This window comes from Magnolia sinica, chromosome 10 (assembly GCF_029962835.1).
Source record: "Magnolia sinica isolate HGM2019 chromosome 10, MsV1, whole genome shotgun sequence".
NCBI classification, from domain to species: Eukaryota; Viridiplantae; Streptophyta; class Magnoliopsida; order Magnoliales; family Magnoliaceae; genus Magnolia; species Magnolia sinica.
The window spans coordinates 85,385,005-85,457,093 of NC_080582.1; the positions used below are offsets into that span (position 1 = coordinate 85,385,005).

The 72,089-nt window shown below is 40.6% G+C and overlaps 3 protein-coding genes across 5 annotated transcripts; all 3 read right to left on the minus strand.

Moving 5' to 3' along the window:
- Window positions 1-727: 727 nt before the first annotated feature.
- On the minus strand, window positions 728-24,699 carry LOC131217261 (mannosyl-oligosaccharide 1,2-alpha-mannosidase MNS1-like). The gene is made up of 14 exons (XM_058212140.1): window positions 24,281-24,699; window positions 23,475-23,522; window positions 23,073-23,264; window positions 21,970-22,082; window positions 21,627-21,692; window positions 21,282-21,453; window positions 18,427-18,516; window positions 10,263-10,387; window positions 5,534-5,599; window positions 5,226-5,334; window positions 5,034-5,132; window positions 3,828-3,908; window positions 3,554-3,724; window positions 728-1,256 (listed from the first exon to the last, which is right to left on the minus strand). Exons 1-14 carry the CDS (start codon window positions 24,431-24,433, stop codon window positions 1,008-1,010), a joined length of 1,734 nt encoding a protein of 577 aa, XP_058068123.1. The 5' UTR covers window positions 24,434-24,699; the 3' UTR covers window positions 728-1,007.
- A 3,367-nt stretch (window positions 24,700-28,066) lies between these two features.
- Window positions 28,067-42,321, minus strand: LOC131217263 (protein At-4/1). Of its 2 annotated transcripts, XM_058212143.1 has the most exons (8): window positions 42,171-42,318; window positions 40,381-40,486; window positions 39,621-39,676; window positions 39,127-39,204; window positions 38,969-39,042; window positions 38,750-38,883; window positions 38,151-38,246; window positions 28,067-28,316 (listed from the first exon to the last, which is right to left on the minus strand). In XM_058212143.1, the coding sequence occupies exons 1-8, from the start codon at window positions 42,231-42,233 to the stop codon at window positions 28,165-28,167; spliced, it is 759 nt and encodes a 252-aa protein (XP_058068126.1). In that variant the 5' UTR covers window positions 42,234-42,318; the 3' UTR covers window positions 28,067-28,164. The 2 variants fall into 2 exon arrangements, with proteins under 2 accessions (XP_058068126.1, XP_058068127.1); XM_058212144.1 differs by lacking the exon at window positions 40,381-40,486 and having other exon boundaries at window positions 42,171-42,321.
- A 2,216-nt stretch (window positions 42,322-44,537) lies between these two features.
- On the minus strand, window positions 44,538-52,600 carry LOC131217262 (GATA transcription factor 28-like). 2 transcript variants are annotated; one of them, XM_058212141.1, is made up of 7 exons: window positions 51,829-52,597; window positions 48,396-48,473; window positions 48,166-48,293; window positions 47,935-48,033; window positions 45,776-45,881; window positions 45,480-45,551; window positions 44,538-44,984 (listed from the first exon to the last, which is right to left on the minus strand). In XM_058212141.1, exons 1-7 carry the CDS (start codon window positions 52,249-52,251, stop codon window positions 44,910-44,912), a joined length of 981 nt encoding a protein of 326 aa, XP_058068124.1. In that variant the 5' UTR covers window positions 52,252-52,597; the 3' UTR covers window positions 44,538-44,909. The 2 variants fall into 2 exon arrangements, with proteins under 2 accessions (XP_058068124.1, XP_058068125.1); XM_058212142.1 differs by lacking the exon at window positions 45,480-45,551 and having other exon boundaries at window positions 51,829-52,600.
- Between the last annotated feature and the right edge of the window lie 19,489 nt (window positions 52,601-72,089).

Below are 72,089 nucleotides of genomic sequence, written 5' to 3' on the forward strand. Positions count from 1 at the left end.
AGATTTAGATCTACCTCATTTTTGGGCTCATGCAGTAAAATGAGTTGAAAAAAAAATGGACAAAACAAATAAATCATGGAGGGGTCACTACCGAATCAATATTTTCACCCCGGGTGCAGGCAATCCGGTTATGCGTCCACCTGACAGCAGAAGCTATGGATGTTTGCCATCTTTTTACAATTAAAAAGCATCTGATTAGGGAGATTTTTAGGTATCAGCCACCATCGGTAATATCAGATACGCTGGATGAACAGACTAGATCAACTGAAATGTTGGTCCACTTTGTTCCCACTCAGTGATTGGTTTTGCCTACCTAATTTGGTGTTTTGACTTCATGCAAAGCAAAATCTCCCTTCATGGAAAGTTTCATATCCTTCAGCAGATGCAATCTGGTTTGATACCACTAAGTCAACCTGCAGTCAGCCTTTCAGCCCCAACTTGGCTGAGTCCCAACTCTGATTCAGGACCCAACAAGTCAACTAGAGTTGCCGCCGAGTCTTTTAGCCATGACCCTAATTCCCACTCTGGCTTCAAAATTTTGCAAACCTTTTCATGGGAATTTACACATTCACAAAGCATGATCATATGAACCATATGAAAATCACTGAAACAATTAAAAATGGCCTTAAAAAAAGGGTGACTTGTTTGAGCAATCTTTAAATTCTAGTTCAAATCATTCCAATTTTGTTACCAGATGATAGCAAAATTGCTTTGAAAAATAGCACACTAACCATTTAACACCTATCAGTTTCTCATAAATAATAATAACAAATAATAATCTAGCCTATTTTTACATTTCGCATTACAAATGGAACAGCCACAGCTCGAATTCAATCTCCCATAAATACAGACTCATTTAGCTGGTGTTATTTATGAAGGGTGGCCATGGTGCTAGATCATTGACGGAGATAACTGAAGCCGTCGAATGCTTTGACTGCTTACCTTTGAAACGCCTGGAAATGTTAGAATTGAAGAAAAACCCAAAATTTTAAACTCGAAGATGGTGCCTAATTGTCTCTGGAATGACCCCCTTTCCTTCCGAAAGAAAGAACTGGAGGCTTCCTTTTCCCATCTGACCGTCCCAAGGTCTCCCCTCTGTCATGGCGAGGAACAATTTTCAGTGGGTGGGCTTCTGTGTTGAATACCCATTCGTCGAAAGAGATTACTGAGGGCGGTGAGAATAGGAGATACAGATACTTGAGCGTCTCTGCAAGGAAGAAGCTCTGCATCATGTTGTCTTTGACTCCTGTATTGACCTGAGCAACCAAAATTCAGAAGCATAGGGTTTAATATAACTGCAAAAAGGGAGCGTAGATTTTCACTTTTCATTGTTGGATGATGGATATTTATTCAAAACAGAAAAAAGAAAGGTGAAAGGCTTCGATACTCCAACTGAGGGTGATGGATGAAACGCAGGCACTTCAAAATTGCACACGTGGCATACAAATGGCCAAATTAAACCATCCAAATCAGACCATCCAAATTAAGCTGATTTGATTATCCAACTATCAGATCGGTTGATGTTTACTGGGCAATTAAAAACGAATTATAAATAAAAAATAAAAACTTCCAATGGTCCTATTTCCACAAACAAGTGTCCTCAAATCAGAGGTTATGATTGTTCAACCAATCTGATCTTGGGATTGGTCTGCACAATCTAGTCGGTTAATTTAAGTTAATATATGCCTCGTTTACACTTTCTATTGGTGTTTGGTCCCTTTGATTTAATTTACTTATGAGGAGTTACATGCTAGCCAAAAAGCAATTCTTGATGGCTCTGTGAACTCATAAGTAGCCCTATGTACCATATTCTTAGAAGCACACTCCGTCATGGAGGGTCTATGATAGGAAGGGGATAAAATATAGTCCCTCATGAAATGTGTGGTTCTTGCTTGGGTATGATGATCCACACACACTCTCTGGACTGGAGAAAGAGGAGATTAAGTTTCCATTCCCATCTCTTACGGATGCCTCTTATCCTGGACAGCTCCAGATTTCTGGAGGAAAAACAGGTGGTGTTGAACTTTCTGATTGTCAGCAGTGGATTTGTGGGGCTATAGCTTGAGTCAGCAAGGGACATCCAACGGCTTTCAGAATCTACTGGAGAAATGAGATGATCCCTGAATTGCGCTTTTCTCTATGGAACTTGGAAATGAAGACATGTCAATGTGAGAATCAGATACCAAGTGTTGAATATAGCAACCATTTTATAACGGCATGCGACATGCTGATATCCTTTTTTTTTAAATGATTACAACACACATTGATATCTGCACTGTCATACAACATATAAAAGGATATATCAATACAAATTACTTCACAGAAGGATGATATATAGAAAAACGCATATATGTTACAAGGCACATGAAAACAATAAATAAGCGATAACATTATCAATCAAGGTTTTTTCGTCTTGTGTCAACCTCTGAGAATGTCTTGCACGTATGTTTAACACTTCTTTTTACAAATGACTGTCCTTGCAAAATACACTGAATGGTTCAAATTTCAATTTTCATGGAGAACATACTGAAAATTTTAGCTCCCGCTTATACAACATATCCCTGCCATCCATGGTTTTGAATATCAATATCACATTGGCCAAGGTGGGCTTACCATCATCAGCCAATGGCGACACCCAAAATGGGGGTGAAACGATCTTGACTAAAAAATTGGTGGTTTTATAGCCTTTAAGGCCCATTTTCGATTGAATATTTCTTTTCCCCCTTTTGTTTTTCATTTCAACCTTAGAGGAAACTTAGAAACACATTTTTTACTGGATCTATGATTATTTTGGATATGAAAATGCAATATTTGCACCTTGAGCAGGATCAGGCAAATAGAAACAGAGTAGAGTGTTGCGGGGAAAACCCAAAAAAAGGGGTAAACCATCAGTTCATTTTTTTTCCCCTTCTCTTGTTTGTCTTCTTTTTTATGTATTTCAACATGAAGGCAATAATAATCCACTAAATCATATTGATTTGTGTTTGACCAGGGCCTATGTTGTTGCTCATGAAATCGTTTTAAAAAAATGTTGTTACTCATCAATTGAGCAGGGGCTTATAATAGATAGTGTATTGTGTTTTGTTCATTACATTGCACTCAGAACAGTTGTGGAGATTCCAGCGATGTTTGGTTAAAACTTAAAATAGGTAAAAACACCAACAACAAAAAGAATTGACGAACAACATTCTTACCAAGCCGAAAACTGAACTTTCAATAGGTCAAGCCGATGAACAACATTCTTACCAAGGAATGGTTTGATGAGGGTGCTTTTTTGAGGAAACCTCGGCAAGAAAGCATGTAATTCCTTGAAATTGAAAGATTATTTTGGTCATAGAATTGAAAATACAGTTAAAAATAACTCATCAACCCAAGTTTCAAGCTGAAAGGTAGTTACTGGATGGTTAGGTTTAGTTGTCAGAAGGATGGGAATTTGGTCATGTCTGAAATGAAGAGGCATTAATTATGCATGCTCTACCAACATTCATGGAATAAGCAAGAATGAAAAAGGAGTCTGGCGAGATAGATAGCAAAAAGTTTTAGAAATGCATACATCCCTCAGTCCGACATAGCCGGATTCTGTGCGGGAATTCTTTTCAAATGCTTGGAATATGTTCCAACCCCATTCTTTGTATGTCCTGTTCCCAGTCAAACGTGAAAGGTAGAAGAGCGATTCAACCGTCTCTGGCCTTAATATATTCCACGATGTACCAACGCTCATGTCCTGCAATTATGTCATGCATACTAGTTAGACCACAATATTATGTAATGCATACTTAGTCAGACCACAATCTTGTGTAAGACAATCTCAGGCAGAGAATACTAACCTGACCAGAATAAAAGTGATAGTTCTCTCCTGCCAATTTTGTTGGAGTCGACTGGTAGAAATTATAGCAAGTCCAAGCAAGCTGCACAAGAAAGAAAGAAAAAACTTTAATTCAAGAAACCAGAAACCCAGAGCAAGTAAAGTCCTATGCAAAAGAGTAAAAGCTAAACCAAAATCTGCTATTGAACAAGATGATTGGCCTGCCTGTTCATCCTTTTGCTCACATGGCACTTTTATGATGAGCCGGAATGGAATTCTTCGGTTTCTCAGTATGATCTCTATCATCATCTCTATTCCCTTCATCAGTTCTCCTATGGCAGCTCGATGAAGGAGGCAAGCGAAGGAGAGGAATGGACAGAAATACAGAGTCAAGTTGTGGGCCCACCTTATAATACCCCAAGTGAAGAAATGTCTCTTCCTCAGACCCATCAATCGACTGCTTAGTTATTATGGGGTGGATGGGAATCAAATAGTCACCGTGAACTTTGAATTAAGGAAAACAAATGAGTCATGATCGATCTGAGACTAAGGGCGATATGAAGCTCTCCAAGGTTTTCTGCTTGAAACAGCCTACCCCAGTAACAGTAAACCGGATTTGATAGTTTAAGAGAGACATTACCTGGACTCAGTTAAAGCAGAAGGGTTTTATTGAAGGGATGAAGGATTTTTTCCTCATCCTTGTCAAATTTGCCAATGATGGTTTCAATGGTAAAGGTTCCCATCCCCATCTCACTGTTTCCAGTTTTGTGGCTCACTTGTGTTTTAGATCTGACTCAGTTTTTGGCTCATGTCCTAAAGTTAGGTCGCTGCGACTGATGCATGGACATCATGGTGGGTTCAATAGCTTTTTGCATGAGCTTCCCACGGATTTCTGTCCAAGAGAGAGTGGGTGGTGCAAACTATGTGCTAAGAGGACTACTCACATTAAAAAGAAGTAAATGACTGAACTATCTCCGGTTGATGACGTATATACATCCGAACATCCTTTCAAAATTTAAAGTTTACAAATTTATGGATGACTAATTACAGCGGTAAAATTGTCCATAGATGTTCACATTATATATAGTGGAGATGAGTTAGATTTGCGGACTTGTCATGTTTCATGTGACGCAAATGAGGTAGCCAATCTCAAGCAGAGATTTTCCTTTTGGTTTGCGCTCATTTCAATAAATAAAGAAATCTATTTGACCTAGTAAAAAATGAATACCTCTTCCGCAAGTGATAAAAATCTCTCTGCATTTTCAGGGTCATAACCAAATGATCCTAGAGCCAGCATCCCAGGAGCAAAGCATGCTAATTCATCCATCTGCATATATTTAGAAATGGAGCAATCAATATCAACAAGATAACATAGTGAATATGCATCAGAGAAGAACCTTTTCAGCAGTTAAGAAATTACCTTGTCGGACAGAGAATCACCATTTTTCTCACAAATGTACGTGAAAGATGATGGCGTGGTTTTCCGAACCAAGCTCAGCAGACCTTTCATGGATGTCTCCCACATTTCTCTGTTTGGAAAAGAGTTGATTAAATTAGCAAAGTAATTAAGTAGATCACTGATTGTTCTAAAAATGAGCCGTGCTAGTAAAACATGCACCGAGTGAGACTCAAATGTAATTTACTCTCGGTTTCTTACTCAAAACTGAATCTTATTTGAGACAGTACAATATTGCTTTGCAAATAGAAGGGATGATAAACATTTCTAACCTATAATGCTTCACGGCTTCAGTTTTGTTCCCTTGTATCCATGCTTTGAGTAAATATTCATAGAAGCTGCATGGATCAACAATTGGAATTAACGATGATATGGTGTTGATAAATGAAGTACAATTCACAAGCAATTTCTGTCCCCAATAATTAACAAAAACGTATTTTTACTAAAACCTAAAAAAGAAAACAATAAATAAACTACTACGTGGGTTTTGCATACACTTAACCTTGATAACCAGTTACAATAAATCTGAAAATGATAGGAAAAACAGGAAATACTAAAACCTGCAGCCACAGAGGAGCTTTCACATGTATAACAGATGGGGTTTTACTAACAACGAAAACTCTCCAAAAGCTAGCTACCAAAATGCCAATAGAACAGTTTTGAAATTTAACTGCTCTCAATGTGGCATTATACCAGCAAAGCAATGAAATTTCAAGACCAAGTCAGATTAATCAATTGAGTTGGATACTACATCTAGTCATTCATTTAACCATTTCCAATCAATTATAATTTTTTTCACAGGCAAAGAGTAAAGATATTCCGTTATTCAGTAGAGGTTCAATCATTAGGGATATGGAGGGTGGATGTTCCAAACTATATTGTTATCTGGTAACTAGTTCATCAATGTTTCTTTCCGACCTTCATTATATTGGAACTTCCAGCACTCTCAAAAGGAAATCTATATTCATAGCTGTGCAACATTGGGAGCAGAAGCTCCTCACATTACCCTTTTTCTAAAAAAAGATTTTATTGATTTAAAGGCAAAGAGGCCAAAAGAATTACAAGCCAGCCCAAGAGGCCAAAGAGAACAATCTCCCATGACTTGGGACCCCAAGGCCCAATCCACAACATCTAGCTTAGCTCGCCTAACCACATCCGTTGCTACCCTTCTATATTATGAAAGCATCGGCTAATCCTTTCCCCCCATAAGGCCCATAGATCTGCCAATAACACCCATCTCCAGACTTTCCTCCCTCTTTTCCCCACCCCACCATGGTATTCCGTAATGGTAATGGTGGCCATAACGGCCACCACTATTACCTTTACAGTACGGGGTGTAACTGCTGTTACGGGGGTTGTAACAGCCGTTAGAGTCTTTTTTATTAAAAAAAAAAAATCTGTAAAACCTGTATCGGTCCTAGGGCTGTACATCAAGCCGAGCCGAGTTGAGGTGGGCCAAGCTCGGCTCAACTCGTCGGTCCTATACTCGAGTTCGAGCTCGCCCTCGAGCTCAACATTGAAGCTTGGCTTGTTTGTCAAAGCTTTCGAGTCCTGTCGAGTAAAGCTTATTTATATGTCAACCCATCGCCCGACCCAAACCAGCCCGACTAACCCCAGCGCCCAACCCCAAATCAGAAATGAAAATTAAAAAAATCTCCAATCATATTCATACTAATACATGATATATATATATATATATATATATATATATATATATATATATATATATATATATATATATATATAAAAGAAAAAAAAAACATTAATCACATACCTTTGTAGTGGCCAATGGGCTGAGCCTGAGACGAGTCGGGATTGGGCGCGGGTTGAGAGAAGTCACTGAGTGGGCTAGCTGATTTGAATCAGGTTGGGACTGCGGCGGATCAGGGAGAGGAGATCTAGGAGAATGAGAGAGAGAGAGAGATAGAGAGGGGCAAAGAGCTCCTCAGGCGGGCGGAGATGGTGACCGACGGGCTGTTGGGTGTGGGCTGGGTAGGGTAAGGGAGAGAGATTGAAGGGGAGTCGGGTAGGGTTTTTTTTTTTTTTTCTTTTAAATTTTTTTAAAAAAAGTTATATATATATATATATTACTTGAGCTGAGCCGAGTCGAGTTGATATGCACCATGCTTGAACTCCGCTCGAACTCATCTCGAGCTCTAAAAAATAAGCTTGACTCGCCCTAAGTTGGCCTTTCAAGCTGAGTCAACCCGAGCTGATTCGAGCCGAGTTGAGCTAGCTTGACTCATGTACAGCCCTAATCGCATAACATGCTGTTACGGGAGTTGTAATAACTTTTACGGGTTATTTTTTCCGTAACAGCCTTTATGACTGCCACCGCTACCTTTTATGTAACAACCTTTACAATCCTGTAATGGCCTTTACAGCACACCATGCACCCCACCCCAGTGGCCAAGTGAGCAAAAGGCCTTTGATTGACTTTGGCATTATACTTGTTAGAAAGTAAAAATGTTCATATGAGCTGCTAATTTAGTTCTATTTCCTCTATTATGTTGTCCTTAGGGCTCTTGTGTGCATTAGCTCATGCCATGATATTTTCCAAACTATAAGCATCAAACACCTATTGCAAGGTCATGGGGTCTGAAAAGAAGGATGTGGGGACGATCGTAAATGGACCTGTATCGAGTTGAAGAAAGGATATAAAGGCTACTTGACAAAAGGGCCTTAGATATGAATGATTGGCGAAACGGGACTCATAAAGCTGACCGAAATAACTGGGACAAGGTTGTAATGATGATGATCGTGATGTTGATGCACCATCTAATGCAACCCCAATAACCTCATGGTTCTAAATATTAGTTTCAGAGTACGCCCACACTCAACTAGATCCCACAAAAGGTACAACTCCATTTTTTCCCCTGCAAGTAAACTTTTATTAAAGAAAAGAGAAACAAATACATTAAAGGATAGGCACCAAGGGGCCAACAACGAATGATCCTCTAGTCAACCCCTCTCTTGCACAGGTGTCACCCACCTCATCTGCATTCCTCTGAACTTTATATAGACCTTGTTCCAAGTATCAACAACATTGGTTGAAATTTGGCCCATATCTAGGTTTTCCCACATGATTGATACGATATCTTCTTGGAATGCACTTTATACAAGATATCAACGTAATAATCCAATAGGATATCAGCTGATATATCGTGATATCAGTGATATTTCCTGCATTATGTGATATTCATTTCTCCAAGAAGAGACTATTATTCCCATCAAGAGACCACATAACTTTGGTTATTTTATTATTTTCTTCATGAATGAGGATGATATTTTATAAAAAACTGATAGAAATAACAGAAATCTCATATCGACATTGAAAGGGCTTCAATTACATTTACCCTCTTTGGCAAGGGTGCTGCTGACAATTACATTTACCCTCTTGAGATGGGCAGACAAATTTCAAGAGGGCAGACAAATTTTGTCCTTCACGCTGAAGCCAGTATTTTGTCAAACATAGAGACATGCTCCACAACTGGGAAACTCCATGTGGATTTGAGACCAATTGTTCTTTTTAGTTTTTGTTGTATTGTCGTGTTTTATTGCTTGTACCATATGACATTGAATGATATGAACTCATTTTTTATACAGTTGCATCACTAATTGTTATTATTGCTGCTGCTACTGTTGCTGCTGCTGCTGCTGTTGTTGTTGCAAATCACATTAAACCAGTGTCAAATGGTTACAAATTTATGATTCTTCATATTTTACATGAAAAATCATGGATTTTGAACTTCGATTTCAAGATTTAGGGGAAATGGTCAAGTTGCGGAAAATTGAGAAAAATCAAAATTTCTCAATTTCTCGCAAATCAATTGCAATATTTGTATCCAAACACAAAATTAAACATGTATGTAACCTGATCTAGTGATTCTTCTTTTGCTTTTGAATGTATTGCTTGTGTTTCCATACATTTCTTACGTTTATAAATTATATGAATAAACTTTGAATATACTTGCATCAATTCAGTTGGAAAGCACATATATTAGGACCCCATATAAAGGAAACTCCCATTATGTGCAATATATATATATATATATATATATATATATATATATATATATATATATATATATATATATATATATATATATATATATATATATATATATATATATATTCTAATGTTTTGATTTAAAAGTGTGTATTGATGTCTTTTTCAACAATCCCTGAAGTTTCATTGAAAAATTCAACCAATTTCCCAATGTTCCCATGTTTCCCAACAACAACGATACAGTATGCAATACAACTGATATATCCCATGCGATAACAGATATGTATCCGTATCCCAAGGGTGCGATACATTACCCAAAAATGATATTTAAAACATTGACTACTACTATTACTATTACTGCTGCTGCTACTACTACTATTCCTAATATTTTGAGTTCTAAGTGTAATCATGTATTTTAACATCTCCTGAAGTTTCACTAAAAAATTCCACCACTTCTTAAAATTTCCCAAATGTTTCCCTTAGACTATGAAACTTAATGCAATATTTATAATATTTCCCCATATTCCTGCGATATCTCCCATTCTCAAGGGTTAGGAATGTTGTTGACATTGCTTTTGGTGTTGCTGGTGTTCTTAGAGAGAGAGAGAGAGAGAGAGAGAGAGAGAGAGAGAGAGAGAGAGAGAGAGAGAGATGTCCATGTCTATCGTAACTCTGGACCTTAGATAGGATAAAAGCGAGTTTCTACAGGACCAATTTTCCAAGGCTGCCCTTCAATTATCAAGAAAACCACTTTGATTTGACTCTGAGGACCTCCCTCTTACCTTCCATTGCAATTCTTCACCAGGGGAGCACAGTGGAACAAAATCAAACTATGTTTTGTTCTAGGAATTGAATATTATCAGTAAATCAAAACTCGTGCTGTAGAGTCCTTCTCAATCACAGAGAAGATGCCATAACCAATCCATATATGCTAAATTAACAATAAGCTGCATGGTAACGTATTCAATATCCAACCAAAGTATGTCGAATACCTATCACCCATGGCACCAAATGTAATTGTTGAGTATGAAGATGCTCCTGTGTGAGGATTAATGTGAATTGGTAGCAAGCCATCACTAGGGTATGTTTTACGAAGCTGCGTGATAACCTTCTCCACCTGTGACAGAAAAGAAAACACAAAATATCCATCTTAATGCGAAGCAAACTAGCAAATGAGGGAGAGCTTCTGAAGCTTAGAAACAGAGGACAAACTACTTGATGGATACTGCAAAGTAGAAACTAAAAAATGTCACAAGATCAAACAATGGAAGCCATGAGCATGTGAACCTTAGAGCTAATGCAAAAGCTAGTAACACAGGAGCCCAAATGCACAAAGCATTTATAAAAATAAATAATATCTGCAATGAGTCTACTGACTACATCCTCTGATAACACCATGTTGAACTTGTTTCCACATCGATCTTTACTTTTAAGCAGTATTTCAACTGTCAATTATGTAATTCTGATTGATCGATTTCTTTAAAGGTAATCTGTAGGCTAACGTCTGGTAAGCTTAAAGGTAATCTGTAGGCTAAAAATTAATTTAAAACATTTTTTTTTTTTTTTTGAAATTCCACTTTGATCAACGGTCAATTGGCCCCTATTTCAGAGTATTCAAGAGTGCTTGATGAAATCATCATTGTACACACTCTAATTTTAGGATTTGGGAGAAGGGCCAATTTGCGGAAAATTAGAGAATTCGAAATTTCTCAAATCGGAGAGGATGGGTACTAGTGTTATGTTAGAGAGTATCTTCACTATATTCTACTATGACCTAGGCATAGTATTGTTGGTTTGTGGAGCAACGGTACTATGCCGAGCTCCGTCGAGATAGAGATGATGATTTTGAGCCATCGCGTAGTTCTGTGGGTATGAACCACAACTACACACATTATTCATAGGTATATTTCTAGTTTTCTACTTCTTCTTTTGCTTTTGAATGTATTGCTTGTGTTTCCATACACGTCTTCTTACATTTATAAATTACATGAATAGACTTTGAATACACTTGCATCAATTCAGTCAGACAATGCATAAATTAGGACCCCATACAAAGGAAACCTATTACGTGCACTTGTTTTTGTGATGTTTTGATTTCTGAGTATGTATTGATGTCTTTTTTAACAATCCCTGAAGTTTCATTGAAAAAAATCGACCAATTTCCTAACGCTTCCCCATGTTTCCTAATATCCCATGCAATAAACGATATGCATCTGTATCCCAAGGATGAGATACATTACACAATAACGATATGGAAAACATTCTTAGGATATGATAGCTTGGGCCTTGTCCATCATGTCATTGGCTAATTGTTCAGTTGGCTCCTTCTGGTCTAGCTTGTAATTTTGGGGCATAGAATCCTGTTCTGTTGTCTTTCTTTCTTCTAATAAAATACTGTCACTTCTTAGAAGAAGGACAAAAAAAAAAAGGAATTTTAATGGGAAACAAACCAAAAGAGTTGGTTCAATGGTAATCCTTCTAGCAATTTATGTGCAAGGGAAGTCTCATCAGATATTTGCAGCATTCCAAAATCCTTTTGTATCACATTTCCAAGTGAAAGAAAGAACAAGAGGCCACAAGAACAAAAGAGAGTAAGACCTAAGAGCGCATAACAGATCCCCAAGCATGCTCATTGAAAGCATCGAGAGACTCCTCGTGAGAGAAAAATTATACTCGTCGCACAATAGATGTGTATTAACATTATGTTGAACAAACTGATCCATTTTTTTATAATTAGAATGTGCTGAAACACTTCAAAAGTATAAAGGTCCATGGCGAGATTTGTTTGTCATTGGTAGGTTATAATAACACATTTCAAATGTTAAAACTTACAAGTCATATAACCATAAGTGGGAAAACCCTGAATCAACCAAGGAAGGCCATGACAATACTTGTGATTGTATGGTTATTGATGAATAGCATAATACCATAACAAATCCAGTAACACAGGATAGAAGTAAGATTAACTCCTGCTGATCATCCAATATCTGGAGGATATTCACCAACTCTTTCTCCAGGAAGCAATAGCTGATGTTGGAGAGGCAAGCCACTAGCCATCGCCATAGTTTTGGACAACCCATCAAGAAAGAAGAAGCATAAATATATGCCAACTTTATGTTCAGGTTGAATGGTTACAAAACAGCCACTCACAAGAAGTGATTGTTGCAGAAAGAATGGAGCATGAGGAGCTCTTTTTCAGACATCTTTCTCAATGAAGTAGTTAACCAAACATTCAGAATACCAAATGTTTATAGAGTAATAACAACAATATTGGTAAATGTCAGAGAAATTCATTTGCAGTAACTCAATGCTTGCAGAATCTTCAATGGGAACATGGTAGACCATTGTCATATACACGAATGCTGAAGTAGCCATCAAACAGAAACTTCTGATTGGACACATTAAAGACAAGCCTGAAATTAGTTGCCTCAGTTTGTAGTTTAGAGTAAATTCAACCGAGCACTGGTTCTCAGTTTGGACCTGGTTCCCTCTATTCCCTATGTTCACCAATTAAGTCATCCTCCTATTGGTCCCATTTTCCCCATGTTTTCTGTAAATTCATCTTCAGTTCTTGTCATGGTTATCTCCAGCTTCATTTGGTTTATGTAAGAGAAATGGATTTCTTTGGAGTAACGAGTAATGACACTATTCGAATTACGATACTCGTGGAGAAAGAATAGCAATAAATGCAAAGAGGTGCCATCTAGTATCCAGCAGTGAAGAGTTTGAACCAGGATATACAGATGGATGGGGCGAGGTATTAGTATATTCAACACATGATTTAATGTGCTATTTTGTAATTTAAGAAAAAAAAAAGGGGAAATATTGAATGAATAGATCGTAATTTATAAGATTTTTCTACTAAAAAATGCAGGAGTGCAAGTACGTGGAGTGTGAGAGGAGCTGCGAGTGGCAAGGGCTGGTGCCTGGAGATGGAAAGTTCAGACGTCATCACTGCTCCAACCGTTGAGGCCCTTTCGGAAGATGAGCTCAACTTAAGGACGTGATCGACAGAGTGGGAAGATAATTAGGCATGTCCTTCCAAGCTCGGGACAAGGATGCAATAGCTGTAATTCAATTCATCGAACAGCGGGGCAGTTCCGCTATTAAGAGAAATTTTCAGCATAGTCCTAAAGCTTAGAGAGAGCTGTCGTGCCTCAAAACTTCGATTAACTTGGTCTCAGGGAACAAGGTGGGTGGTTCTATGAGGGGCAGAAGGGCGAGATCAGTATCACAATGGATATTTAAAGCTGGAATGCCAGGGGATTGGGAAACAAAGTGAAGTGGCTCCAAGTTAAAGAGACATGTAGGAAGTCGAAAGCCCAAAATTGTTACTATCCAGGAAAACTAAAATCTCTTCTATTGACAGTAAACTTTTTGGATGAGATCTGGGGCATTAAATCTATGGAGTTTGTCCATCTGGATGTGGTGGGAAGAACAGGTGGAATTCTGGTTGCTTGAAATTCGACCATTTGGAGAAAAGAAGACAGCTGGCGTGGAGAATTATCAGTTTCTGTGGTTCTGGTAGATGTTTTGCTGGTTTCAGGTGGCTTTTCTCTGTAGTCTACAGGCCATTTAAAGCTATGATCATATCCAAATTTTGGGATGAGTTACAAGTTATTCTTTTGGAGTGGTCTCTTCCATGGTATATAGGAGAGGACTTCAACGTGACTTGCTCCACATGAGAAATCTTTAGGTTCCCGTCTTTCCAAAAGCATGAGGCGTTTGCTGATTGGTCTCAGATGTATGATATGCTTGATATTCCTATGCGCTGGGGGCTAAATTCACACGGATCAACAGGCAGAGTAATCCGATCATGTCTAGACTCTATACTATAGATTTATGGGGTGGCCTGAGTAGATGGACAGATTCCCTTTTAGTGCAGCTTAGGGGCCTCCCCAGACCCTTTGAATCATAGACCTATCATTCTGGAAGTGGAGACTAGTAGCTGGGGTCCCATACCCTTCTGATTTGACCTATCCTGGCTTGAGGTGGACGGATTCCATAAGTTAGTGGGGGAACAGTGGAACTCCTTCCAAGTTGCTGATGAAGCTTAGTTCTAGACTGCACTATAGCCTGAAGCTTCTCAAAGGTAAGTTGAATACATGGTGCAAGGAGGTTTACGGGGATAGAGAGGCTGAAATTATGGGAATACTAGATGGGATTCACTCCCTTGACATTAAGGAGGAAGGGGCTGACTTGTCTATTGTGGATAAAATGAGGCATAGCAAGCTGGTTTTGGGATATTCCAAGCGCCTCAAGGAGGATGAAATCAAGTGGCGTCAAATGTCTGGGGCCTTGTGGCTAAATGGAGATAAAAATACATGATTTTTCCATAACGCTGCATCCACTAGAGCAAGAAATAACAGAATTTCTTCGATCATCGTGAATGGAAAAAGATTCGAAGAGAAATTGTAGGTTTGTAGGGCTATTGTTGTTTTTTTATGAAAAGCTTCTTCTCATCCTTGGCTAGACTAAATTCATTTCAATAGAGTACAGGAGGAAAAAGCGGAATTTCTAGAAATGGAGGTGTCTGAATCTGAAGCAAAGGATGCTATGGACAGTTTGAGTAAAGATAAAGGCCTGGGGCCAGATGGCTTTGCCATGGCTTTCTTCTGAGCATTTTAGAAGGTTGTTAGAAGTGATGTGTTAGCTTTCATCAAGGATTTCTTCAACAAGGGTCACCTTTGTCCGATTTATGGTGCGTCTTTCATCATTATAATTCCTAAAGTAGGAATGGAGAGCCTAAAAGACTTTCACCCAATAAGCCTCATAGGCAGTCTCCAGCTTGAAGGTTAACATGGGTAAGAGCGAGATTTTGAGCATCCACTTATCTAAAGAAGAGTTCTACTATTTAGCTTCGATTTTAGGATGCAAGATTGGATCTCTTCCCTCATCTTATTTGGGGCTTCATTTGTGCATCAAAAAACCTGCCATGCATTTATTAGATAAAGTGGTTGAGAGAATTGAAAGAAAATTGTCAAAGTGGAAGAGCAGATATCTCTCCCTGGGTGATAGGTTAACTCTTATAAAATCGGCTTTTTCCAATATGCCACTTTATTTTGTGTTGCTTTTCAAGCGCCAGTCTGTGGTTCGAAAAAGATTGGAGAAGTTGAGGGACTTCTTGCGAAGGGGATTGGAAGATGGTAACAAATTCCATCTCTTGAAGTGGAATGAAGTTTGTACGCCTCTTCTTAGGGATCTTTGTTGTATGAATGATTTTGTTCTCGAGAAATGGCTTTAGAGGTTCAGGACGGATGAAGGAACATTTGGAGGATAATTATTGCTAGCAAGTATAGGATTGTGGAAGGGGGTGGGAGGTGGAGGAGTCCTCTCTCAACAGGGCTTCTAATACTTGGAAGTCGATTATGTTGCTCAAGTCAAAATTTAGGAAAGGTATCACCTTCTCTATCAGTGACGGGTCTAGAGTAAGATTTTGGGAAGACTTGTGCTTAGGAGATCTGCCCCTATACCAATTACCAAGTCTTTCCTAATTTATCTTAGTGCCTTCCAAAGACATCACAATGGCGGAGTGGTTCTCTAACAGTGGTTCCGAAGCGTGTTGGACTCCCCCATGCAAAAGGGACTTGACAAAATCCGAGATGGAAGAGTATTTATCTCTTGAATCGGCTTCGTTATGATTTCCCCTGGTGGCAGCAATGGAATGGTTTGGAAAGCTCATAGTTCCGCGCAGTTCTTAGTGAGATCCTTCTTTAAGATGATCTGTCCCTCTGTAATGGGCGTCATAGGAAGCCGTGCTCACCATTTTTTGTCATAGGGAATTCCCCCAAGGTTGCAGCATTCGCTTGGTTGATAAGTAGGAAGAAAGTCTGGAAGATTGATGACTTGCAAAAGCAATCCATGATCATCCCGAATAGATGTTATCTTTGTAAGCCAGTGGCTGAGTCAATCGATCATCTCTTCATTTACGTCTTAAGGTATGGTCTCACTTCCTCCTCTTTTTCAGCAAGCTATGGGTTATGCCAAGCAACGTTAGTGATATTTGGGCAATGGCATTGGGAGAGGTTTGGGTAGAAAGGACATGGCTCTTTTTTTCTTTTTTTTTTAGAGTAACTGCAAATATATTGAAAAGAAAGAAACTTACAAAAGAGAAAAAGAAAAAAACACAAAGGAAGCGAACTGCTAAGATAGCAGAACGCACCTAAACAGCAAGAAAAGACAAATTAACCCTCTTTAAACCCTTTACATTAACAGCCTATTCGATGACCAGCTTTTTAGCCTTAGAACCTACTATCCTACCCGAGGATGGCCGATCATTGAAACACCTATTATTCCTTTCTTCCCACACCACCCACCAAATGGCCAGGAGAGCCATACGCCATATGATAGAGTTGATTTTTCCGAGCTTAAAACCATTCCAATCGGATAATATCTTCGCTGCAGACTCTGGTGCGCACCAACTGACCGGGAACTGCTGGCAGAAATCTTCTCGAATAGAGGAGATGAAGGGGCAATGAACCAATAAGTGGTTCACTGATTCAACGTTGCGCATACAACAGAGACAAACATTAACTAGTTGCAGGCCTCTCTTAGATAGGTTATCTATAGTGAGGATCCTATTACGGCTAACCAGCCACCCGAAACAAATATATTTAGGCGGGACCTTGTACTTCCAGATGAATGAGGGGACTTTAGTCAAATGGCGCGCAGTAGGATAGATTGTTGTGTAAAGAGACTTAACGAAAAATGAAGCTGATTTCTCGAGAGGCCAAATGATACTATCAGGCTGAGAGTTGGTAATCTTAACTTAGGAGATACATTTCAGAAGTTCTATATAATCATCAGTTTCACTTTGGTTTATATTTCTAGTGCATCTGATATCCCAAACTGGTTGATCGGACAAAGAAGAACAGCAGCTGTTAATATATATATTCCTGTCGGGGGCAAGCCTGTAAATCTGAGGGAATAAAGTCTTGAAGGAATTGTCACCACACCAGATATCTTCCCAAAATCTAATGGAGGCTCCATTACCCAAGTCTTGAAGGTATTGTCACCACACCAGATATCTTCCCAAAATCTGATGGGGACTTCAGTCAGATGGCGGGCGGTAGAAAGGACATGGCTCTTTGGCATCAGATTCTCCCAGTTGTCTGGTGGGTGATGTGGACTAAAAGAAATAGACACTATATTTGTGATGTTTCATCCTCGGCTGAGGTAGTGATACCTAATGTCATTGCCTTTGTTGCTGATTGGACCTCCCTTTTATAGATTTTTAGTTTGTTAGCAATTTGATATTTGTTGGCTCCTCGAGGATTCTCCCCTTTTGTATTCTTTTCTCGCTAGTTGTCGGCGGGTCATATATATATATATATATATATATATATATATATGTAAAGACACTCTCCGCCCCTTGTTGCTTGCAGTCAACTAGGTAGTTTCCACTAGTCTTACACTGGGCCTGTTTGGTTTTCCAATTTCCTATGAAATGCAAAGGAAATGAGCCATCATTATCACTTTCAGGTGTTTATTTAAATAAGAATTATGGCTCGTAAATTGAGAATCAAATACACTTGTAAAGGAAGTAGATAAAGCAAATTGTAGTCATTATATTTTCACAATATAAAATTTCCATTTTTATAGTGATTTATGGGTGAAATGAATAATGTAGCAAAATCATCATTGCAACCAAATGTAAGTGACGTCACCACACAATTAAAAAAGCAAATAATCATTATATATTTACTGCCATTACCATTGTCTGACTTCTTTGACAATTTTGGGGACATAACTTGGGTTTGTCTATGTTCCTTGAATTAACACCTTGGCTTGGTCTCTATTTGTTATCCTAAACATTAATTTACAAGTTCCTGTTTGAATTTTCATACTTTTTTTTTTTAATGACACTGATGATTTGTTGTCATGAGAACACGTAGCTTCACACTAAATTTGAAGTTACACAATCAAGTTTCTTATAAGATGTGAGTTAAGCATTCAAGTTGTTTAGAAGAAACCAGTGACAGAATCATATATATACACATATATGGGAACAAGTGAAAGATTGCATGCCAAGACCCACACCTCTTATGCAGATGCACATGCATAAAAACATACATGAAAAACAGTGCACCGTTCATTTATTCTGTGGTGAAGACATGAATAATTATTAAAACGTCTTTTAGAATAATTACAACAAACCTTCTGTTGGTACTTAGGGTCTCCTGTCCTTTGAGATAGAGCAATGAACTCAAGCTGCTCAGTGCCAGAATCGGCTAGGATACTGTCACCCTGCAAGCAAGAATAGAAAAATATATTTACACTGTTTTTTTAAAGTTAAAACTAAAAGTATATGTAAACATCAATCTAAGGGGCTGTTTGGATGGGAGTAAATGGAGGTAAATGGGTGGAATTGAGAGTAAATGGTATTTGAGGTGTGTTTGGATGGAAGTAAATGCATGTAAATGAAATGAAATGGGAGTAAATGTGCATGTAAATGAAATCCTCTCTACGAGAGAGGATTTGGAAGTAAATGTGGTGAAATGCCTTTTTGAACTCCCTTGGAGAGTCACACGTGTAAACAAAGGTGTTGCTATGCACATGTCTACCATACACGTGTCACACTAATGATACTCTAAAACAAAGCAAATATCGGCTACATCACTAAAATCACACAGAAAGAATAATCCAAACCGTCCAAAGGATGGCCATCTAAATGGATGGTTAAAAAATGTTGGCAAGTTTGTGACCTACCCAAGACTCTAAATTTTCTCATTTTTCGCTAAAGTATATATTTCAATGGGCTTATTACAATCATTCTATTAAATATTACATATGTACACTAAGTTGGGATATCCAAGTTGATTTGGGATATCACATATATTCCTGTGAATATATTGAAAAATTCAAATGCATTCCAATTCCTCCCATTTACTCTCATCCAAACAGAATATTTTGATTTCAAATGCATTTCATTTACTCCCTTCCAAACACAACTTTGAAAGCCATTTACTCCCAATTCATTTACCTCCAAATCCTTTTCCTATTTACTTCCATTTACAAGCTCCCAATTGAGCCCTTAAGAAAAGGTAAATGAACTTTGTGTGCCATGGAACTCAATGCACACGTGCAGAAAGCCGTCGTGTAAAATGTTTATCCTCTTTTCATTGAATATATACGAATAAATTATAAGCACTATTAATAGCTGGTAGAAGTTTTGAATTCTATTTGACAGTTCCATCTCATATGCATTGAAGATTGGAAGATACAACCGACTACAAAGGATTATGAGAGAACTTGTCAAACACAGATTCAACAGATACATTCCTAGCCACCTGGTATAAACCAAAAGTAATCTTACATGAGGATAATTTCCAGGTTTGCAGATGCTGCAAACTGTCCACCGTGTCAAAGATATGTGTAAACCATGAAGCAATTTGAAACATACCATCAACCACGGTCATGGTTGAAGTGGAATTCACCTATTTCAATGTCAGCTACTGGACTTATGAATGAGATCCCCTATCTGCCCCTCCCTCCCTCAGGGCCTGTTTGTTTTCCTATTTACCACCATTTGTTGAAGTAGAATTCACCTATTTCAATGTCAGCTACTGGACTTATGAATGAGATCCCCTATCTGCCCCTCCCTCCCTCAGGGCCTGTTTGTTTTCCTATTTACCACCGTAAATGGTGGTAAATAGGTAATTATAACCTATTCCCATTGTTTGGAAGAGGGGAAGTAGAGACGGTAATTACGCATTGATTTTCAGAATTTACTTTTTGAAAAAAACGGGTGGAAACAAGTGAGTGAAATTTGTGGGTCCCACCATGATGTATGTGATCGATCCACGCTGTCTATCTATTTTATCATATCATTTTAGGCCTTGTGCCAAAAAATTAGGCAGATTATAAGCTCAAGTGGACCACACCGCAGCAAACAAGGGGATATTTACATCCGTCATTGAAATGTGAAGCCATCTGTGGGTCCCACACTGATGTGTATCTGTGATCCAACCTGTCCATATGATCACACAAACACAGATGAAGGGAAAACACAAATAGCAGTTTGATGCAAAATTCCTATGGCCCACAATAAGTTTTCAATGGTGGGTGTTCAATCCCCCTCTTTCTTGTGTTGTGGTCCACTTGCACTTTGGATTTGCCTCGATTTTCAGTTCATGCCCTAAAATGATCTGTTAAAATGAATGGACAGCTTGGATCATACACATATATCATGGTGTGCTCCACAAATTTTTGAACTTTTTCCTTGGTATTAGTGTCAAGTCAAATCAAAGGTCACTGTGTATGGGCGGCTGCCATGTATTTCATATGGGAAATAATGATTATTTATTTACTTCTATTTCCAATTGTAAATAAGAAAACAAATACCCCCTCAATGTTTTATGAAATTCAGCTATTCTTTGCCAGCTACTGAACTTATGAATGAGAGTCCCCATCCCTCCCTCCCTCCCTGTCTCTTTCAAGCACATGAAGAGTTTTGGGGTTTTCTCTAACCTTGTAGAGGTGATCTAGACCATTGATCTTTCTATATCAAGCTTTCAAATTTTCCTCTTAGAAAATATTGATGAGAAGAGCAAGGTATCCTATAACTTTCTGCGGTTCCTCTATAAAGCCCCTAGAGAAGCTTGTTTTCCAATTGAAAAATCATGTAACAGAGGTCCACACCCTATATCCACGTATGTGATGTTGCATCCAGATAGGAAAGCATGAGCAGATATGTCACAAAGACAGTATATAGCTTAGCGTTTGACACAGGATACTACACCTATTTTGGAGTGGCCAAGCAAAATTGCTCTGCATATCTAATGTTTCAAGCAATGGCGAAAGACAAAGCTCAAGGCACAAGAGACAAGATTCAAGTGCTGTCCCATCAAGTCAGGCTGTATCCAGTACCTAGACTAGTGTTACCTATACCTGTAACAACTGTATACCCAACAGTATTCCATCATCCAAAATCAAGTGCCTAGGCCTCCCAGTGAGGTTCCACAACAAGAAGAAAAAAAAAACATGCAAGTGGAGGGAAGAAGTTTGAATACCCCTGTCCATCCCTGATTACGTGGATTCCCGTGAGCCAAGTTAATTCTGTTGTAAGGAATCCCGGAAGCTGTATCCCATGCAGGTAGCAACCTATCTGCAATATCTTTAGCCTTTTCAAGAAATACTTTGTCTCCCGAGAGATCATATGCACTTAGAAGCCCACCAACAACTCTGGGATCCATGAAACATAGAGACAATGTGTAAGCTGAAGTGACAGACATATGTTAGCTGTCTATCAACTGGTGTTATTATGATAAGAACTCTCATAAGCCACAAGACTTCTTTCCACAAGGAAAGAAGATGAATTACACAACAACCCTAAAAATTAAACCTTATAATGCAACCTTATGGTTGTCTCAAAAACGCTAGCCTCATAATCCTTGTTGAAATCCAATGAATTTGCAACCCACCTGACATAAAGAGACAATATGAATTAAGACCAAATCAACAACAATAATCTAGTTATTTAAGAATTGGTTCTAATGTCATTGGGAACTACATGCTTAATTGATAGTACCTAACTGGTAAGGGAAAATTTTAAAGGAAATCTGAATGCTTACTATTTCAGACTCATAAGCCTTTGCTACATAGAATCTTCAGTCTTAGAAGGTATCCAATGTCTTTTATATGCATAGTGGAATCAATGGTTCATTTAAAAAGAAAGCAGATGCAAAAGTTAAAACTCACTCTCTAGCTTTTTGGAACTGCTGGTGTAGACCCATTATGTACAATGTATCAAGAGAATCTACTACGGTTGCTCCCAGGCCACCAAAGCTATTAACGCCATCCTTCGTCTGTGGCTGACACGAGAAGTACATAACATATTGGCTGCGTCAGGCTTACATGAATGGTAAAAGAACAATAGATTTTTCCAGTAAAAAGGAAAAACATCATCGGTGCTTGAAGAAAGCTAAACATCAGTAACCTTGAGCTGTAGCTCACTTCCATATTTTAGAACTAGACCTAGAAAGGGAGAAAAAAAAAAGGTAATGGTTTGCCCACTTCTCCACTTTCCCCACAATGGTCAATTCCATTTTAATTTGTTGAACCCCACTCAAATCTTGTATTTTGATTCCCAAAATATGCGTAGAGTTATTCGCACTTAAGTTTTTAAGCTTCTCCATGTTGGAAAAAAAAAAAAAAAAACAGAGGAAGTGGAAAATGAAAGAAAATTGAAAAAAAATTCAAAGGGGTGCCTTTATGGATGTATCGACACCAATACGATCTCAAGATTAATTTAGCAAAATGCGAGATTATGGTGTCAATTTTGAATAGTGGGTAGCCAAGTTGGCAAGGGTTGTTGGATGTAAGACCAGTGCCTTTCCAACCACCTTCTTAGATTGCTGCCAAGCTTATGCTGCTAGATATCGATATAAGAGGGTGTGTAGTCAAGCCAGAAAACATATAATACGGAGTGCATCATGTTGCATTGGACAATATGGACCTGTCTCATCTGATTTTTTTAACCCAAAAAAAATTGAAAAGTATCAAGAGAGTAGAAAATTTAGCATCTCTCTCTCTCTCTCTCTCTCTCTCTCTCTCTCTCTCTCTCTCTCTCTCTCTCTTGTGTTTCTAACATGTATTCAATGTAGAGAGATTATATGTAGAGAGCATTGTTGTCTTTTTGCAGTGCATGCATACATTCTTCTTAAACTCTAATGCAAAAAAATCATATTACAAAAGTCCCATGTAAAAAAAAAAAACATTAACGTGAGGATATTTAAGATAAGAGAGAACGATTTTCATGGAAGTGATAAAGAAAGCAATATCATGAAACAGAGTTAACAGACCTGAAGTTCATCTTGACCCCAGGCATACTTCTCGTAAGAGGTCCATGCGTGAAGCATAGCTTCTTTCACTTTCTCTCTTCGCTCACTATCAATGGGATCATCATCATGACTCTTCTTGGTGGATTCGCTAAATTTGCCACCCAGGTCGATGTTTTCACCCGCATCACTCAAAATTTTCTTTAACTCATTCAACTGCATGAATTGTATACAACTTCAGTCAATATGGCTCAGTCCACTAATTTGAAAAGGGGAAAAAAAAGAAACTTGAAATATTATACGGTGTGTCGGGAAGCCAATGGTCAGTAATTTGAAAAACACAAAAGGGCACTGATATTGCTAACAACAACAACAGCAATAAAAGCCTAATTCTGTACAAATGAAAGTAAATGCTATAAATCTTGCCTGATTCTGAAGTTGGCTCAGTTCCACTTTTAGTACAGAAACCTCTACCTGCCAATTAAAATGAAGTGGTTAACATAAAGAAATTCATTGACAAAGTACTTCTACTGATTTTTCGTTCAGCTGTAGCAAGAACTGTTATTCTGACAATCAAAAACACGCACTGGCCTCTTCCTTAAAGGGCCTAAACTGCAGCAAAAGGGGGGAAAAGGCCCTATAATTCAAAATCCACATATACACGCAAAACGTCCCACAAGAATAAGAGTACTTCAACTACACATGTAATCAGGATCTCACAAGAGTAGGATTCAAATCCGACTTTCCCAACACAGGCAAGTGTAGGTGAGAGGCCTGGTGCCATGCATCAGGCAGGCCCCACAGCATACATCTGGTGTCCCAAAAATTCACTTCAGTCTGTTTATCATCCGGGCCAAGTGTTTTTCACATATGAGCCACTGGTCAATTCTTTTCAACCGTCCATTCTCTTCATGCATGTGTGACCAGACTAACCAGATTTTCAAGCCAATGACGCATACAAAGTATGGCCGGCCTAATGAACAGACCAGCCTGATTTTCAGGCCATGGCCCACACAAAGTCCGGCCCACATGATGAAAAGTGCGGATTTCTCACAACCACGCCAAGACCTATCGTGCAGTAAAAAGTCAGAACTTTCTACAACTCAATTTTCTGAAACCTGAACAGAATTGAGGACTTCAAAACACAATTGCAGAGATCACTTAGAAAAGAGAAAATCGGATCACAGAAGGAGAAAACAGACAACTTCAAAGAAAGATATAACTCGTCGGACCTCATGTTCTGTGGTAAGAGTCTGCCGGTCCCAGATGACGACCGAAGCGGCGACGAAGGCGATGAACAGAAGTGCCAACCGTTTGGGGCGTTTTAGGTAATACGAGGGGTGGAGATACCGCCAGCCGCCCGACGAAGATCGGCTTCGGGCCATCGTCAGATTGAGACGAGAGATCTACGGAGATCTTCTGTTCGATTTCTCGTTCAAACGGATCTGGAAGATAAGGAGAAGGGCAGCGATCTTTCGCTCATCTTCTGTTTGATGGAACGTCTCTGGGAGCCTTTGCTTGGAAGATATCGAATCTAGGCTTCTTCAGCTTCTTCTCAGTCGTTGGTCGTCGCAGGGACTGTTGAAATTTAGTGACGCTGCGGCGATGTACTTAAGCTTAGCTAACGTGCGCCGCTCGAGGGGAGTTTGATAACCGGCGCCGTAGGCGCTCTGAGAGTGTTTTGGCTGATGACTCATGGACGCGGATTGCGTCCTACCCCCGCCCGTCTCCAGCTAGGAACGGGCAGCAGCTTTGAGTGACCACTGTGATGTAGGGGTCTTATCCACACCGTCCATCCATTTTTTCGTATCAATTTAGTATATAAAATAAAAACGAGGCAGATCCAAGGCTCAAGTGGACTACACAATGGGGATTAAATTCTCACCTTTGAAAACTTGTCGAGGGCCACAGAAGTTTTGGATGGAGCTGATATTTATGATTTCTCTTCATCCAGGTATATTTAACTTTATGAATAGGTTGGATGGAAAATAAACATCATGGTGGGCTCTAGAAAAGTTTCAATGGTGAAAATCATTATCACTGCTGCTTGCTGTTGTGTGGTCCACTTGAACCTTGGATCTAATATAATCTCTGGCTTTTGTCTTAAAATGATTAAAAAAATTGATGGACGGTGTAAATAAGACCCATACATCACGGTGGCCACTCAAAGCTGCTGCCCGTTCCCAGCTGGAGTCGGGCGGGGGTAGGACGCAATCCGCATCCTGACTTATGAGCCACGGGGGCTCGGGGGAGGAGATACGCGGGGCTTGTTGTATCTAATCGTGCGCGCCCCGGCTAGCTAGCACACTGCCGCGTGCCACGCTAACGTGCGCCGTGGCTTGTTGGAGGCTCGCGGCGCGCGATAATGACGAGCAAGGACAAAGAGGGCAGTGTGCAGCTTAGATATCATATACGGGGACGTGGATTCGGCACTAGCCCGGAATCTAAAGACGGACGGTCAAGTCAAGGGCTGTAGGGTGCACAGTGATATATGTGCTTTATCCAAGCCTTCCATCCATTTTGAAATATTATTTTAGTACGAGGGCCCAATAATGAAGCACGTCAAATGCTCGAGTGTACCACACCAAAGGAAGCAGTGGTGATAGTGACCCTACCGTTGAAACGTTCCTAAGGCCCACCGTGATGCTTGTTTGCCATCCAACTTGTTCATAAGGTCACGTAGACATGGATGAAGGGAAATCATCACCTAAAATGATTCTTCAAAATGGATGAACGGTATGGATAAAAAACATACATTACGGTGGCCCACACCCCTGACAGGACGGTTCGTCTCTGGGTAGGTCCCGGTGGGGGTAGTACCCAATCTGCGTCAATCATACGGTGCGTTTAGGATTTCCATTTGTATTAGTGGGGCCCACGTCTCAGTGATCTAAGCCATTGGTATGATGGGCCTCCAAGTATATATGCCTGTTGCGCAAAATTTCCCCAGCAACGACAGTCGTAGATACAGACCATTTGGCCAATGAAAACTATTGCTGTATTTTCATTTTTAACCGTTCTTCTTGAATAATTTAGACCGTACACACTGTGGGCCGCAGCATCAACGGCTTGAATCACTGGATACTGGACCTGACTTGTACAAGCTGGAAACCTAACGTTAGTGTACATTTCTCTTCGCACGAGCATCGTGCAATAACTCGGGCTAATCAGAACGTTCTCGGTAATTTTTTACTATAAACGCGACTTTTCATCTACCTATCTTTTTTAATCCCGATCAGAACCTACCTTACCAATCTAGACTTCTAGCCACTTTTTTCCGTACCTAAAAAATCTAATTTCGTAAAATAAATTTTCAACCGTTCAGGGGAAAAAAAAACCCCATAAAAGGTAATCGTCTACCGTGCTAACTCTGTCGAACTGGATTGTGCAATACTCGCGTCGGAGGTTTATTCCGTACATCGCGCTGTTAGTTTATAAGTCCATGATTCAGTAGTCTAAACCGTTAGTATAAGGGGTCTCCCCGTGGATAGCCCTTGCATTAAACATCCTCCAGATTAAAAGATCTCAGCCATGTAATGTTTAGCTTTTTCCTGGTTGAGTGTGAACTACCGTTTTCTATTCACAACCGTCTATTTCTTGGCCACCTACTGAAGGGTAGGGTCTTCTCCGATCTACGAGATTTTATCATATGAGCCATCCACAGAGAGACCAATCAAATCAACGGTTGCATCGACAGAACCTCAGGCCCAGATTATAACTGAAAGCAAGAACAGTAGTCTGTGAACGTGCGAACCGAGTATTTTATCGTACCTCTAGCTTCGGTGCATCCTAGACAGTGGGGCCCACCGTGATGTATGTGTCTTATATACACACCATCCATCCGTTTCGCCAGAACATTTTAGGGTAGATATATGAGCTCAAAAATGCAGAAGATCCAAATCTCGGTACGCAATCCGCTGCGTGAATGTTTCAACAGCAGTCACTGAATCCCCCACTATTTCCTCTCGTATGGCCTACTTGAGTTTTAGATTTGCCTAATTTTTTGTCTCATGTCCTGTAATTGTCTCACAAAACAGATGGACAGGGTGAATTTATCTCAAACATCACGGTAGGCCCCACATAGCATTCCAACGCAGGAACTTCCTGCAAAAAGCTTGCACAGGAAACCCGCTTCCAGTCGGTGGTGGAAAAGCTCTATGGGCCCCACCATAATGTACGTGTTTTATCCACGAAGTCCATCCATTTTTCTTCCCCGTGGATTCGAGGAATCTCTGTGAGGAGTGGAGAGAAGAGAAGATCGGTGGATTCAGAGTAATTATCCTCTTGAGGAAGATATTGATCAATCTCATCACGTCCATCCCTGCGTCAACATCTTACCAACTTCAAGACATCGATCGGATGGTGATGAGATCCGCCTACAACGAACCTCACTATATGTAGAGCACTCCTTTGCATGAATATGGAAGTCTGTTAATCCATTCATTTCCTAGAGTGGTCCAATAGTGAGTAAATCAACCTGATTTCTAGGCCAGGGTATCCCCACACGGCTGATGATAGACGGCCAGAATGCCCCACACGTGTGCCACATGTGGAGTTGTGTACAGGGGCTAGAAATCTTCCCCCGGCTCCCGAGAGAAAATAATATAAGCGACACGCATCTTTGTACAGTATGCATGCAGATTTCCAATTCTGACAAGTAGGGTCCATTATTCTGCAATCCTGACCACTGTTCTTCTGTATTCCACCAAGGGTGGGCCATACTTCTAAAATCTCCAAGACTGGAAGATCCTATCTACCAATAAAAGTACTATTTTTTCAGCTGAATGTGAATGACTGATGTATTTCTCTTCTTAACCATCTGTTTTAGGCCACAAATCAAAATTACGACTGTTCCATAGGAGGAGCTTCTGAGGCATGGTCCATCAATGCAGAGAAGCAACAGATCAGTGGTCTAGATTACAGGATCATGGGCCCCACTTGTCAGAATTAAAAACACACATATGCAGTACAAAGACATGGGTTGAATATCTTATAGTTCTCTTCTGGGATCCTCCAAATTGAAACTTCTGAACTGCCGCGATATGTTTTTTGAAACTTCCAAGAAGCTGTTTATGTAATCCTTACCAAGCACAAGCTGAGAAATTTGAAAATCCCATTACATATCTTCGAATTGCGGGACGAGCAGCTGCCTCTTCAACACCTCGTTCTCCTTCCTCAGTTTCATTATCTTCTGCTTCAATGTCTCCACATGACGGTTCGAAGTCGATTCCCGCTGCTGGTCCGCCTGTTTCATTTTGCAAATCATCACTGCAGCAAACCAAAATAGTAATCAGGAAGCAGCTGAAAATCAAGATGGACTTGTTGGGTGCGTCTGGACACAGTTGTATTTGGTTGCAATTACTAGTCTAATCACATGAAAATGACCAAATTGCAATTTCCTACCCACCTTTCATATTGAAAGACAATCTGTCGTGTTTGGATGCACTGCTGAATTGAATTACAATTATTACTAACAAAGTGTAACTGTTGCATTTTTTGCTTCCTTGTATTCATATTGAGTCTGTGTTCCAAATTGAAATTGTATTACTTCCGAGTTGGTGTAGCAACTGGACTTGAATATTACCTCATTACAAATCTCTTCATTGAACTGATTTTTGCAATTCAGTTCACTTCTGCATCCAAACATGCCATTGCTATACAGATTCTCTCATGAAACTATATTCATACAACCATTGGATCTGTTTAGCTGAGAAATGATCTCCTGAAGCCAAATCAAAATTCGACAGCTCAACTTGTAAAAGAGGAATTATAGGGTCCTCATCAGCGAACATATACAGGTGGGGCGTATGATTTGGTGATCCAATCTGTTGGTCTGTTTGACCCAAATGGAGGCGGCCAAGAACTCTCCAAGAAATGGAAGAACTTAAACCTTTGATATTTGGCTCCTTTTCCCATTGAATGTGGTCTGTTGTTGTGTTCTCTCTTGACTGTCTTCATAGGTCACTGTATCAAAGTGTTGGGATCTTCTTTGAGGGTAACCTCCATCCATCAAGAGACAAAGCGGTTTGGATCAACAAAACATGGGTCCCACATGTACAAAGTCCAGAACATTAGAAAACAATACGTTTGCTAATGATCAAAGCTCTACTGACTGTAAAATCAGAACATACGTTGTGAGGATTCCTGCCCAAATATTCTAAACAAACAAAACTAAGATATGGGCTACCTTATTCTCACATGACACATCAAATCCTAAGAGATGATTTTAGCATTAAAGTGGCCTAAATGCCTTAGGTATAGGCATTTGCGTGCTTTTATCAATAGCTTTTACCTGAAAAGTGGGGTAAATGCCATAAGAATGGGCATTTAGGCACCTTTACTTAAAAGAGTTTTAATTGAAAGCAGACAAAATGCCTTAGGGATTGGCATTCAGGTCCTTTTAACTAGTGTCTTAACTTCGAAAGTGGGCCAAATGACAAGCATAAGCATTTAGATGCCTTTAACTAGAGTTTTAAATTGAAAGTATAAATGCCCAAGGTTAGGCATTTACGTGCCTTAAATTAGAGTTCTAACATTAAAATTGAGCTAAATGCCTCAAGATTGGCATTTAGGAGCATTTACATAGAGGTTGAACTTGAAAAGTGGGCAAAATCCCTTGGATGGGCATTACAATGTGACAAGGACATCCGTGCCCATCCGTTCGAGTGTACGCAAGGAGGAGGCGAGCATTGGTGTCCTTATGGTTGGATGACCTGTACATGGGGTTCGCTAGGCCTGGATCTTCATGAGCATCTTCATGAGGAGCATCGGGCCGTTGATCTTCATCGTTATATCATTTTGACTGTTGGATCACAATCGGGACCATCATCACCGTCGGATCATGATCGTGACCACTTGCGGGGCCTGATGGATGATACATAGGCCATTCAATGGTGTAGGGTTGATCTTAGGATTTCTTTTATAGTTTGATTTATGTTTTGGAACATTTATGAGAGATGGATTATGTTTTTTTCTTAGAATAGGGGTGATTTAGTAGAAGTACACTACACAGGGTTGTTTTTATAATTTTCAAAACCTGCTGCGATTATAAAAGAAAGGAGGGGGGGGGGACATTATCTTCTTCATAAACTCTACTGTTTTCTCTCTTTCAATCTGCATGCGATGTAAAGACAAGTTCCAAGCGATTTGGAACAAAGATCGACGCGAAGCCCTTCTTCAATTACGAGAGTGCGAAGCTTCCAACTATTGTTCGTAGCTTATCTTCTCCATCCAATGTATTCTTTTAGGGCGTGTTTGGATGGGCATCATGCGTTGGAGTAGGTGGTATTAGGGTGGATAGATTTCTTGAATCCAACAGCGTTCGTATTTAGGTATGTTTGGGCGGCGCAGGAGTGAAGAAGGATGGGATTGGAGGGTGGACTTGGATGGATTTTGTGCTGGATTTGGGATTTCCTTGCTGGATTTCTTGTGGGATTGGGTGTAGTTCGCTGCTACATGCGAAATCTCGCGGAGATGCGCACCTATTTCCTGGATGATGATATAAAACTCATGTGGAGCCCACTGTGTATATGTATGTAAATCCACTCCGTCTATCAGGTGCAAACCCGTATTTAAACCATAAATACCAAATATAGATCCGAACAAAGATTCCTAGTGGTCACACCAATGGGAACGATTCTGGTGTATCATATAGGATATGTTGCATATGTTGCAATCCCATACCCGTCCAAACACGACAGGGGCTGGATAGGGCAAATCCATCCCGCCCATCCAAACATCCTAGCAGGTGACTCGCTGGATATAGCAATCCCATGGGATCGCAAGCAATCCACTGACGCAGCCATTAATTTCTCGAAAAGGGTGCAATCCACCCTAATACAATCCAATCCCATGGGATTTGCCCATCCAAACACGCCCTTAAGCTTTTCATCTTCTCTATTCCAAACCTCCAAAACCCTTCTAGAAACCTTCCCCATTCTTCTACTTAACCTTCTCCATCTAAACCCCATCTTTGAGAACCCAGACCCTAGCCCCCAAGCCCCACACGTGTGACCGTACAACCACATACGTGTGAAGCCCTAGCTTGGTTCGTGCGGTTTTGATGCAAGACCGATGCATGAACTAAGTAACATGTGAGATCAGATAACCGAATTAAGATATTTAACAAAAAAACACAAATGTCGCTATATTCATCACAAATATCATGAAATCAAAAGAAAATCATGCGTAATCCTAACCTAAGCTACGAATATCATAACATAAGATCATTAAATAAAACGAAATTAGGATCTAATGGATGTAGGGACATCCAATTAACATAGAGCATAGTCTATTTTAAAATAGGAAACCTAATACATCCTAGGGTGAAAATTAAGGTTTGGGTAATTTGGGGAAAGTTAGGGATTTTAGGTTTAAGGTTAAGGTTTCGAGGATGGAGGAATGGGAAAGTTGGGTTTTGGAGAAAACGAAGATTTGGAATGGGAGAATTAAGAAACTGAAGAGAATAAATCGATGGGGAAGAAAAGAGAAGATGATGTGGGGATAGATGTAGACCTCGCACCTCTGTTGATGAAGATTAGCCTCGCACCAATCTTCCTTCCAAATTGCATGGAAGTATCTTCAAATTGCATGAAGATGGAAAAGAAAGCAATAGTTTTTCTCTTCTTTTTTTATCACGAAATTCCATGGGAGAGAGTTCACACGCCCCCCTCTTTTTATAGATCCAAGAAATTTCAAAATTACAATAATCCCCATGTCTTGTGAACTTTAACGAAAATAGCCCTAGTCTAAATAAAATCAACCAAAACACTCATAATGTGTCCAAAATCCAAATATAAAATAAGCAAAAGATAAATCCTAAAATATGATAAAATCTAAAACTGATGTGGACAACCAACGATCAATGGCCCGATCATGTAATCCATGCGATCCAATGGTCCGATCGTCGCGTCCCTCCGATCCAACGGTCTGGATCACTCCATAAAGCAACTCATGTGCATCTTCCTAGTATGAGATCTTCCAGATGCTCGCACATGCACATGGGGTCTTCAGCACGATCACAGGTACTCGCCTAGCCACAAGGAAAGTGGTGCGGCCTGCCTCCTCCTCTGATACGTACGTAAGGGTGTACGTGACGTGATGTCCTCATCAAGTTTCTCTCTTCCCCCTTTGCTTCCACTTTTCTATCACACCAAAACCCCTTTACCCCTTACCGTAAACCCTAATCCTAACCCTAGATTCATTAATTTCCTATTTTCCCCAAATCCCCCAAACCCTAAATTCCTAATTAACCTAAAATCTCTAACATCCCACCACCCAAGAACCTAATTCCCTTCAATTAATACCTAAAGCCCTTAGCCAATTAAGCCGATTAAACCCAAATTTCGCCATTTCCCAAAATTCCCTAAACCCTAGGTAGTATTAGGTTTTCCTCTTTAAAATAAACTTGTTCCTATGCTATTTGGATGTTCTTACATCCATTAGATCCTAGCTTTAAGTATTTAATGATCATGCAAGGCGTTGTTTGTTAATTTTGGCCTAAATTATTCGTAGTTTCTTATTGGAATCTTGAGATGTTTGATGATTTTGGCATGTTTTGTGATTTCGATTAATTAATTTAATTTTCTGAATGATGTCACCTCAATATTTAACCCCATGCATTGTCGTGCATCACTGTGCCTTCACTTGGAGTTTTAAATTGAGAAGTAAGTTGAATGCCTCAAGGATATGCATTTAGATGCCTTAGTGTTTTAAAATGAATAGGGGGATAAATGCCTTAAGGATATGGATTTAGGTGCCTTTTCATGGAGTTTGAATTTGAATGGTGGGCTAAATCCCTTAAAGAGTTCTAAATTGAGAAATTGGTTGAATGCCTTAAGGATATACATTTAGAAACCTTGAAGTGTTTTAAAATGAAAGGGAGTTAAACCCCATCCCTGCATTTTATAAAATTAACCCAAGTAGTTCGAGTGTAGTCATCAATGAATGAAACATAGTACTTGTAGCCAAAATTAGAAGCAACAAGGGAATGAGTCCATACATAAGAGTGAAAAGGGGTGAAAGGAGAGTCACATTTGTCATTAGAACAACAAAGATAAGAGGAGCACAAATGTTTAGCGAGTTGACGAGTTTCATATTAATCATTTGCATGACTAGATGTAAACAAAAAAGGAAGCAATAACTTTAGCTACCAATTGGAATATGTCCTAGGCAACGATGCCAATACATAATTTGATTGGTAATTCGGCTTTAGCTTGACTAGATGTCTAGAGGGTAGGTCCAAAACTATCCATTGTTGAAAGAGGTAGAAGTGGCCTTGCTCACGAGTCACGACCACTCCTAATCCTCTATACAATCCTCGAGTCTTGAAAAGCAATGTGAGAAAGGTTTCACACTACAGTTGAGAGACTGAGTAAGACAATCCACAGATAATAAATTAGATGACAAGTAGGGGACATGAAGAACCATAGATAAATGTAGAGATGGAGAGACGTGAATGGTTCCCACACTCGCCACACTGGTGTGGGAACCATCAGCTGGTTTGACATGATTGGCATATGGGGATAATGATGACTAAGAGGGGAACTAGGAGTTTGTACTGGTCACATGATTTGAGGCTCCATAATCAATGATCTGGGATGTACTAGAGGAAGAAGTGGACACTAATTATGTAGATGTTGAGATACCCGACATGGAAGGGATATCCTAATGAGAAGAAGAGGCCCCTTCAAGCAAAGCTAGACAACGATGAAAATCTGCAAACTCTCCAGTTAGAGAACTATGAGTGCCACATAAAGATGTCAGGATGGAAGATGCATTACAACTTGGATGTAAATGGGTCTTCACTATCAAACATAAATTAGATGGAGAGGTTGAGCGCTACAAGGTTCATTTTGTGGCCAGAGGTTTTACTTAGACTCGGGGGATGGACTTCCACAAGACTTTTGCTCCTGCTGCGAAACTTAATTCTGTGCGCATGTTACTCTCCCTGGCTGCTAATTTATCATGGCCTCTCCATCAACTTGATGTCAAGAACGCATTTCTCCATGGGGACCTACATGAATAAGTGAATGTTACACCTCCTCCGGGTTTCCTACTAGTTGTAGGGAGTAATAATGTTTGTAAGCTTTGCAAAGCCATTTATGATCTCAAGCAAACCTTGCGAGCCTGTTCGAACACTTTCGATGTACATTAGTGAAGTATGAATATTATTAAAAAATAAAATTAAATTAAAAAGTATGAACATTCACAAAGTTGTAGTGACCATATATTATTCAAATGTGTTGTCGGTCTCTTTATTGTTATTGTAAATGTAGATGACATCATTGTCACCAGTGAAGATTAGTGAAGCTATCAAGTCATTAAGGGGGTTTCTCATTATAGAACTTGATATTAAAGATCTTGGGTCTCTTCAATATTTATTGGGGATTGAAGTTGCAAGATCTCAATGTGGTATTGTCATTTCTCATATATATATATATATATATATATATATATATAAATTCCCTTAATCTTCTCCATGACTGTAGTCTTCTCGGTGTTAAGCCTGTAGACACTCTTACTGAACAAAATCATGAACTCCAACTTGATAGTAATTAATTCTTTGGCTGATGTTAGTTTATATTAGCGTCTTGTCAGCAAATTCATCTATTTGACTATTACTCATCCTGACATTGCATATGTAGTTAATGTATTCAGTCAAGTCATGCATGCTTGCCACAAGAATTGCTTGGATACCCTTTACCTTATTTTGAATTATCTCAAAGGTGCATATGGACCAGGAATTCTTTATTCTCCACATGATCACTATTTTGATGTCTATACTACTGCAGACTGCGTTGGCTTTAGATTGTCATCTACTTCTAGATATTGCACTTTGGTTGGTGGGAATCTAGTGACATGAAAGAGTAAAAAGCAATCTGTTGTGGCCCACTCTAGTGCTAAAGCCAAGTATTGAGCAATCCCTCATGGTGTATGGAAGCTACTAGGTTGAAGACCTTTTTAACCGAATTAGGAATGCCAATTTCTTCTCCTATGATGCCACACAATGATAATCTTATAGCTATTCATATCTTCACCCAGTTTATTATCAGCATACCCAAACATATCGAAGTTGAATGTAAAGTGGCTTCTAAGGATGCTTGCATCATGTCATATTAAAAGTCGAATGATCAACTCGTCGATTTTTTTAACAAAGGGCACTAGTTGACACCATGTTCTTTGCCTGCACTCCAAGCTGGGCATGATTGATTTCCATGCTCTGGCTTAAGGGAGAGTTTAGGGAATGTGAATTTATGTGTAAATGTGTGTGCATGTCAATTCCATTGTTGTATACCTACAAAACACTAAATGTATGTTCACATGTTAATATATACATGTGTTAGTCAAGAGGGACTAACACAAGTATTACATTTCCCTAAAAAGTCATGTTCATTTTCCTTCTCTCTCTTCGTACTCTTCTTCTTCACTCTCACTCTCACTCTCGCTCTCCATCTCTCACTCTTCTTTCTATTGTTTCTACTTTTTGCCCCCTTTTCAAGTTCTAAATCAAGATAAGGGCACCTAAATACCCATCCATGAGGAATTTAGCCCACTTCTCAAGTTAAAAACCAAGGGCACCTAAAAGTCCATCCTTGGGTCATTTATCACATTTTTCAAGTTAAAAATGCAGATGAGGACATCTAAATGCCCATTCTTGAGGCATTTTACTCATTTTCAAGTTCAAAATCCAAGGGCATCAAAAAGCCCATCATTGAGGCATTTTTTCCCCCTTTTTTCAAGTTAAGCACATAAATGCCCATCCTTGAGGGATTTTGAGTGCTTTTCAAGTTAAAAATCCACTTAAGAGCACCAGAATGCCAATCATTAAGGCATTTTGCACACTTTTCAAAATTTTAGGTAAGGACACCTAAATGCACATAAATGAGGCATTTGCCCACTTTTTACGTTAAAATCAAGATACATGCACTTGAATGGCCATCCATGATGCATTGTGCTCCCTTTTCAAGATAAAGATCCAAGTAAAGGCACCTAAATGTCCATCATTGAGGCATTTTGCCCCCTTCTCAATGTATAAATTCAAGTTAAGGCTCCTAGATGCTCATCCTTAAAGAACTTTGCCTAGTTTTTAAGTAAAATATCACGATTAAGGAATTGGAATGCATTTGAATTTTTCAATATATTCGCAGGAGTATATGTGATATCCCAATTCAGCTTTAATGTCCCAACTTAGTGTACATATGTGATATTTAATAGAGTGATTGTAATAAGTCCATTACAATATCTACTTTTGCAAAAAAATGAAGAAATTTTGAGTCTCGAATAGAGCACAAATGTAAGGATCACAAACAAGCAACTTGCCAACATTTTTTAGCCGTCCATTTAGATGGCCAACCTTTGGACGGTTTGGGTCATTATTTTGGTGTGATTTTAGTGATGTACCCAATAATTGGATTGTTTTGGAGCATCATCAACGTGCCACATGTATGACGAACATGTGCATAAAGACACTTTTGTTTACTTGTGCGACTCTCCAAGGGAGCTCAAAAAAGCATTTCACCCCATTTACTTCCAAATCCTCTCTTGTAGAGAGGATTTCATTTACATGCTCATTTACTTCTATTTCATTTCATTTACATGCCTTTACTCCCATCCAAACATACCTCAAATGCCATTTACCTCCATTTACTCATAATTCCTCTCATTTACCTCTATTTACTTTTATGCAAATGGCCCTTAATAAGAAAGGGCAATGTTTAAGTATAAATGTAAAGAAAGATAAGTGAAATTCAATACTATTACTTATATTATTTTACTAAAAGCATTGAAATAATTAACTATTTTTTAAATAGAAAAATGTAATAAATCATTGAAAACATTAATTGATTTTAATGTTGTAGTGAAAAATAACTTGTAACATGAGCTACATAGTGACGCAGGACAACTAACCACTTGCTCTAAAAGCTCAAACTGATAGAGCGTAATGAATCAATCCCTTTATCTCATAGCCCAGGCCCCACATCCCATGGGTTAGCTCCTCAGTCGAACCCCCCTCCTGGGCCCCACATCACATGGGTTCCGCCTCACACGAGCCACCCACCTCACATGGGTGGGGCTAGCCTCACACGAGCCGCCCACCCCGAGTGTGCCCCTATATCCCATAGGCCAACCCACTCGAGCCTGGTGTGAAAATGGCCCTACATTACGTAGTGCGTAGTCTATAGAAATTATCATGAAGCGTAGGCTACATGTGACTTGAGCTATTTTCATGAGCCATGTAGCTTTAAGGCTAAGCTCCGCTATGTACGCTACATAACGTAGCTATTTAAAACACTGGTAAATGCTCCTAAATGCCTATTTTGATGGCATTCATACCACTTTTCCGCTTAATACTGTACTTAAAGGCACCTAAATGCCCATCTTAGAGGTGTTTAACCAACTTTTTAAGTTAATAATGATGTGGAAGGCACCTGAATGCCTATCCTTAAGGCATTTAGCCCACTTTCAAGTTAAATCTCTTGGGAGAGTGTCTAGGCCTAAATCTAAATCTAATAAGCTCCATAAGCACGTGGTCTTCTGTCATCTTAGATAAACTGATAAGAATTAAGAAGCAAATCCAGGTATATATTGTCCTCGATGAGCTAATTTGATACCTCAAGTTAATCGGTATACATATAATATATAATCAAATAATAAATTACTCATCCTTGCGTAATTTATAGTAATCAATGTATTAAAACAATGTAAATCAAGAAAGTGATATATGCACGCATCCCATATCTGAAGATAAGATATGTTAAATACATCTAAAATTTTATGGGTAGGCTTTCAATCAGACCTGGGCCTAGATTGGATCCAGGTAGGTTCAATTTAGGTTGTTCAAAATCAGAACCATTTAAAATTTGCATTTAGGGTGCATCAGGTCAGGTTGGTTTAAGAGACCCTAGACCCAACCCATTTAGTAACGGGGGAACTTTGGATCCAGATCGAAATGGCGTCCAAATTCATAACCAGAACTGTTTATTGTCGGGTAGGGTGCAGAAACCCATCAGGTCCACCCGACGCATTTGCACCCCTAGAATTTTTAGAACATTTTTAATGGCCATGGCCACTGATTTTGTATGTGTTCTTGTTAATACTTACATTCTTTTTCTGCAATTTGGAGCTTCTTGATCAATTCACGTTTCTCTTCTTGTTCAACCAGGAGACAATCCTTCAAATCTTGTATCTCATGATGATCTGTCACAAAGGATGCACAACCTTATCTGCAGTTCTAATTTAACAAAAAGCCAAATCTACTACGCATCGAGTACCATTTAGTAAATGGTATGCTACAACTCACAAGAATGGCAAATATGCCATTTTGGAACAATCAAATGATAGGCCACAGCATGGATGCGCCAATGGTCAAACATTGCACTATTGGCTGCTTTGAATCATATGATTGGTAGACTTTTCTTATGGATGGCTGTTTTGTACCATTTGATTGGTACACTTTTTTTAATGGATTGCCGCTCTAAACTTTTCCCAACTGTGCAAATATGGTTGATGGATCAGATAGCGAAGAACTTCTAATCAGTACAAATTTGGCTATAGCTCATTAAGCGGTGGTCTACTAATTGGAAGTTCCATTTCCAAGTGCACCAACCAATGCTAGTGGGGTTGCTGCAGTTTGATAAACGGTAGTCAATGCACACTGGAACCTAAACTTTTATCAAAGCTTTAAAAAATCAAGACCTCACACTTTAACTCTACATCAACATTAACTTTTTCCAAGCTGTTGGTTAGGATATCTATTTGGCTCTTGCATGCAGACGAGTCCTGCCGGAGTTGGTTTATTGTAACTTCATTTGCTTGTTTTTGAAGTAGACAACATCTGGCAGGCACACCACACAAAGTCATGTGCTAGAACCTAAGAAAGAATTCAGAGAGACGAATTTCTAGATAAATAAGAAAATCACCTTATTTTCTCCTCTAGCTCTGCAGTCTTGAATGCGTGATTGTGTTTAAGCATTTCCATCGCTTTCTTATATTCCTGTTTAGAGGAATCATTTTCCCCATGATCATGGTCTTTATCTTCTTTCATTGGCTTATTAAATCAGGGCCCTGCGTGACTTACATCTTCCTTGTGGAGATGTTCGTCGTTGACCTTTTTCAGCTCTTCTTCCAAATTTCGGCACTTTGCACGACGCTCTAACTGTCTAACACAAATAATGGTCAATGTAACAAGTAGATTGTCTCGGATGAGTTGTGAGTGCACCTAAAATGAGGAAGCAAGCACATGCCCACCACCCAAAATGAAAATGGGATGGCAATGCATCCTATTTTTTATTGTTGCATTCTCATTCTGAGGTACATTTTGCAGGAAGGGAGTGTTCCACGCATCCTGTGATTCCTATTTTGACGGATGAACCAAGCAGCTCTGATTCCTCAAAATGTAAATGGGCAAAAGTGTGTTCAGCTGTCTGTGTTCTAGGAATATCCAAACAGCCTCCTATGGGCATGACTACAAGATTGTTTCCCTAAGGGACAGAGAAGTTGAAATTTTCAAGAACATTATTATCCTCAACAGGATTGCCTCTGTTTTTTCAAAAAGTATGACAGGAAGCATACCTGATTAGCAAGTTTAGTTAAAGACTCGGTGTACATCTTTGTTAGACGTTCATTATCTGCACACAAGTACTTTCTCAAATCAATTTCAGGCCACAATATTGGTAGGGTAGCTAGTCTAGATATCACCAAAAGACAGACCAGTTTGCCTTCTTCTTTGTCAGCAAAGTGCTTTTGGGAGGGGACAATGCTCGAGGAAAACTGGAAATTCGATCTTGTGGAAATTCTAAGTTTTGGGGGGGATCTTTTCATCCCCCCAATCAAAAAGGGACTAATATCTGCAAATGAGATCATGTTGCTTCCAAACAATATCTCATGATATAAGCAACTTTAAATTTCAAAAACTATCTCACAAAAACAAATTTTCAGAGGATCTGAATAAGAACTTGGTTGAAAATTTAAGCTTCAAGTCTCATGTTCCTTAGATGAGCTGGTAGTGTAGTGTGCGTGATTGATCCAAGGTTCAATTCCTTCTAGTGTTTCCTTTCAAAAAAAGAAGAAGAAGAAGAAACTTCAAACCACTAATGAGATGGCAATTCAGTCCTCTGTTAAGATGGTACTCCTGTATTATAGAGCTGTACATAGGATGTAAGGCAGTTCGTGGGGTGTCAAGGAGTGGAAGCAAGCCCAGTTCCAAAACAAATTAGGCAGCACGGAAGAGAACATATTGAATAAGAGAAAATACAGTGCGAAGATTCTATGGTTGCAACTATATCGTAAGACATATCTCGACATGTTGAGCTAAATCAGACTACTCCAAAACCTGTCCTCAGATTGCTGCACGTAATTTCAAGAGCTTCACGCCTTCTAATTTCAACATCATAGCTTGACTTCAGCAATTGAAGCTCTGCAATCCCACCTTTGTATTCCTAATAGGCACAGATGAGTGCAGCAAGAAGAATATTATGGAATGCTTTGACTGGATAAAAAACGAAATGTGTATTACTGTAACCCCCATGCCGCTCTACACAGAGGACACCCACGCAGTTTATTAGGTGGGCCACACCATGTGGATGATCTGTTCCGAAAATCAGGCCAGTTCACTCACAGGCCGGGCCACATTTCCATGCTGAATCCTGACAGACAGAAATGTTGTCAAACAATCCACAGTTTTCATACAAATGTAGACTGCCTGATAAGTCCATCAGCCTGATTTCTGACCTCAGGGGTCATGAAATAGTGCGCCCCACGGCCCCCACCTGATGCACGGATCAGATGTCGCAGACACTTGCCAATCTCCCACATGATGAATCCAAACATCATGAAGCAATTACAATGAAATAATTTCAACATCTTAGTGGAAATGCACAAATGGATGGTAAAAAGAGAGCATTAACAATAGTCAATGTCTAACGGGAAAAACTACCACCATTCGGGCCACTTGGGCCGTCCAATCCGTTCAATTCTTGCACCGGAGACATCCACAAAGCGCCCACTAGATGACATGTCCCATTCATTCGACCGCTACCTTACACACCCAATTTTTGTGCAGGGCCCGAAATAACTATCCCATCCTCTAGGTACATGTTAGCACAAGTTGTGCCAAGCACCCTGTTTTCTTTCTAGCCATCGATTTGTTTCATATATTGGCCTACCACCTGATGGAAAGCCGGTATCTTGAACACATGTCCTTGAATGTGGATGAGCAGGGCTCTGCATGATGATGGTGGTGGTGGTGGTGGTGGTGGCGGCGGCGGTGGTGATGCTGCTATTGCGGATGATGATGATAGGGGTGACAGTGGTGGAGGGACCCAGTTTTAGGGAGCCTGTGCAACAAAAAGCTGTGTGTGGAATACCATGATGTTTGTGTGAAATCCACTCCATCCATCATTTGTGCCAGCTCATGTTAGGATGTGATCCAGAGAATTGGGTAGACCCAAAACTCACTGTGCCACACCATGGGAAACAATCAGATGGGGATGCCCACCGTTGAAACCTTCTTGGGGTCCACCATGATTTATTTTTATTTTTTTTGGAAAAGTCACTGATTATATTAAAAGAAAAAAGGAAAACAGAAGATTGGCGGGGGCCCGCCATGATGTTTACATGCCATCCAACTCGTTCATAAGCTTAGTCCCACCGGGACAAGAGGACAACACGAATATCAGCCTGATCCAAAACTTCAGTGGCCCCAGCAAGGTCTCAATGGCGGTCGCCCCCAGTTGAGCTTCCCATCTGCCCATTTAGGCATCTGAGTCCCAACATGAGCTGGCACAACCGACGGACGGAGTCGATTTCACACAAGCATCACGGTGGGCCCACAGAGCTTTCTTGTGTGAAATACCGTCCGCTGTGATGGTGATGATTATGGTCGTGAATCGGTGATGGTGGCAGCGATGACAACGACGATGATGATCAAATACAAGCAAGTAGGTTTTTGTGATTTCCTCCAAATACAAAACCCTAATTCTTCGACTGATAGTTGTTTCGTTTTCTTTCTTTCTGGGAAGGAATAGATATCAGAATACGGAGGATATTTGAATATATCCGAAAAAAGGCGACCGCAAGCAGATGAATGAATCAGAACCGTCAGATCGATGGGAATGGGAGTACCTGGTAGATGTGGTCGAAGTTCCGGAGTAGGGATTCCATTTCTTCGTCGCTGGTTGCCGCCATTTTCAGTTTCTCTGGAAAGCTTGGTTTTTTGTCTTTTTGAAACGGGCATACTTTATCCTCGTGGACTCGGATTCGGTAGTGACCCCTGCTGTGGACCCCATAATGATGTATTCTTTTTATCCATGCCGTCCATCCATTTTTTCAGCTCATTTAAGAACTCTATCCCAAAAATTATCCGGATCTCAATCTCAAGTGGACCACACCACAGGAAACAGTGGTGATTGAATATCTGCCATTAAAAACTTCTTAAGGCCACAAAAGTTTTGGTTTATGCTGATATTTTTATTTTTATTTTTCCACTTCATCCCGGTCTTTGTGACCTAATCAACATCCTTTTCAAATCCAGCCGTTAATCTGGCATCGATGTTCATACCAGCAGCTGTCGCCACTCGCCAGCCATTGGATGGAGTCCGACAACATGTCCTCACGAGCGGCGGTCGGCACACATGAAGGTAAGTTAAGCTCCTAGAGATGAAAGACCCATATCCAAGGCGGCCCGGATGATGGACGACCCACATACAAGGTAGGCCCATGCAATCGAAAGACCACATCGAAAGTGGGCCTCACAAGGTGGATGGTCTACATTGAAGGTAGGCATCACACGATAGACAGTTTACATTGAAGACAGGCCTAGGTGGGTCCAATATAATAACTGGTCCACATTAAAGGTTAGCATGATGCGGTAAATAGTGGTGGAAATTTAGGGTGGTCCAACCCGACAGATTCGAATGATAGGTGGCTTATCTTTAAGTAATACTATCTAAACTCAGTCCTAAGTTACTTGAAATAATGTGCTTATGCATTAAGTATTTTATCTTAGTTTCTGCTTATACAACACATGTGGGTAGAGTTGCACGCGAACCAGGGCTTGGCCGGCTTGCTCCATTTAACTTGGAAAAGCTTGATTCGCGTCAGCTTGAAATTGAATTCGAACTGAGTCAAGCTGATTTTTGGAGCTCAAAAAAATTTTGAGCCAAGTTTGAACATGCTTGGGCCTGACTCAACTTGACCCAGATTAAATCAACTCAGTGACTCAGTTATTTTGATATAAATGTTGCTCCAACGACTCTATGATGAAATGATTCAAAGAAGTGTTGGCAAGGAAGTAATGGATACCTGTTTGATTGTGATGTTGCTCTCTAAGTGTTCGATGAAATAACCATAAAAATATTGTTACCATTTTGCATTCTTTGAAAAATTGAAGATGCGTTGTATGCGGTCGAGGAAATGCTGCACAGGCTTGAACTCGCCTCGAATTGGCCTGAGCTGATGATTGGACTGAGCCGAGCTGGTCGGACAGGCTCAAAACCGAGCTGAGACAAGTTCGAGCTAGGTTAGCTACTGGCCGAGCCGAACCAGTGCCAAGCCCAACTCGGTTCAACTCGTGTACAGCTCTGCATGTGGGAACTTAAAAGATAGCTTTACCGAGCGTTTGCCTTAAGTCGGTTCAACCCGTGTACAGCTCTGCACGTGGGAACTTTAAAAGATGGCTTTGTGGTTTATGCAGCGTTTACCTTCGCATGTGCACGTTAACACGCGGTACACTTAAAAGATCTAATGCTGACAATCACGGCACATGTGTGAGTGCTCACACATTTGGCACGTGCGACCGTTTTAGCCAAGGCATATTGCTGATTGTCAAATTAGTCGACAGTTCAAGAGCCAATGCACTTCAATCCCAGCCCTCTTTCGATTGATCAAACTGCATTATTGACACTGATCATGATCATGATCATATGGACAGTTAAAATTCCAAAGTGCATTGTAGACACTGACTGTGATCCTTACCGTTAATCTGGTGACCATCATATGGACAGATAAAAATTCAATGCGCATCCAGAATGGAAACGCCAGTTTGGATGGTCACGGAGGCCATGTATGCAAGCAGTACCATAGTTGGATAACCAGCCACTGTTCTATAAGAACAAGCACGTGCGCCAATTTAGAGCAACCAATGCCATTCACCATGGGTGGGACAGATGGAAATTCATATCAACTATCCATTCCCTGATGACAATGCCATAAGCCATTTGCTAGTTGCAACGGCCCTGTTAACACATTGTACTGCCACATGAAACCATGGAACGGTCATATACTCCTATCCCAATATGGACCACACTACCCGTCCACCCCATTATATTCGGATTTCCTCTGCTTTAGAGAGGATGACAGAACATCCAAACGCATCAAATCAACACTGCCCATTTGGGTGGGCCACTCACGATTTCGACAGAAGCACATCAGAAAGTGCTGCAAACCCAGCAGCCCCACAAATTAAAAAAATGGAGAAGTCCACAGCAGTCATCTTCCAAAGCCATTAGAAATAAGTTGAAATGACTACCATTCACCAAACATAAACATCAGATTACAGCATTTACCAGAGGAGGTGCCTAAGAAATAGATGTCCTTAACCATGTCAGATCTAACCTAGTGATGGAACATCCAATCCGTCCATCCATGGTCCGTCCATTCACACGTGACCCTTACAGTCTTTTTAAGTGCCATATGAGACCAAATATATAAGTAGTTTCTCATTTCTCAGATCCATTGTTACAAGTATTATATGCCTGAGGAAAGAAGGCCCTTAAAATGGGATTTTGAGCTCTCCTCCCCTCCATCCATTCCCATCCTCTCTAAGAGAAGGACAACTGCAATTCGCAACGGGCATGGGATCCATCACGACGTTTCGTGTCCATTGGCAGCACCTCCCTCTATGGCGAGGGGTTCTGGGTCAGCATCCATGGCATCCAGCTGCAAAACAGTAACAAGCCAAGAAGCATGAAAATAGAATAGAAGCATTCCCAAGTAGAATCTAAATCCTGATAATTCTACTTGTTGAGTGATCCTAACTCTTCACTTGGTGGCCATATCAGATGGACAGTTTAAAGGAAAAGGTCAATGGTCCAGAGCCGATGAGAAGCAGATAGTTAAGACCAACCAGATACATGTGAATGTCAGGCTATTATCCATTGATAAGTGGCTGATGATTTCAACATTCTATTATGCCGCATATATAATAGATGAAGCCCAGGAACACTAAAAATACAATGTACAACCATCAAGATTGCTGATGATTTCAGGCTAATCCATTGATAAATGGCCGATGATTTCAACATTCCAGATTGCCACATATATGCCGCATCTATAATGGATGAAGCACAAGAACACTAAAAATACAATGGACAACCATCAAGAGAGAGGGAGGGAGGGAGGGAGAGAGAGAGACCCCACGAGAGATCTCTTTACCTCATCATTCAGGTTGGCCAGAGGAATTGGGGATGTACCCGATCCGCCCTTCCCAAGGTCTCTCAGTATTCCCTGCATAGCTCTCGGTCTCAGAAGATGCACAAAGGAAACCATTTTTTTTTTCTTTTTTCTAAGAAGTGGAAACTGTGAAAAAGGATGACAAGGCATCATCCAACATAGACAGGAACAAAAGCTCCCCTTGAAGGAACAACGGAAAGCGATTGCTGTCATGTTTTGCAAGATCACATTCGCAGAAAATTAAGAAAATACCAAAAGAAGCTTCCAAGAATACTAACCTTGTTTGCCCACTTAAGCCCACAGGCATTGCAAAGGGTCCTCGGACCATCAGGCCCACGGCGCATCATTGGAGTAGACTTGTTACTAATGCCGCAGTGATGACATCTGAACAAAACCATATATCAAATGAAAACATTAACAACCATTCAACAGTGACAGTAATGCTGCATGCATTTTAAATTAAAGCATCCAAGCAAAAGTCAGATTGCAAATGACAAGGCAACATGAGAGAACCCAAGAGCTAACAAAATGATCATGTGCAACTTGTAATTGCAAAAGAGATAAGGTCTGATGTTATTATAGATTTAAGTATAGAGAAAATATAAATACGATCTCTTTATCTTGATAAATAATCCAGATTCACAATTGAAGTCCTGAGAATTGCAAACGTATTACTTTGGTATGGAGCATGGATTCAGTAGTGCATGTGGGCCCATGATGCGGTCAACCAGATAATGGACATGATGGGGGACCCACTATGGATGGGGACCACACCAAAGATCTCCTGGATCTGAAGATGCTGAAATTAAGATATTTGGCCCATTCCCCATTAAAGGTGGAATGTTGCTGTATTTCTTTATTCACTGTCTATATGTTGTTTGCCAAATATATCAACAGGTTAATATCTTGCAATAAATCAGGCTTTTGCATATCCGTCTATATCCAAGAAGGGACCCACAATATCAACAAATAGGATCACTGAATCATGGGTCCCACATGTTTGGAATACCATGCCTAGGAGAGAACTAGCTGGTCAGGGCAAGAAAATGGCCAAAGGCCATCTGCAGAGGAAAAAATTGAGGTTTACGACAGTCATTTGTATTTACAGAATGAGAAAAGCACCAGAACAACAAAATACAGTGAGCAGTCAACTCCAAATGAACTGAAAATAATAGTGATGGCTAAAGAACCAGTCCAATGCATTCATGACCAGAATAAGAAAAGGGTTGCAGCTGCACCATCTCACCCAGACACGGTAGACTCTGCCACGATACTTCCACACAACTGTACAGTTAGAGATGACCCAGAAAACATGTTTTTACAAAATAGTTGAGCATTATTTTAGAAAACGTATATATTTCAAAAAAATAATAATTATAAAATTTGAAAGATCAAAAAAAATTATTTTAGAAAAAGGTATGAGATAAAAATATATATATTCTAGATAACTGACAATACATCTAGGACCACATAACTAGTGTCATTGAAAGGGGGCTTGATTGATACCCTGGAAGAGTATGATGCTTGATACACAGGCACTCAGAAATTGAACACGATACATTAACACAAATTAAACTGGCTTAGTTGAGGAACCCACTGTCACCAAGTCACAGTCCCAAAATTGAGATTGGTCAAACAATCCTAACCTCTGATCCGAGGACACTAGTTGAAATTGGACCATAGGATATTTTTTCATTTCAATCAAATAACTCAGCACAAAACCAATAGAGGATCAAACAAGCAGAACTTTTCTGTTCATTATACATCTAAACTGGGCCATAATTTGGACAGTTCAATGACCTGTATGCCATGTACACAATTTCTAAGTAATCTAGGTGCCTGCGTACCCTCCATTGCACACTGCCAGTATCAAAGTTTTTAGTCTTTAGAAAAACAAAGGGGCAAAAGTCAAAAAAAAAAAAGGATCCCCAAATACCCAGCCCTGTTTAGACGCAAAACAGGGCATTTGTTTCTTGAAAGAAAATTTTGAAGTCTTGCATTGTTGTTAAATATTTAGTACAAATGGAAGACATGATCTGGCAGAAAACTGAAATGGCAGCAGAATAATATTACTTATCCAATCTTTCTATTAAGAGGGAGGCTCAAAATACTCTAGAACACAAAATCTAACACATCATGCGTAAGCATTCATCTTAGACCATAAAACAATGTAACAAACCAAACTAAAAGAAAATTGCTGCCGAGACATAGCATAAGACAAATCCAGTTGAAGCAATTTAAATTACTAACATAGTGGTCTACCGAAAGATCAATCAAGAGCATATTTCAAGCTCCTTTAACCCAACCTAGTCAATTGATCAACCTCACAAGTTGAAAATTCAGTGGGGAAACCTATATTTGCACTAATAAAGCAACACAATGTAAAAAGTGGTACAGGCTAATAAAAGCACATGGAAAACATGAGTTAGGAGCTTACTCAGTCGCTCTTGGGGGGGATGCCTTTCTCGATAAAATCCAATTCTCATACTCTTCAGGTGTCTTTGACGAGGTGAACTGACCCTTGTATCGTTTCATCCTACAAAAGCCAAGGTTGATGAGTAATTTTGAGCAAAACATTTAGAAGTGAAAGAGAAAATAAAGTTATTAGAAACAAAATATGGAAAATAGAATGAATAGGAAAATCGAAGGTAACAGTAAGCCAACGCACCTCATTGCAACCTGTTTGCGGACATTGTAGCGGACTTTCCTTTCATAATTTCGCTCTTTTCGCTTCTCACGGAACCTCATCAATGAAGCAACTCTCTCGGGCATATTCCCTTGAGCGTCAATTAGCACCTGGTTGAACGATTGGTAAGAATGGATATTGATGACACTAAAACAACTAATTGAGACCAGTAACTTAATTGATAAGAAAGCACAAGAAGTCAGAGATGATACCCTATTATTATGATGTGGTATGGAAGCCACAGAAGAAGCTACTTCACGCCCACCCAATAATAAGAGCACTGCTTGAACCTGTGGAATATATTCAAAACAGGATGACATTCATCTTCTTGAATGACTCTATGGCAGCAAAGTGCAAAAAAAGATCCAACGAGAATGAATCCAAAAAACCATTTCAAATCTATTTGACAAGAAAAGAAACGAGAAGAGTAATGAAAGTGAAAACAACAAAGCAATAGATCTGATTTTTAGTTAGTGATGCTTATCCATTTCATTAATAGATATTCTTGCCAAATATCTCCAACTTTTTCCTAATAAAAAATTGTCATCGTTTAACGGAGAAATGGAAAAAAAAACAAAACAAAGAACATATCTACACATGACAGCCCACAAACAGACCAATGGCATATTACAACACCCAGAGTTGAGCAAATAATAGAAACAAAGTTCGCATTAAAAAGGGAACCTTTCAAAATGCAAATGGAATAAAAGCTCATAGTCACAGACACAACAGATACGTTGCACGCTACCACAAAACCCATAAATCAACATTTTTTTTTCTTCAATAAAAGAAATATTAGTTGCTAGAGAAAATTTACAGCTACCATTCTATCCAAAGGGCAGATATTGCCAAATTCAGCTAGATGATCTTCTCATCCTTCTAAGCTAAAAGTCCATCAGCTAACTCATTGCCTTCATATAATACACGACTAAACTCAATTTTACAATCATTCTATACCCTTTCCGCATTAATTATACAAAGCCTTGCATGAGGAAAAGATTTAGCAGTTTAGGATCTCCTAATCTTTTAAACCTCTCCTTGGTGGACTCCACAGGCTTCAAAATTCAATCGAACTATTCCCAAGAGCTTCTGGTACATTTCCTCTTTCACATACTTGGAGGGAGGATTATTGCAACCATTTAAATGCAGATTTCCAGAACCCTAAGTCTTGGCCCTTAGCATCATCCTCTGTGGTCAAGAGAAAGGAATCCAGCCCATAATCATTGTGCAATGGCCTAAGTAATTGCTATATGATGCATATTTAAAAATCATGGCATCATGTGCTTTCTTTGAAGGGTTAAACAAAGAATTATATTAAGAAGCATCTCAAAAGAATCCTATGATATTCATGACATTTCATGACCAATGAGTCTAATTTGGTGCACAGTGTCATGAAATTTGGTGCAACCAAACTGACCCTTAAGAAAGGTTAAAATTAGATAAATTTATAATCAACAATGATTGGAACTGGAACGAAACCCTCACTAATCCATCAACCACCTTAGTTCTTCCCTTCAAGAGACAGTGAGCTCCTCTCATTTCCCTAATTCCCCCTTCCCCTTTGGACAAACATCAACCGGGGATGAAGCCCGTTTAATCGAATTGGATAATTGTGTAGTGCAAATAGCTGAATAAGTTCATTGTGGCCCACCAGACGCTCACCTCTGCCTCATTGGAGTCACTTTGCTCAGTCATTCTCAAAGAATGACGAGTTGGATAAGCTGGCTCTTTAATCAGGACTTCTGAATGGGCCTGATCTTCAATCAGATATGATTGGATGATCCTCGGTTCTCGTGTTTTTAGACAGTGCCAATCCGCAGTTTTTTTTAAAATAGGTATTACATTGCTCATCTTCAACCATTTAGGACTAAAAGAAGTCCCATTTAATGTGAAGAATGAAATGGAATAGGGACAGATTGGAATGGCTTTTAGGTTCAGAAAAGGAGTAGAAAATCAGTTTCTTAGATGACCGGTTCAAAGTTAAGAAAAAGTTACGGCACAGTTCATTGGATGTTTATGGATTTACAAAGGGATAAGGAGGGCACTGAAATAGGTTCTTTTGCAGTAATTAAGGCTGGTTTATGGGGCCTAAAAAAGGTCAGAAATAAGGACTGCTGCAGGTCTATTTGGGTGGTCTGAAGGCATTAGGCCTCAAGATTAGGCTAATGCTGGCTGGGTGTAGGAGCAGGTTTTATAGTGCATGAGAGACTGATGGGTTATGTAGACTGGTATTATGGTAGACTGGGGTCATTGATTGGCAGAAAAGTTGGAATTGTTTTGGGTTATTTAGGACTGCCCACTGGTAGAGAAGCGGATGATTAGGCTATAAGAGGCTATGGCTAAAGAAATTGAGCTGGTACATAGCTGGGTGACACTCACATCAACTTGCAGACAAGACCACCATGAGCAAAATAGGAAAACAGCAAAAAGAGAAAATGACACTGCGAAGGGAAAAACTCAGATACAGAACCCCAGGGTCAAAGAACAACTGAGCTGCCCAATGATCACCATTCTTCTCCAGCCTCGCAAGAAAGAAATCAACTTTCGGTGTGCCCCAAAATTCCTCTATCATCATATCCCAAATCCATGATCGAAGCTGCAAATTTTCTTTAAATCATTTGAAGAGGCTTTGCTGTTGAAAATCTTCCCATTTCTTTCTTTCCAAACTGCCCACATTATAGCATGTGGATATGGAAAACAAACACGGACTACGCAAAAAAAAAAAAAAAAAGGAAAATTGCAAACTCCAGTCTGTGGATTCAAAACCTACACCATAACAATCACTAAAAATCATGTAATTTAACTAGCATTTTCAGGGAAAAGGATTTGAACATATGGTTCAAACCGTTCCCCGTAAGATTCAATTTGAAGCATAAGGTCCAAATCCTTTTCCCATACAAGAGATTTAAAACATGGCATGAAGGGCTAATTCTACACGCAGGTCTGGCAATCCTACTTATAATATCTAGACAACGACACAATATTTTCCTAGTGGCTCAACTGCCCAAAATTCAGAAAATAATGTACATTCAATTACGAACAAAGAACAAGAACAAGCAGTTACAACAGAGAGAGAGAGAGAGTGATCATGGCATGCCCTAAGATAGGAACAAAATTCAACATATAGTGTGAGGCTGCAAAAAGAAACTGTTTCAAAAACCAATTAAAATGATGCAAAAAATCCATTGCAAATTCAATTCTCACCGATGACAGGCACACAAATTCCATTGCAAGATAATCATCAAATTCCATAACAAACAAGGCAAAAGAACAACCAATTGCACTAGTGAGAGTCTGAGAGATAATGATCACAGCATGCTGTTAAAACAAAAAACAAAAAAAAAGGAACGGAATTCAACATGTACTGCAACCCCACAAAACAAGACTGCTTAAACTCCCAATCAAAGAGTAACTACACGATCCACCACCAAAATCATGATTTGGGAGGACATCCAAACAAGCCCTAGGATCTTAGTCGAAAATCAAGAAAAATCTTAAATAAACCTTTCCAACCCCCAAATTTTGAGTATGTAACTACATGCACTTGCAAAGATCATCAGAAATTGAAAATTAAAAAATAAAAAAGACAGAATCCGACTATCGGTAGAAAAAAAGGAGAAGAAAAGGGTGGAAAGAAGAAGACACCTTTTCGGGGGCGACGGAGTCGAAAACGTAGACCTCGCCCTGGAACGAGAGCGTGAGCTGATTGGCGGTCTGGCTCCTGGTCACGACCCCGATGCGGTTGTTCTGCTGGAGATCCACATCCAATCTCCCGGACCCACCACCACCACCTCCGGCGGCTGGATCTTCCTGGACCACGGCAACCGGCTCCTGCACGTAATGCACCTGGATCGGCTGCGCGGCGACGACCTGGATCAGCTGCGGCTGCTGCTGATCGACATGTCCACCATGCTGGTGGTCGTCCATCTGGCCTGGAAGGCTCATCGCAGCCGCAGCGGCGAGCATGTGGACGTGATCTTGCGTCTGGTACGGACCGGAGTGATGCTGCTGGTGGCCGTGGACGGCCTGGACCTTGACATCAGGGTTAGCGTTGTTGTTGTCGGCCATCTCGTATCAGATGGTGATCGAGAGATAGATCGGACGGCTAGAAATAGATCTGAGGGTGAAAAGAGAAGAGGATGAAGCGAGGCAGCAGATCTTGGGGGTTTTTAGATCCGACGGCTGAGATCGGTGGAGAAAACGGCAGATCGGATAGATCTGGGGTTTTGATCCATGAAGGCTGAAGGATGGGGAAGGAGATGAAGATCTGGAGAGGAAAGGAAGAAAACCCTAGATTTTATTAGATCTAGGGTTTGGAGATTGAAATCTACGGTCAGGATTTGGGGAGGGGTTGTTTCGGGAGAAGCGAATGGATAGGATTCTTTTTTAGCGCTATTGCAGAGAGAGAGAAAAGAGAGAGGGCTTTTTGGGCTTTTGCTGCAAAGAAAAAGTGGTAGGAACTATATAATACGCAGCGCATGCCATCCGATAGTTTACCCAGTTTTCCGATTTTAACTATTGGGACAACAATTTTGTAATCTGAACCATTGATCTGTTTTTATCTACTATGGATTGGATATGAGAAAAATAATAATAATAAATAAACTCAAATAGACACCAATAAATCAAATTTCTTATTAACCGTCCATTTGCTGAAAACGTATAAAATTTCTAATTTTTTATATATTATATTCTTTATGCATGGTTCATTCACGTTGGTTTGCAGCATATGAACGGTCTAGGTTACCGAATCATGGACCTCACTTTTCTGAATAAGAAACCCGCGTATGCTGTGCAAATACTCGAGCCTCCGTAAAGCAGATGAAGAGGTAGAGAGGGAAGAGGAAAGATGGAAGCCCAAGAACTAAATGCCCCTGGATGGTTCGTTATTTACAAAAATACCATGCCATGTATGAAAATCGCAAATAGACCCTATTCTTCGCAAATATTGCGAAAATACCCGACGCGTTTAACACATCAACAGAGAGCCACGCGGATTCGCGCGCGGGGCGAAGAGGCGATCGGCCGGACATGTGCCGACGCAGTGGTATACGTGTAATCTGGAACGTTCATCAGCAGGAGTCTACCCTGACACGGACGCGGATTGCACGGTGACCCTGCCACCACCCACCTCCGAGGTGGCAGGACTCTGTGGGGCCCACCGTGATGTATGTGTTTTATGGACGCGGATTTCCCTGGAAAAGGCATTCCTGCGCGGGGAACGGAACCTGTGGGGCACCATGGTGTTTGTGAGAAATCCACCTGGTCCACCCGTTCTGTGAGCTCATTTTAGTTAACGTGACCAAAAATTACCCAAATCTAAGACTCAAGTGGGCCACACCAGAGGATTGAGCAACCACCGATGAAACATTGTAAAAATTTTGTATCAATCTGAGTTTTTAAGGGCCTGTTTGAGAGCGTGGATTTGGAACACAGGATTATAAACCCCTTGGATTTGCAATACTCCCATTGTGTTTGGCATCCCGGAGTGTGAATCAACTTTAATTCAAAGGTACTTATCTATGGTACATTTAATTGGGTTTGAATTTAATTACTAAATCAATTTTAATCACTAATTAGTGAGATGTATAATTTTTGACACAATGGCCATGATAAACCCGTTGAAATATATGTTTTGCCTGAAAATGATGAAATTTCAAGTCTTGGATGTGCCACAAGCACAAGATCATGTTTGAGTGACTAACCAATAATTTTTAATCATTGACAATGTTTAGACAATGCTGGACAATGTTTGCTGATTTACATAGACAATATTTGGATGGTGTTGATTTACATAGACAATGTTTGGACTGTGCTGATCATCATTAGCGGGCCATGTGACTAATAGAATGATAGTGTATAGTGACACTAGAGCTGTACATGAGCAGAGTTAGCTCGGTTTGCTCGACTTAGCTTGAAAGAGCTCGACTTAGCTCGGATCAAAACTCTGTTGGAACCGAGTTGAGCCTATTTTTGGAAGCTAAGAATATTTTGAGTCGAGTCCAAACTGGACCTACCTCGACTCGGTATTGAGCTCGACTCGACTCGGACTCGACTCGGATCAATATTTAAGTGAATCTGTAATGGTTAAAAAAAAAAAAAAAAAAAAAAAAAAACCCTCATTCGCCCTACCCTACTCGCTCAACCCAGCAACTCTAACTCATTTCTCCCTTCCTTTCGCCCAAATCGCTCAATCCTAACCCATTTCTCCCTCCCTTTCACCCAAATTGACCGTCCGTTCGCCTAATATGCTCGCCGTTCTCCACAACCCGGCGGCATTCTTTCTTCCGGCGTCTGTCCGGACGATTTCCTCTTCTAAAGTGAGTCTTCTCTTCCGTTCTCTCCATTTTTTCTGGCAAGTAGCGGAACATATCCGAAAACTCAGCTCGAACTAGGCTCGGATTGGACCGATCTACTTGTCGAGCCGAGCACAAGCTATTGTTTTAAGCTCGTAGGCCAAACCGAGACTCGAGCTGTTCGAGTCGAGCACGAGCTGGGCAAAGCTCGACTCAGCTCGACTCGTGTACACCTCTAAGTGATACACATTTACACCTGCAACTATTAAAATGATTTTACGTATAATCCAAGCTCTCACTGTGGATTACAAACCCCCTCAAAAGAGAGGATTGGAAACCCCCTAGAATTGAAACCCATAGTTACTTCATGCTGCAAACAATCAGGGGATTTGAACCCCCTCAAATCCCCTCCAATCCACAGTGCCAAATGACCCCCAATGCTCCAGTTCATTCTAGTGGGAATAACCTTATAAATTTAATATCATAAAGGTTTTAATGGTAGGAATTTCTTACCCTAGTTTTACCATACATATAATATATTAGCTTAATCCAAATATTTTGTAAGCCCAGTATGTTTTCAATTGTAAGGATTTAATCCTCGTTGTTTTCCTGTGATGTAGTCATCTTTAGTTTTATATATGTTTCAATTTTAGAATCAGGACCTAAAATGATTGGCAAAATGGATGGACTACTCATAGAAACACACAAAAGTCCTACCACCATGGAGGTTGGTGGTGGCACAAGGATACCGCATGATCCAACTTCAATTTATGTTTGGGTTGTCAAGTGGGCCTCACAAAGTCCCACCACCATTGATGTTGGTCACTGGACATGGCAAGATTTGATTTGGTATGTGTTGTTCTGCAAAACTAACAACTTTTTAAGTTGCTTTTGTGGGCTGTTCTCATACAACAGCATGTGGTTCAATCAAATCCTACTACGTTAAGTTCTACTTTAGTCAGTCGTGTCATGATCACTGCCTAATCTACAACCTTTCAAAAACTAGTTTGATCTAAGTTCAAGGGAATATATAGTGACCCAATGTAAGTAAGATTTGAATTGGCCACATGTTGTTCTTAGAAACAAGGGCACACAAAGCATGTTTGAAAGTTATTGAGTATGCAGTGCTCACCTATGATGCCAAGGCAGTCCAGTCAAATCTTGCTACAGTCCAGTACTACCACCAAGCTCTAGTTAGTATCACCATATACTCCCAACTCCTAAACATCACATGACCTACACATGTGCGATTGTGTTTCTTGGATAACACCAAACTCTACGAGGCCTGTCGTGGTGCCATTTCATTGGCTTATAAATGCCTTCCAGAGAAGAATTGAGTACAAGTACTCAATAATTTTTGAAAGCTGGTGGGCCCCTCTCCAATAAGCATTGCAGGCCAATGAAATGGTGCAATGCTGGGCTGCTTTGAGTTCAGTGTTACTCAAAACACTTAATCCAATCCAAAAAATTGAAAATATTGGACATTAGTAAAAGTTAATAAATAGTCTACATTTAATACATATTTTCCTTTAACTAGATTAATGATTAACCAGTTTGCTAGTCAAGTCATGTCTACAGTGGGCCCCATGTAATGAGAACCAAAATCTGCTGCACCCACTAGCATATTGCCACGTGCACCACCAATTGCCTCACAAATCGGATGGGGTTTGGCAGGTGACCCCAACACCATCAAACTAGTCAGTGTCAAAGCTCCATGGCGCGCCATGATATTTGTGTTTTATATAGGTTGTCCATTCATTTTGTCAGGTCATTTTAGTATATAAGTCCAAAATTCAAGATAGATCGAAAGCTGACATTTGTGTTTTCCCTTCATCGAGGCATGTGTGACCTGGTGAACAAGTTTGATGGCAAATAAACATCACTTTAAGCCCTTGGAAGGTTTAAAGGTGTGTGGACACCATTATTCCTATTGTTTTTGTGGAGTGGTCCATTAAAGTTATGGATATGCTTTAATTTTGGACTCATGTCCTAAAATGAGATAGCAAAAAAGATGAATGGCGTAGACAAAGCACATACATCATAGTGGGCCCACAGAGCTTCGAAAACAGCTAACAAGATATTGTTGGGTCGCTAGCCAAGCCCGTCCCTTACATCTCTTACCTTAGGGAGCGTTTGGCGCAAAGTATTAGATGCAATTAGGTAGGATAGAATTGCATTTAGTTCTATGCAATTTCATCCAGCATTTGGAAAGGATGGGAAAGGTTGGGATTAGATGGAATGGTATTGCATTTAGTCCCATACAAGAATTTCGTGGATTTTGAAATCCATGACACATGTCGGCTTCACATTGATGCATGCAGTTATCCATGCTTTCCATCTATATACACTATTTGTTTGTTTGTTTTTTTTTTTTTTTTAGTTTTAGTACACCCACAGGGTGTTCACACTTCAGTGTTAGCCACCCCCACTAGGGAATCGATACCAAGGTATCTTTCACTCAATCTGCCACTTGACCTATGGATATGAGTGTATCCATATACAATGTTTAAACATGACATTTTGATTATATATGTGTACAAGTGAATGAATTTGGTCTATTGATTACAATTCTATGGTCCACCAAACATTATTTTGCTCAATCCAGTGTTCTACATGGCAATAAATTTATTCCAAACATAGGATTAGATGACTACAATACTATAGTATCTCCCGACATGCAATCATTGTGCAATAATGATGTTAATTACATCTAATACAATTCGATGCCATTCAATTCCACTTAGGCCCTGTTGGGCCGTGGGATTAGAAGGGATTAGGTGAGATGGGATTCAAAAAATATAATTATTACCATGGCAGGGATTGTCCCCTGTTGCCATGGAATAAGATTAATGCCGTGCTTTGTTAGTAATACGGTGGTACATTGAATGGATATACTCACCATTATTTGAAATTATTTAGAATAATACACATATGTTATATCTAAACCGTTCATTTGTTTTGTAACCTCATTTTATGGCATGGGCCTAAAAATGAGGTAGATCCAAAACTTATGTGGCCCCAAAGAAGTTTTCAATGGTAAGTATTCAATCCCCATTGCTTTCTATGGTGGGGTCCACTTGAGCTTTAGATTTACCTGATTTTTTGGCCCATGCTTTAAAATAATCTCGAAAAATGGGTGGACGGTGTGGATATAGTCCACACATCATGGTGGGACCTACACAACTTCCTAACATTGAGTGAAATTGGCACGGACCCAATGCAATTTCATTTGATCTAATTCCAAGCTTTTCCATTCTTCCCGAACATGGAGTGGAATTGGCATGGACCAGATGAATCCCATCCCACCTAATCCATTCTAATTCCACTGCCCAAACACGCCCTTACCAAACACTCCCACAATGTGCATTGCATTTCCACTCCGGCATATCCCATTCAAGACCATGACTTCAATTCCACTTACCAAACACGCCCAGAGTGTGCATTGCATTCCCACTCCGGCACATCCCATCCAAGACCATGACTGTGCGTACATTTTGGATAATGTAGCCCGTGGAATACGTGCGGCCCATTAACTGCAACTCAGACCGATCAAATGAAAGAAAATGGATGGTCAGGAACTAGAATTCAACAAAAATAAAAATAAAAATAAAAATAAATAAATGGCTACGACCTTTGAATCAGTGATTTCTGTCCGACGATCCATCAAGGTGGGGCTTCGTTCCTTGACAGCCTTTTATCCACGTAAATCTATATACGTATTTTATATCCATGCTGTTCATCTGTTTTTTCATATCATTTTATGATATTAACCTAAAAATTAAGTAGATCCAATTATCAAGTGGACCATATCATATGAAATATCCGCGATTGGACTTTTTACCATTAAAAACTTCTTAGAGTGCACCTTAATCTTTCCTTAGTTCTTATTTTCCATCCAATCTGTTGATAAGGTCACATGAGCCTGGAGGAAGGGTTAAAACAAATATCAGCCTAATCAAAATCTTTTATAGTCCATTAATGGTTAATCACCACTGTTTCCTATGGTATGGTCCACTTGATAATTGGATCTGCTTCATTTTTGGTATATCACTCTAAAATGATCCGGAAAAGGGGATGGACGGCGTGGATACAGAATACATACATCATAGGGGGCTCAATGGTAAGGGCCGCACGGTCAGGAGTGAGCCCGGGTTTCACCTAATCCGCTACCAAAAACGTAATCTTGGTCTTGAATGTGATTGAATAGAAATAAAGATGGGGACGGTATCCCACGCGGATTTTCGGGGGTACAGGAAGTTCCTGTAGTTCGGAAGCTGTGTGGGGGCTTCAGATATTGCAGTGATAAATCCACTCCCTTCATCTATTTTGAAAGACCAAAGTAGGATAGGAATCTAAAATCAGACAGACCTAAAACTCATGCCAGCCACACCACACGAAACAGTGGGGATTGAATGACCACCATTGAAAATACAGTGGGGCTACAGAAGTTTTGTAAGAGGATGATATTCGTGCCTACAGTTTATTAGGTAATAGCCCTTTGAACGGTTTGGATGGCATGTAAGCATCATAGTTCCACTGTTTTGTTTGGTGTGGCACACGTGAGTTTTGGATGTGCGCATTTTAGAATCTTTTCTTATTGTCGTTACAAAACTGATGGACGGAGCAGATTTGTCACGGGGATCTGTGGGCCCAACGCAGCTTCCGACTACGGGAAATTGCTTGGGGCAGAGGCAATCCGTATCATAGCCGTTCAATATTCCTCAAAGGAGATAGAAGTGGTCCATGTTCGCAACAATGACTCTGGAGAGAAATTTTAGGTGAGATAGAGTTTGATACTCTAGCAGTGTTGATGGATGATACGCAGGTCCAGGCACTTATAAATTGCATACTTTGAATGTAAGTAATTCAAATTAAACCGTCCGAATTAGGGGTCCCAGTATAGATATATCATGACCTCAAATTTACGGTTACTCGATTATTTGAGTACCGGATTGGTGTGCAATAATTGGACGGCTAAAATGAAAAATATCCAATGGTTCTATGTCAAAAATTCTGTATCCCTGAATCAGAGATTAGGATTGTTCTACAAGCCTGATTTTGGGCTTTTGACTTAATAACAGTGGGTCCCACAATCTTGTCGGTTTAAGTTGTGGTAATTTATGCCGTGTATGCAGTTTCTTAATGCTTACGTATCAAGTGATATACGCATCCGGAGTATCAAATGACTGCCCGCGATGGTGGGGTCGTGACGGAAACGGATTGGCTACTCCCCCTGACACCAGCCCCGTGGCTGGTGGTCGGTGCTCCGTGGGCCCCAAAATGATGCATTTATTTCATCCATTCCGTTCATCCATTTTTAAAGATCATTTTATGAATTTATAAAAAAAATTAGAGATATATAAATCTCACGTGGACCACACCACATGAAAACAATAGTGATTGGATATCCACCATTAAAATACTTCTAAGGAATACCAGACTGTTTATTGGACATCCAATCTGTTGATTAGGTCATACAGGCCCAGATGAAGGCAAAATACAAAAATCAGCTTGATCCAAAACCTTTATGGCCCCCAAAATGTTTTTAATGGTCGACGCTCATTCAACACTGTTTCCTATAATGTGGTACAATTGAGATTGGGATATAACTAATTTCTGGTCTCAAATCGTAAAATGATCCGTAAAAATAGATGGACAGCATGGATGAAACATATACATCACGGTGGGCCCCAGAGAGCACCGACCACCAGCCATTGGCTAGTGTCAGGAGGAGTAGCCAATCCGTTTCCGCGCGGGACACGCCACAGTGAAATATAAGTATACTCGCTCGCGTAACGGCGTAAGATCTATGGTCGGGCTTCGCATCGCACGTGCCGAACTGGACACGTGCGAAAGAACAGGGCCATTCGCCAAGTGGGTCAACCTCTCCACTGCTGCAAAAGAGTCCATCCGTGAGGCAGGCCACGTGCACATTCATTGGTGGCTGCCCCACCTGATGAATGGTATGGATATTGCAACTGCCGCAGACTTCCTCTCCCTCTCACGTGCGAAGGTATTATACTTTCAATCTCTATTCCTAATTTAGAGCTGTATACGAACCTGGTTAACTTAGTTAATTAGGTTGACTCGGAATTGAGTTCCAGCCTAGTCAAGTTAATTTTTTTAGCTTGAAATTTTTTTATCCAAGTCTGAGTTGGACGGAGCTCAATTCCACTAGACTTGGAGAACTTGACCCAAACTTAACTCGGTTCCCACTAAGATTAGATTGGCTTAATCTAAATATTTTATTATATTTATATTTAAATACAATATATATTATATAAATTTAAAACCTTAAAATTTAAATTCGAACTCAGCTCTTAGGCTCGAACTCAAACTCAACTCGAAAGATTGAACTCAAGCTCGGCTTAAAGTGGCCCAAGTTGTTGGCCGAGGCGAGCTAAGCCGGCCAGTCAAGTTCGATGACTGAGCTGAGTTGATTTCAAGCTGGCGTAGCCTGCTAGCTGAGTCGAGCCAATCTGGGCCAAGCTTAACACGGTTCAACTCATGTATAACTCTAATTCCTATTAGGGGTGGGAGAGAACCTACAATTGATAATATCACCACAACGGCCTAATTAGATATTGTGGTCCATTTGAGATTTCAATTTCCTTCATTTTTGGGACATGTTTATACCCATTGTCAACAATTTCTGCGAAAGTGAATCAAAGTGAGTTACGTATGATATAGATAAATATGCGTAGTATATTCAGAGATTTGTTGAGATATATAAAAAGGATTCTATGATAGTACAACTAAAGCACATTGAGCAACATCACATCATTTATTAAGTGGTTGATTGAATAATAGTCGTATAGAAGCAGTTACAAGACAGATGACAGGAATAAAAGTAAAAAAAGTCATGCGGTGTGAAGCAATTATAACAAGCATAAGAACTAGAGAAGCATCTAAATGATCGAGGTAAAGATATAAATAGCAAAGGAATTAGATGGTCCGGGTAAAGCTATAAATAACATAGGAATTCAACGTAAAAATTTCGTCTCATACTAATCCAATCAAACTCAATATTATCTGTAAGACCCGTATCCCAACCCGTACCACTCCATAGACTCCCGCGATCCTTCCTAACGAATTCCAGCAACCCGCGACTTATGATTGACGTTTGCGTACAACCCTAAGTCGTATCCTGTAAATCTGAGTCGGCTTAATTCGAGACGTGTACCATTGCGACCGCGTCGTCGCCGCGGTTCCAACGTCGCGACTCGTGCACCGACCCAATACCCAGGCCAGGAGATGTGGGCCCGCGTTCAGTTTGAGAAAACGCCGCGCATTTGCAATTCCAAGAGGGTCTCTACCCAATGTCACATCAATCAATCAATCAAGGGTCAAATACACATCACTTCACACCCCATCCCCAAGCAACTCCAAAGTCAAAGCCACCCATCCCTTACATGTCAAAGTACACATCACCCATCACTCACCTTTTCACCCATCACCCTCTTACATCACTCACACCTCTCTCTCTCTCATTTTCTTCATTTTCAAGCAACCATGAAATTCCAACGTCCTAGCTCTCCATGAGAGGAGCCAAGTGTGGCCCACCTTCATACCACTCAATCCAACCCTTGGATCATCATCTTGACCGTTGAAACCGTCCCCTTGGAGCTCTAGATCGTGTTGGCGGAAGAAGGAAGAAGAGATTAAAGGTGGGTGGATCTTCATTGTTTGTGGGTATTTCTCTCTCTCTCTCTCTCTCTCTCTCTCTCTCTCTCTTTTCCCTTTCTTTTATGATAAGTGGCTCACCTGATGATGCATGTAATAACCTTACCGTTCATCCGGTAGGATCAACCCACCTTGCTACCCAGTTACTTGAAAGGTCTAGATCATGGGAAAGAGAATGCATTTGGTGGACCCCAAACATGGCCAGTCAAGAACCTGTTGGCATTGTCCAGACCGTCCAACAATATCTGGACGTTGCCGTGAAGCAAAGCAAAAATAAAAATAAAATAAAATCAAAATCAGCCTAGTTGAAGGCTTTGGGCTGAGCCGCTCATGTAGGCCTCACCTTGATGTATGGGTCCAATCTATGCCGTACATTTCATTCTTCAGATTATTTTAGGTGTTGACCCAAAATATGAAGCCAATACGATCATCTGGCGGGCCATATCATAGAAGATAGTGATTTTACCGTTGAAAAACTACTCAGATATTTTTTACACACCGAAACATGCTCAATATTGGGCTTGTTAGATCTGTTATAAGATGTAGAATGCAATGGGTAGAGTGGATACACCTGATGCAGGCCTCACGTGGGAAAAACCTTAGAAAATGATATTTTTTTTAAAATAAATGAATATAAGAAGCAGCTGATGCTGCTAACGTCCAGAGGACGGCAGCACCGTCCTGCCGCGCCAGGCGTGAACGGACAGGGACTGTTGGGTCCCAGCCGTGGGCCCCACCATAATGTGTGTAGGACATCCACTCGGTGCATTTGGTGGGTCCCCTTTGGAACAGTGGGGCCGCCAAAAATAAACTTTATGTGAAGATCAGGTGGCCCACGTCACAGGAAATAGTGAGATAGAACGTCTGCCATTGCAATCCTTTCTGGGTGTCCTAGAAGTTTTGGATCTATTTGAAATTTGTTTTTCCCCTTAATTCCCGTCTCTGTGACCTTATGAACGGATCGGATGGAGAATAAACGTTATGGTGGGCCCCACGTGGGATCCACCTTTTTGGTTATGGGTTGGTTGGACTACAGCAGCATATGGCTGCTGTGGGACGCAACTGTAATGGATGCGTCTTACATCCTCACCGTCCATCTGTCCTGACGGTGGGACCCCACCTTGATGTATGTATTCCTTGGCCACGCCGTCCATATGTATGGACCTCATGTGAGACATGGGATCCATCTATACCGTCCACCCATCTCCTGCTGGTGGAGCCCACATGGGGTAGGCGTTATATCCTAAACTGTCCAGGAAGGTGGACCCCATCCTGATGCATGTATTTCATGCACACCGTCCACCCATTTGAGGCCAACCCTGCACATGTCACGCGTGTAGATGGTGGGACCCACTTTGATGAATGTGTTCTATATGCACACCGTCCAGAGATCTCTGGACAGTGCTGCGACACCTACCATGATGTATTTTATATCCTGGCCATCTGTCGGCCAGTCACGTGTGTGGTCATCCATACCGTCCACATGGAACATGCACGGCTGATGATATATGTGTTGTATGATGCACACTGTCCGGCCATGATGGGTGGGCCCACCCGTTGTGTAATCCCAGGGCCCACCATGTTATACTTGTTTCATCTATACTGTCCACTTATGCGGCCCATTTTTTTTCTTGTATGCGTTGTATTCATACCGTCTCTCCAAGGGACCCTCATGACACATGTACTTTACATCCACACCATCCAGAGAACGGTGGTACCCACCTTGCACTTATGTGTGCTGTCCACACATGGGATGTGGGGCCACATGGTGTATGTATTTTGTATTCACACCGTCCAGCTTCCTGGACGGTGGGAACCACCAGGATGTACGGGTTCAATTCAAGCCACCCAAGGGCTGTGGATCCCACGTGATGTACGTATTTTATCCCCGCTATCTATCTGATTTTTTTATTATTATTATTATCTTTATGTGACCCACCGTGTTATATGAGTTCTATTCCCACCGTTGATGTATTTGTCTTACACCCAAACTGTCCCTTTTTGGATATGGGCCCAAAGTGACGTATACCCGGCCCATGTGATGAGGCGCATTGTGATATATGTTAGGCCTATTGGCGTGGTCCGTTTGATGCATATGAGACCCGCGCGTAGGGCCCACTTGTTGTGTATAAAGGCCCATTAGTGCGGCCCATTGATACGGCCCACCTTGATGTGTATGAGGCCCGTTGTTGAGGCCCACCTTGCTGGGCTTTGTGGCTCATCCGTCAGGCACACCTTGATATATTTTGTGGCCCATTCGAGAGGCCCACTTTGATATACTTGTGGCCCATCATGATGCATTTTGACCCATGAACGGGGCCCACCTGTTGCGTGTTTTGAGGCCCAGGTGCAGGGCCCACCTGTTGTGTATTCAAGGCCCATGGTTGAGGCCCAGTGCAATGTTTGTATGGCCCGTTAAGTCGTGTATGAATCCCTTGTATGGACCACTCCTTGGGAGCGATGATGGTTAAATGGCCACGTTGTTAGGTAATGATGGTTTAATGCCCACATGTGGCCTTCCCTTATGTCTTGTTCGGTCGATTTCGATTATCGTGACCGATTTACCAATTCTGATTATCGATTAATCCGATTATCGTGACCGATTTACCAATTCTGATTATCGATTGATCCGATTATCGTGACCGATTTACCGATTCTGATTATTGATTGATCCTATTGTCGTGACCGATTTACCAATTCTGATTATCGATTGATCCAATTATCGAGATCGATTTGCCGACTTTGATTATCGATTGATCCCGATTGTCGAGATCGATTTGCCGACTTTGATTATCGATTGATCCCGATTGTCGTGATCGATTTGCCGATTCTGATTATCGATCGATCCGATGGTCATGACCGATTTGCCGATTCTGATTATCGATCGATCCGATTGTCGTGACCGATTTGCCGACTTTGATTATCGATCGATCCGATGGTCATGACCGATTTGTCGACTCTGATTATCGATCGATCCTGATTGTCGTGACCGATTTACCGATTCTGATTATCAATCAATCCTATTGTCGCGACCGATTTGCTGATTCTGATTAGTGGTCGAGGCTGATTATCGTGACCGATTTACCGATTTTGATTATCGATCAATCCCGATTGTCGAGGTCGAGTATCGAAGCCGATTCCGATTGTCGAGACCTATATGATGTATATGCGAACCGTAGTTGAGGCCTACTGTGATGTATTCATAGCCCATGGGCAAGGCCCATTGTGGTGTATTCGTGGCCTATGGGCAAGGCTATTGTGATATGTATTAGGCCCATGATGTATGAGGTATTTGATGTATTCATGACCCATGTGTAGGGCCCTCATGTCATGTATTTGAGGCTCATGAGCAGGGCCCACCTGTTGTATATATATGGCCTTTGAGTAAGGCCTATGGTGTTGTATATTAGGTCCTTGTGTGAGGCCATGAGTCCACTATATGTTAGGCTCTATGTGGGCCATTCCTTGGGGGTAATGTTGGTTAAATGTCCACATTTTCGAGGTCGATTGTCGATGTCGGTTGTTGATATCGATTTATGAGTATGTGACAGCATAGCATCATGTTATCTACCCATACGCATCATCTGCATGTTTGTTATGAGGTGTGGTTGATCTTTGTATATGTCATTGAGCATGTTGTTATGAGACCCCCTGATAGGCGGAGGTTATCTCACATGAGCGCACAGTATGCGCAAGATTGATGCATAACTAGATTGTATGACTCATGCATCTTGCATTATGATTACTATACGCCCTAGCGACATCAGGGTCATAGCCTCCACAGGCATATCGTGGATGGCCAGATGGGACACCGGAAATTTATTCTACATGGGGTGCTATAGATATCCCTGGGTGAAAGTCCCTAAACCCTCTTGGTTCCAGAGGTTGCTCCAACGTCTAGACCGAGTGGATGCATGAGCGCATGAGGGCCGTATACCATTAGGCCGCGTCTCCCACTGTGTCGTGGTCGGTTGGAAGGGGGTGCGGCCTTACCTGCCTGAGAGGAGGGGGCAATGCTAGGCTGAGTCTGACCAGCTCGAGGAATGGGTCCGCTATCGACGAGTCGGGCCCGATATTGGCAAGCGGATAGTGAGGTCTCTTCCACTTATCTTATTGCGCGCGATGGGGCGGCAATCTAGTTTGGAGTGTAATAGACCCCGGTGATGATCCCAGAGAGTAACCGTACTGGTATGTGGACTTATTGAGCAGGAATTGCATATTCATTCATTCATTCCTTCACTATCCACTTGGGCTGGTGGTGCGTAACTATTTGTTATGTATACCTTCGCATGACCAGGATTTCGGTTGGGCGCGCGACTAACCTGATATTAGGAGTTTACCACATTGAGTCTGACTATCCAAATTTAGGTATGGGACTGGTTTGGATAGAAGTCCTTTGTGGTGGACCCCGTAGTCTGCGATACTACGTACCATCATCCCGACTTCACACTCCAGCATGGTCATTACATTCGCACTGTATATTACATTGCATCCGCAGTACTTAGCATTTCGGGTTACTATGTTTCTGCATTTATATGGCCTATACGGACTTAGCAGGATTTACATCTTACTTTGTACCCTCGGTATCTGATATTTGGCTCTCTTTGACTCCTCATTTATATGGCTAATCTGAATTGCGTACTCTGGTATCGTATGACTCATGGGCATACCAGTATAATTCTGCTTACTCTGATATCGTATGACTCATGGGCATACCAGTATAATTCTGCTTACTCTGATTTCGTATGATTTATGATTTTACTAGTGTTTTTGATATTGTATCATTATGGGTTTATCAGTATTTCCGCTTACTCTGATTACTCTGATATTGCTTACTTGGCACTTACCTTGTGCACACACTTTCACCACCCTCTAAGCTTTCTATAAGCTTATGCACGATAGATGCGTGCAGGTGTTATTAGGTTGCAGCAACGTTGAGCTTGGAGCGTGCAGTTGTCTTCTGGAGCTTTGATTTTGATTTATGTATTTCCCTTTCAGCATTGTACTCAAATGATTATATTAGTGGATATATGATGATGATGTTGCCTTTGTGAATTGGGTAATCTTGTGGTTATGCTTATTATGAGTTAAATGTACAAAAAAAAAAAACCTCCTTGTAGGATCCCAGGATCGGAATCTGGCGTATGGACGCTAGGAGCCGAGAATGGGGTACTACGGAGGCTGTCGGCACCGGATTCGGCGATCGGGATTCCTGTGAATCCGATTTCTGGGTTTGGGGCGTGACATTATCTTTCATTTATCCTTTCAAATTATTCGTCATATATATTTCTTAGTATAATCATTTATTTATCACTTGCGATTTATATTTAATAGTGTAATTCATAGCAGTAATCAAGTAGTTAATAATATTAGCTATAATTTGAATATACAGATCATACACTAGATTCAATTATCCATTTATAAAGGTATTTCGTAGTTAATTTGCATGACCAACTATAAGAATTCATTTCGTATTTTCTTTTATTAGTATTGAAAAATCATTTTCTATGAAAGATAAAGGTGTAACCCATTATTATAAGACGAATCTTACTTTTTAAACATCTCTTGATTCTATTTACATAATGAGTGATCGCACTTGATATCAGTTGTATATTAGGGGTCATTTGGCACTGTGGATTGGAGGGGATTTCTAATCCCCTGGTTGTTTGGCAGCATAAAGTAATTGGAGATTTCCAATCCAAGGGGTTTCCAATCCCCTCTTTGAGAGAGCTCGCAATCCACGGTGAGAGCTTGGATTACACCTAAAATCATTTCAAAAGTTGCGGGTGCAACATGTGTGTCACTATACACTGTCATTGTATTAGGCACATGGCCCACTAATGATGATCAGTACCGTCCAAACATTGTCCATGTAAATCAGCATCGTCCAAACACTGTCCAGCATCGTCCAAACATTGTTCATGTAAATCAACAATTAAAAATCGTTGTTTAGTCACTTAGACATGATCTTGTGCTAGTGGCCCATCCGAGACTTGAAATTTCAGCATTCTCGGGCAAATCATATATTTCAGCAAGCTTATCACAACCATTGTATCAAAAATTACATGTCTCACTAATTAGAGATATTAAAGTTGATTTAGGACGTGTTTGGACGGGCATTGGATATCGTCTTACGACGATATATGGGGGTTATCCCATCCCACCAGCTGTTTGGGCAATCTGTGTATGGGCGATAGTGCTGCCCTCATAAACAGTGCCTTGGATTTCGATCGAATTTGGTGAATCCCTCCCCTTGTTTTCTCCATCCCACCAAATCTCACGGGATTTCGATGGGATTGAAGGCTCTGCTTTAGATGGTGGGCGCAGGCGATTCAATCGGCTGATGGAAGAGACGAGGCACTGCAGTTTAGGCAGTGGTGCATGTCCATATAAGGTTCATGGCTGGTGAGGATAGGCAGAAGAGAAGCTTCAGTGTTTCGTCGTCCCACTCCCTCACCAGCATTGAGGTGGGTGTTCTTCGGTCGTCTTCATCACCCACGTTATATAGCCACAGTTGGACTACTTCGGCCAACGACGTTACCAGCCACGGTGTTTGCGGTCCCTGTTGCAGAAAGTGAAGTGAATCTTCTTCCCCGTCTCCAAAAGGCCACGAGTTCAGGGTCATCGATTGTAGATAGGTATCCGAACCCGTACAAAAAAATGGTGATTTCGCTAACTCTGTCAGTTTAGGGCGTGTTTGGCTGGGTGGTTTAAGAGGGGTTAGGAGGGATGGGATGATTTTGAAGGTTGCAGAGGATGTGTCAGTGGTTCTTCGTTATTGTTGATGAAGATGTTTGCAAATATCATATTTTGGATGGGATCAAACGAAGGTGAATCCGTCTGTCATTATCACCATCCCACTATATCCCTCTATCATTAGCGTCATCTCACCATTTCACATTAAAATGTAAATAGCTGGATCCCTTCTTTTTAAATAGCCGTAGAATATGTTATGCCTATGATTATTTTGCACATGGATTCGTTGTCCCTACACCAATTGGGAGATTTGGGATATAACCATGTAGGAGATTGTTGGTGCATGGACTGTGCGTATCTCCACTTTGATATTCGATTAAGGCTGTATGTACTACAATCTCTGTTCTGGGCATGAAGCATATCTCAACATCCTGCATCTCACGAATGGATAGCGTGCATCATTTTCTTTCTTAGCAAACTATTTATGAAATCCCAAATCTTAGTACATTCAACTTGCATTGTGGTTGTTTGGATCTCTTTTTCAGATTGGTCTTGTAAGGTATTGCAATAAAACTGCTTTAATGTTTGTTTGAGTGTTTCTTCATTTCATGTAATGTGTATGAGATCTTCTTGTGCTTTATATGAGGGAAAGAGAAATGCACATGATTTGATGTTTGTTGTTGTTGTTGTTGTCATAGATCTTGATGGAGTTTGGGAGTTGGGGTTTTTTTCCTCCTCTTCTTTAAGATTATTGTAATAACAATTCATGGAACATGGAACTAACAGCTATAGAGAAATCACTGTCTGCATTGTGCATGTGTGTGTGTGTGTGTGTGTTTTCCCTTTTTTTTTTTAGATAATGGGTTGTTTAGGGAGTGTTTTTTCTTGGATTGAAATGAGTTAGATCTGTTTTTGGTTGATGGGTTTTGCATTTTTTTTATTTCTTGGATCTTGAATGGATTTGGATACTTGATTGTGAGGAGAAAAATATCATTAAAATGATTAAGAACAACAGCCGAAGAAAAATCAGTTTCTACATTGTGTGTGTTTTTTTCTTTTTTTAAACTTTAAAAATAATAATAATGCGTCATTTGGGAGTGGTTTTTTCTTTGATTGAAATGGGACGGATCTGTTTTTTGTTGATGGGTTTTTGTTATTTGTTATGCGATGCGAATGAAATGACCAAGCTGGAGTGTGAAGTCGGGATGATAGTACGTAGTATCGCAGCTTATGAGGTCCACCACAAGGGACTTCTATCTAAACCAGTCCCATACCTAAATTTGGATAGTCAGACTCAATGTGGTAAACTGCTGATCTCAGGTTAGTCGCGCGCCCCAACCGAAATCTTGACCATTGCGAAGGTACACATAACAAATAATTGCACACCACCAGCCCGAGTGGATGGTGAATGAATGAATGAGTATGCAACTCCTGCTCAATAAGTCAACGTATCAGTGCTGTACATCTCTAAGATCATCATCAGAGTCTAGTACACTCTACACGCAATCGCCGCCCACTGGATGCGCAACCATACAAGTGGAAGAGACCTTACTATCCGCCTGACCAGTAATCAGCAAATATCTACCTGGCACGTCGATAGTGGACCCATTCACGAGCTGATCAAACTCAGCTTAGATATGCCCACTACCCTCGGGCGGGTAAGGCCACACTCCCTCCCAACCGACCACGACACAGTGGAAGACGCAACCTACTGGTATACGGCCCTCATGCGCTCATATATATCCACTCGATCTCGACGTTGGAGCGTCCTCTGGTACCAAGAGTGTTTAGAAATTTCCACTCAGGGCCATCTATGGTGCCCCGATGTTAGTAATAGATTTTCGGTGTCCTACCTGGCCATTCACGACATGCCTGTGGAGGCTATGACCCTGATGTCGTTAGGGCGTACCGTAACCATAACACACAATGCAAGATGCATGAGTCATACAATTCATTCATGCATCAATCCTGCACATACCGTGCACTCATGTAAGATAACCTCCACTTATCAAGGAGTCTCATAACAACCTGCCCAATGATATATGCAATGGTCAACCACATCTCATAACAAACATGCAGATGATGCGTATGGGCATGTATCATGATGTTATACTCATAATCAGTATAGACAACCGGCATTGATAATCGACATCGATAATCTGTCTATACAATTGGTCGCGACAATCGGAATCAGCCTCGATAATTAACCTCGACAATCTGAATCGGTCTCAACAATCAAAATTAGTCTCGATAATCAGAATCGTCTTTGACAATCGAAATTGACCTCAATAATCAGAATCGGCCTCGACAACCGGAATGGACCTTGACAATCGAAAAAAGCCTCCATAATCGAAATCGGACTCGATAATCGGAATTGGCCTTGATAATCGGAATCGGCCTCGACAATCGAAATCGGCATCGACAATCGGAATCAGCCTCGACAATCGGAGTCAGCCTCGACAATCGGAATCGGCCTCAATAATCGGAATCAGCCTCAATAATCAGAATTGGCCTCGACAATCGGAATCGGCCTCGACAATCGACCACGATGCAAAGTGAGGTCCATAGATGAGCAGCCGATGATGGACTAAGCAATATCAATAGGGCCCAATCGTTTGGGTTAACCCACTAGAAAATGATGAGAATGGGCCTAACCAGGCCTAAGGGAAGGTTACAATGTGGACATTTAACCATCACTGTCCATCAATGTGGACATTCAACCAACATTGCTCCTAAGAAGTAGCCCACACAGGGCTTAACATACAGTGGGCCCCTGGCCTCTCGTAAGGGCCTCCTACACAATATAATGGGCCTCATCGTATGAGCCAAAAATATACAACAATGAGCCATGAATAAATCAAGTTGGGCCTCATTCAAGGGCTGGAATATATGGTCTTCAAATACACAACAGGTGGGCCCTACACATGGGCCTCATTCCAGGGCCACATATACAACTCAATGGGCCGAAAATACATCACAATGGGCTACGACCCATAAGCCCCAATATACATCATAATGGGTCTCACTCAAGGGCTTAATACAATCACGATGGGCCTCACTCATGGGCCACATATACATCAGTGGGCCGCATCAGTGGGCCTTAGGTACATCCAGTGGGCCACATCGCATGGGCTGCACCAATGGGCCTCATATATATCAAGTGGGCTGCATCAATGGGCCTAAAAAAAGTGGATGAATCGTGTGCATGCAACACACACATCATGGTAGGCC

Coding starts and splice junctions, on each gene's coding strand:
- LOC131217262 (XM_058212141.1), bottom strand. CDS start 52,251: ATGGCCGACAACAACAACGCTAACCCTGATGTCAAGGTCCAGGCCGTC. Junction 48,034..48,165: donor CGCAAACAGGTTGCAATGAG/GTGCGTTGGCTT, acceptor TGGCTTTTGTAG/GATGAAACGATACAAGGGTC. Junction 44,985..45,479: donor TGGCCAACCTGAATGATGAG/GTAAAGAGATCT, acceptor ACTGTTTTGCAG/CTGGATGCCATGGATGCTGA.
- LOC131217261 (XM_058212140.1), bottom strand. CDS start 24,433: ATGGCCCGAAGCCGATCTTCGTCGGGCGGCTGGCGGTATCTCCACCCC. Junction 21,693..21,969: donor CAGTTCCAAAAAGCTAGAGA/GTGAGTTTTAAC, acceptor TCTTTATGTCAG/GTGGGTTGCAAATTCATTGG. Junction 5,335..5,533: donor GAAGCCGTGAAGCATTATAG/GTTAGAAATGTT, acceptor TTTTCCAAACAG/AGAAATGTGGGAGACATCCA.
- LOC131217263 (XM_058212143.1), bottom strand. CDS start 42,233: ATGGCGGCAACCAGCGACGAAGAAATGGAATCCCTACTCCGGAACTTC. Junction 40,487..42,170: donor ACTTCGACCACATCTACCAG/GTACTCCCATTC, acceptor TGTGCCTATTAG/GAATACAAAGGTGGGATTGC. Junction 39,205..39,620: donor TAACTAAACTTGCTAATCAG/GTATGCTTCCTG, acceptor TGTGTTAGACAG/TTAGAGCGTCGTGCAAAGTG.